Below are 72,089 nucleotides of genomic sequence, written 5' to 3' on the forward strand. Positions count from 1 at the left end.
AAACACCATATACATATAACTAGGGATGTACATAGTCCGGAATGAAAGATTTTTGTGGACCAATCCAAAAATTTGAGTTGGCTAATAACTAACCCTATTAGTTCTTTTTTGGAGGGTCAACTCAACCCAAAATTTTTCGGTTGGGTCACCGATTTTGTTTTTTGTTTTTTTTTTTAATTTGACTGTTTTTTCCGTTACTTATATATATATATATATATATTCGGGTTGGGTCGACCCGACCCTGAAATGGGGTAACCCGAGACCCAACCTAAATTTAATATTTTTTTTAACATTTTTAATCCAATCTAACCCAAAATAAAATCTAACCCAACCCAACCCTTGCGGTTTGGGTTGGGTAGGATTGGGTAGTCCGGGTTGGTAATTTTTTTAACATCCCTACATTTAACTTTTGAGTTATTCGCCGCTTCACTCATTTTGTGCCAAGCTAACCCATCAAGCTCCTGATCCACAAATAAAAGGTTCGGTTTTAATGTGTTGAAGGGTATGTGTGGATTCTTTGAATTCACTTTTTTTTTTCTCTTTTATTTTTTAATAACAATATATAGAACTTTAATAAAGTCCCTATATTTTAATTATGTCAACCTTTTTTATTATTTCCACAAAGGTCTAAGTGGGTTGATTAATTACACAAAAATTATGATCAAATTACCTTTTAGTCTACTTACATTTATACTTCTTGTGGTGGACCGTTGGAAACAGAAAATGTAATTATTAATATATTCTTCCATATTTACAAAACATCTTCAATATTGAAGCAAGAAAATGTATTTATTATATTCTATTAATTATTTGAAATTTCTTCTAATTTCCAATTAGAGAGAGAAAATACATATAATATGATTCTATTTTTCATTTAACACATTTAGACGTATCAAGCAATTGGTTTTTTTTTTTTTTTATGAATTCATAGTTATTTTAAATATACCTTAGAACATTGTTTTAGATGTCTGCAAATGTTCCAACCAATATATGAAATATACCACAGTATATAAATAAGAAATTGACTCGATATTCAACATGAATCCCAGTATATATCGTAAATCTTTGTTGTATTATACTATGTTTAATCTCAATAAATCAAAATTTAACAACAACTCTCTAACAGCAGTGTAATTCAAAATTAATTTTACAATTTTAATATATCACGATATATAAATCACTCAACATTCAACATAAATCATAGTGTATATCATAAATTTCATTTATATCATAGTATATATCATATTGGAGTGTATGTCCTAAAGCCTCGTAGTTTTATGTTAGTTGAATCAATGGTTGATTGCTTTTATATTACTTGTACAATAATCCATTAACCTAAGATTCAAGGTTATCTGGTGTAACTTAAACATGTATGTGAAGACATACAAGTGGATAATGTTTAAGTGATAACCTAAATGTTCTGTAGTATATGGATAAGGTTGGGTGTCTTATCCTAGTAACACTACTGATACGGTCCATTTTGTAGTTGTTACAATTATTGCAAAGTAATACAATGAAGACATATTAGTGGAGTCATCTTATAGAAAATAGTTTATATAAAGACCGAACCACGAATGGTAATTTTTTTTATAACATCGTTGCTATAAGAGACTTACATTTCACCAGGATGACCATAAGTGACTTGACTTTAATCCTAAGTGAGTTGTGAACTCCTGTCTATGGGGGCGATCCTTTTATTTATATGGGTGAGAGTGGCCAAATTCGCTGACTCAATAAGCCTACCATTTTGGGGATTTATCTGATTGGAGAGCTGAGAACACAGTGTTGGGTTTGATGTACTAAATCTCGTGGGTTTTGTAGTTTGTAGTTGTAATGTACAAACAATTTATTTATTTAATAAAATATGCGATATTTTATTCGACATTTAGTAGCATTAACCCACAAAACCAATAAACTAATATTCAAGGTTATTTTCTGTAGTTTAAACATGTATGTAGAGACATACACGTGGATCATGTTTAAGTGGTAACCTAAATGGTATGTAGTAAATGGATAAAACTAGATACCTTATCATGGTGACACTACAAATACGACCCATTATGTAGATGTTACAATTATTGTAAAGTGCTACAAATGATCTGATCCTAATCATTCATGTAGAGACATGTGAGTGGGGGTGTTATATACGAAAAGGTCTGTATAAGACCAGACCACTAAATGAACAGTCTCTTTATATATTGTCGTTAATAGTAGAGACTTACATTTCATCAGGATGACCATAGGTGACATGATCTAAATCATGAGTGAGTTATGAACTTTTGCCTATGAAGGCGGTCATTTAATTTGTATGGGTGAGAGTGACAAGATCACGGACTTAATAAGCCAACCATTTTGGAGATTCGTCTGATTGGGGAGCTGGGAACACAGCTACACAAGATGAAATTCATTACTTCCCTAATGTCGGGGTAAGTAGATAAATTGCTCCCTTATGGGCTGATTCTGGAACTTGAACAATGTGGTACCATACCCTTTCTTAGCCCCATAGAGGTTTGGTCATAGTTGGACTATGACTTATTGTTCATTAGAAGGATCAGTGGTACTTAAAGAGTTAGATATAACTACAACAGTAAAATGATAATTTTGGCCCAGCTGTACTTACGAATAATCTGTGAAGGGTCATCACACTGTTGACTTGTTATATCTAATGGACACATAAATATATATGTAGTGTGAATAGTGCAGTTGTCGGTCTTTAGTGGAGTGACCAACAGTTAATGGATGTTGGATAATTTAATTAATTATTGAAGTACTATTGAAGCTCTTAATCTATAAGTCCATCAGGTCCCCCTATAGCTCAATAGGAATTATTGAAAATTAATTTTAGATTAATTTTGGATTAATTTGAATTGTTCAAATTAATTTAGGAAATTAATTATGTATGATATAATTAAATTAAAACTAATTATATGTGTGATATACTTAATATAATGTTTTTGATACATTATAATATAAAGTTTATTTTGAGAGGAATTAAGTATTTATATATAATTCAAATACTAATTATATGGATGATATTCATACAATTAAACTTAGTATAAATGTGATTTATATTAAATTTCATACATCATCTAAAGAAATAAAAATTATAGGTTATATTGTATTTGATACAATATAAAAACTATAAGTTATGTAATATATACGATATAACATATAATTTAATATATATTGTATGATAAGTTAGTTATCATATAAATATATATTAATTTATTTATTATTTGTTAAATTAAAATTTGAATTTAATTTGAGAGGGAGTTGTTTTTTTCTCTCATTTGAGAGATGTGTGTTGGTGGAATTGGAGAATATTTGATCTACTTCTTCTGGTTTCACACAGATCTTTCTCTGACATTCTCCAAGAACACACATAAGGTTTCTTTTTCTCTCTAAAATCTCTTCTTCTTTCCAAAAGATTTCATGAAATTTTTGTCCCTTTAAAGAAGAATACAAAATGATAATTTTGGCCCAATTGTACTTACGAGCAATTTGTGAATGGACACAAAAATACATCTGTGGTGCGAATAATGCAGTTGTCGGTCTTTAGTAGAGTGACCGACAGTTAATGGATGTTGGATAATTTAATTAAAGGAGTTTAATTAATTATCCGAGTACCATTGAAGTCTCAATCTAAAAGTACATGAGTTCCTCTCTGTAGCTCAACATGGATTATTGAGAATTAATTTTAGATTAATTTGAATTATTCAAATTAATTGATAGAATTAATTATATATGATATAATTAAATTAAAATTAATTATATGTGTGATATAATTAATATAATTTTTTTTATACATTATAATATAAATTTTATTTTGAGAGGAATTAAGTATTTATATATGATTCAAATACTAATTATATGAATGTGATTCATATAATTAAACTTAGTATAAATGTGATTTATATTAAATTCCATACATCATTGAGAGAAATAAAAACTATAGGTTATATTGTATTTTATACAATATAAAAATTATAGGTTATGTGTTATATACGATATAACATATGGTTTAATATATATTATATGATAAGTTAGTTATCATACAAATATATATCAAACTATTATTATTATTATTTGTTAAATTAAATTTTGAATTTAATTTGGGAAATCCCTCCCCTATTTTTTCTCTCATTTGACAAACGTTTGTTGGTGGGGTTGGAGAAGATTTGATATTCTTCTTCTGGCCTCACATAGATCTCTCTCTGGTATTCTCCATGAACACATAGAAAGTTTTTTTTTCTTTCTAAAATCTCTCCCTCGTCCCAAAAGATTTAAGAGCCCGTACCTCTTGAAATTTCAAACCCCCTAAAGGAAAATGCAGAAGGTTCAATTTGTGGTGGTGTCCACATTGAGATCTATTACTGTACGTATTGTTCGTGATTGTTCATGATCGGAGAGGAGGATTTTCGTGAAAATTATTAGCTTCAAGGGTAAGTAAATTCTTATTCCCTTATCCCTCCTTTCTATCAAGCATGTTGTAAATTTTGTGTTGATGCATAATTCTTGTTCTATACATTTTGATTATGTGAAATACCTAAAATTGGAAATTATCCCGCTTCCACTGCGGGCCTCACGATTCCTTCAAGCTACACAAAAAGGAATTCACTTATCCTCTATAGGGTTAGAAGATAAATTGCTCCCCTAAGGATTGATTATAGGGATTGAACAATGATATGTCCCACCCTCTCCTGGCTTGAGAGGGGTTCGGTCATAGTTGAACTATGATTAGTTATTCATTAGAGAGATCGATGGTACTTAAGAAGTTAGATGTAACTACATGGGTAAAATAGTAATTTGACCCAACTGTACTTATATGTGAAGAATCAACACAATGCTGATTGGTTATATCCAATGGACACATGAATATATTTATAGTGCGAAGAGTTCAACTGTCCATCTACAGTGGAGTGATCAATCGTTAATGAATGTTAATTAATTTGATTAAAAGAATTTAATAAATTAATCTTGTATCATTAGAGTTTCAATCTATAGATCCATAAGGTCCTATCGTTAGCTCAACAGTTAATGAATGTTGATTAGTTTGATTAAGAGAATTTAATAAATTAATCTCGTATCATTAAGACCCCTTGGTGGTGTCCATTTTTATTCGTTGAATTAGTGGATGCCAAGTTCGTGAGATCGGGAGAAGACGACTTGAGTTGGAGAGGAATGTGAAGATTTGGTCTTCAAAGGTGAGTGATTTCTGAATTTCTTCCTTTCTATTTTAACAGTGTAGAAAACATGCTTAGGTTTATATTTTCCATGCTTTCCACCACTCTGAATTATGTTGTACTTTTTGTAGAATGAAATTTAGAGATTAATGCGTCCAATTACTTATGTTATAGGGAATTCCAATCCTTTCATATCATAAATTCCATTTAATTAGTCAGAAATTCCAATAAATCCCATCTAAGTTTTAAATGAATTTATTATATATTATTAATTAGTTGAGATTTTTTTTTTCATTTCAAATTAATATAATTTTTTGTCCCCAAGTTTGACTTCAAACATAAATATATATGTATTTTGATTTATGCATTTGTTTATTTGAAAATATGAAATATATTATATTGTTGTGATATAAATGGAACTCATGATATATTGTAATATAGTGTGGTATATTGAAGTTGTTAAATTAATTTTGAATCACACTTCTATTAGAGAGGTGTTGTTAAATTTTGATTTATTGAGATTATATATACTATGATATAAAAGAAATTTACGATTATATATTGGGATTTATGTTGAACATTGAGTCAATTTATGATTTATATATTGTGTTATATTTCATGTATTGGTTAAAACATTTGCAAACATCTAAAACAATGTTCTAAGATATATTTAAAATAACCATGAATTTACTAGAAAAATCAGTTGCTTGATACGTCAAATGCGTTAAATGAAAAATAAAATCATATTAAATGCATCTTCTTTCTCAAATTGAAAATGATAAGAAATCTCAAATAATAATAGAAAATAATAAATGCATTTTCTCTCTTCAATATTAAAGATACTTCCTGAATATCTAAAAATATATAATAAATGCATTTTATCTCTCTACTGTAAAAATATATAAAAATAGAAGGAATATTTTTGTCTGAAAATAATATTAAATCCCATATATGAAAATATCCGAATATTTAGATATTTATGAAAATAGTTCTCAAAAGGATTAAATCTATAATAATCCATTTTTTAAAGTCATTTTAGTAAAATTTATAATATTGAGCAACAAGTCAAAAATACATTTTTAAAAAATAAACTAAATGATGAAAGTCATTTCGAATGAAATAATTGAAATCAAATTTTTAAAAAGGATATCTAAAACGTTTAATGGTGTGAACATTTCTCATGGCATATGTAAATGATCAAAATGCTTTCCCAATCCTCCTAAATATCTCTACCTTCATTCCACCATTGTCTATGCTCGCCAACCATCGTCCAATAATCACATATCTTAAAGATAAAACAGTCTAAAAAAGGTCTCGATCGAAAATGCACTGTTGTCAATCAGAAACTCACACCTTTAAATTGGTCTACCTCCTCACTGCCTCTAAAATATGGGTATCCCTGGGACCCAAACCCAAGGTCCAACATGGAAGTATGAGAAGAAGAGTTCATTCCTCAACTTAACCAATGTAGGATTTTCAAAAGTCATTTTTCTTTTAAAAACTCAATTTTCACCGACAAATCATCACTGATAGTAATTTAAGTACAAACCAAACCACACCAAAATTGCAAATAGAAATATGATTGTCTCAAAATATATATATAAGAAAAGTCACACCATTCACAACTTGCACATATGGTTGTGGGTGAGACATATCCAACCCTATTTTTTTTGGTCCCATATTCAACATGGAATAATTTGGAGGCTTATGGAGTCTAAAATCAACACATGAATCGCATCCTCAAACTTTTTTACTTTGATATTATATTCAACGTGTAACATATAAAGTAGAGTTTATACGGTCTAATCATCCACCTTTATGTTGCCCAATCAACATTGACTATGTCAACTAATCAAATTAAAACGTACTTCCTTAACTTAGTTTGTAGAAAATTTGTCTCCACTCCTCTTTTTAATTAGTAACATGTACCTTACATTAAAAGCCACTTTGAGAAAATTATTACATATAATCTCCCTAATATGACGTTCACTTTTATAATAATTATTGGATATATGGCGAAAAAGAGTGATTGTATTAAACTGTTATTTTACTTTATAAACAAATATTTATAAAATATTTTATTGTTTGATTCCATATTTCAAAACGTAGTTTTGCTTTGTTGAAAAAAGAAAAGAAACTTTTGGAATATAACTATTTGTATGGTCGATAAAGTATTTAAAAGATAAATCATTCAAGTTGTATTAAAAAGGTGAAATTACAAAGTTAGTCCTCGAATTAGAAGTTTGTGTTTATTTGATCTATGAACTTTCAAAATTACAAAGTTGATCATCGAACTTCAATTTTTAAAATTTACATATCTAATCGAATACAAAATTTGAAAGTTTAAAGTTCGAACATATGCAAAATTCAAATTTCTATCTAATAAATCAAATATTTTTCTTAGAAAGTGAACAAGTTTGTCAAAGATTTATTGTGCACGAACATCAAAGTTAAGAACCAAACTTTAAAATTTATATATAAAAAAAAAAAAAGAAAAAAAGAAAAAAGAAAACTCTCCATACTTGCCTTGTACCGACTAAGAGTAAATAAAATAAAATAAGAGAAAAACTTAAGACCCGTTTGATAACGTTTCCGTTTCCTATTTCTGTTTCTCATTTTTTAAGACTGACTTGTTTAATAATCATTCATGTGTCTTGTTCCCAAAATTTGAGAAATGTTTCTAAAAATGAGGTTAAATCTCACATGGGACTTTTTTTTTTCTTTTTATATTTCCGTTTTCTCCTAATTTTTTAATATTTCTTTTATTTATATTTTCTTTCTTCTTTCTTTCTTTTATATTTATTCTTCTCTATATTTTTTTTAAAAAATTTCATAATTATTTTTTTCTTCTTTATTTCTTTTATATTTCCTTTTTCTCAATATTTTTTTATATTTCTTTCATTTATATTTTATTTTTCTCTATTTTTATTTTTCTTTTATAATTATTTATTTTCTTTATTATTTTTTAATATCTATATTTTAATCTAATTTTGAATTTTGAATTTTCAAATATTTAGGTTTATATATTATTTTTATTTTCAAATTTCAAAATTTCACTACGGTTATTTTTAAATATTTAGATTTATATATTATTTTTATTTTCAAATTTCAAATCTTCAATAGGATTGTTTACAAATATAGGAAAATAAACCAAAATATTTATAAATATAGCAAAATTCGCTGCCTATCACGGTCTATCGCAAATAAGCTGTGATATTTTACTATTATTTGTAAATATTTTCAACATTTTTGTTATTTAAAATAATTTTTCTTTTCAATATGTATATATATAATTTTTTTTGAATTTTGAATTTTAAATTTTGCAAAATGCATTTTTATATATTTTTAAAATTTATATATTTTTAATTTTTCTGACATACAAAACCTATTATAATTTTATAATAATATAAATTTTGTTTACTCAAATATTTATTTAAATTATTTTAATATTTTTACAACCACGATACTTATATAATAATATAATTGAGTTAGATTTGAGACTACGTCATTTAAAATTTAAAAGAAACGACTTGAGTGAGAAATAATATTATAAATCAAATTTTAGCAACATATGAATTATAGAAACGATTGTATTATCGATATTAATTTTACCTTGGGATTTATGTGTATTCGATAGTTTAAATATTTGATAACTATTTTTTATACTTTAATGCATGCTATATATCTTTTTATTTTATATAATTAGATTATAATTAAACTATAAAATATGAAGAAAAAAAATGTAAGGAACAAAATACAAGAAACGAGAAAGGAACAAAATACAAGAAACGAGAAACAAAAAATAGTTATCAAACAAGTTTCTGTTTTTGTTTCTTTTTTTAAGAAACAAGAAACATGAATAGTTATCAAACATATTTTTGTTTTTTTGTTTAAAAAAAAGAAATAGAAAACAAAAAACAAAAAATAGAAAACGAGAAACAGGAAATAGGAAACGGAAACATTATCAAACGGGTCTTTATATGCTCACTTTGATCTTGCAACGTGACTCATTTTATGGTGCCACATGGCAATCGGGTTTTTTCTTTCGTTCCCTCTATTTTTTTTTTCTTCTTTTTCTTCTTTTTATTTTCTTTACAGCCCTTTTCTTCGTTCTCATTGTTTTCATAAAACATATATTTTTTCCCTTTTTTCAATAATAATTTTTCTTCTAAATTTGTAAATTTATAATTTTTTATTCTATTTTCTCATATACATAATACCATATTTCCAATTAATCAATTGAAACTAAGAGTTTAAATAACAAAGTGAGAAATAAGTTTCATAACCTAAACCTATTTTCAGTTACGTAACCAATTTTATATTTTCTAATTTATAGTTTTTCCTTATTTCCTTATTTTCTTTTCTCACCTTTACAATATCATTTATTTTCAAATAATGAATTGAATGTTGAGAGTTAAAGATATGTTTTGTAACCTAAAATAACATCTCTTTATTTTTTCTATAAAAATTTTGGCAATATCAATTTCATTTTTATTTTAAACTCTTTCTTTTCAATTGATTAATTGAAAATACTATACAATACCATTTATGAAATACGCACTTGAGATATCTCTAAAATTGGAAGAATGTATGATATTTATGTTGAATTGTAAATCCAAGTTATCCAATCATATAGAAAATTTTTCAAATTTATTCGATGAATTTTCTCAAAGTGTTTCTGGAATGAATTGATGGATGTTGAAGGATAATTTTGTCATCCCTTCATTCTTTCTTTTTCAAAATTTTTGTAATAATAGATCCCCATTAGAAGTTCGTGCTTAGTATCAATTGAGCATGTGTCATATCCCCATTTATCAAGTATTATCCATATGTCACAAGATTACACACTATTAACTAGGGAGAAAGAGAAAGAAAACTGTATCCGACCAGAGATGAACGTAAACTCGTAAGCTACAGAGGTGTTCATGTAATTTACCCCCTACTTGCCAAACTGCTGTGACATTTGATGGATTTTGAAAGACACACATTAGGTAAAGTTCATGAAAATTGGAGAAAATGGAGAACTTAGAGAAATTTCTTATTTTATATTTGTTAATTTTTTTTTTTTTGTTCGTTTATATATTATGTTTAATTTATTTTAAAATTATATTTTATTGGTATCTGCATTTTCGTTGTGCTCCTCAAGTTCACAACACGTTATCAGCATGAACTCTTATCATTTTCCTCGCTAAAGGTAGGTCCTAAAGGTATGTCGGTTTTTCCCTCTTCGTTATAATTAATAAATTTAACGTTATTTTACATATTTAATATATATTAAATTTCTAACATAAATACAATATTTTATGATAGTGCTGCCATAACAAATTTCACAAAATTAGAATTTGCCGCACTTGAAATTAACGACAATAATTATTTGTCATGGGTACTCGATGCTGAAATCTACCTAGATGCTATAAATCTTTGAGAGACTATTGTTAGAACAAAACAAAAGCTATGGTTTTCCTTCAGGGATTGAAAATGGGGTATCTTATAATAAAGATTCTTATATCTTGTGGAAAAAATTTGAAAGAGATGTATGATAATTAAAAACAGTTATTCTTTCTAAAACTCGTTACGAGTGGATGCACTTGAGGCTATAAGATTTCAAATCAGTAAGTGATTATAAGTTCATATTATTTAAAATCAATTCAAAACTGTTGTTATGCGGAGAAAAAATTACTGATGTTGATATGTTAGAGAAGACATTTTCTACATTTCATGTCTCAAATATGCTCCTGCAGCAACAATATCGAGAGAAAAATTTAAAAAATATTCTAAACTAATTTCATGTCTTCTCGTGGTCGAACAAAATAACAAGTTATTAATAAAAAATCACGAATCTTGATCAACTAGGACAATACCATTCCTCCGAAGTGAATGTTGTGAATTTTAATAATCATGATCGAGGACGTGGTCGTGGTCATGGTCAAGGTTGTGACTGTGGCAGAGGAATAAATAATTATTATTTTCGTGGTGGTCGTTATAATCATTCAAATTTCAAAAGAACCACATAAAATGATGATCACAAAGGAAAAGCTCCACAAGATAAGAGTTCAAAAAGTGTTGAAAATAAATGCTTCTGATGTGGAATGATTGGACATTGGCCACGTACCTAGTTGATCTGTATCAAGCTTCCCTGAAGAAAAAAGAGAAAAATGTGGAAGCAAATTTTGTCGACCAGGATAACAATATATTTGACTCATCCCATATGAAAAATTTGGATGTGGCCGACTTCTTTAAATCTCCTTAAGAGAAAATCGGAATAATTGATGGACATCAAGTGTTTCCTTCGACTTTGAAAATATTTATGACTTGATTTTTTTTAAAAAAATCATCTCCATGTTTTTTTCTCCTCTCAATAGATGTTAACTTTTGTGTATTCCAAGTATTATTTTTCTTATTGTAATTAATTTCTTTTAATGAATAAACCTGAACCATTTTCATATGTTGGATGACTAAAAAATGGGTAAAGAATATCTATATATGGCAGATAGTGCAACTATACATACAAGACTTACAAGTAGAAAATACTTTTCCAAATTGACAATATTGGAAGCAAAAGTCAATACAATATAAGGTTCTGCAAACCTAATTGAAGGTTTGAAAAAACAAATATTATTTTACCTAGAGGAGGAAAATATACAATTGACAATGCATTGTTCTCTAGTCAATCAAAGATAAATCTACTTAATTTTAAAGATATACGTTGCAGTGGTTATCATATTGAAACTGTATAAAGAATAATATGAAGTATCTTTATATCATATATAATGTCTCACACGAAAAACGTATATGGAAGAGTTGTTTGCTTTATCTTCTAGACTGTATTATACTCATATATGAGTAATTGAAACATATGCAACAATGAATCCGAAGTTCATAAATCCATACATATTTATCATTTGGCATGATAGATTAGGTCATTTAGGGTTTATAATGATGAGAAGAATTATTGAGAATTCAAATGGACATTCATTGAAGAGTCAAAACATTCTTCAATCTGATGAATTATCATGTGATGCTTGCTCTCCAGGTAAGGTAATCATTAGACCATCTCTAGTCAAAGTGAGGACTGAATCAATTGCATTTTTAGAAAAATTCATGGTAATATATGTGGACCTATTACCCACCAAGTGGAGCATTTAGATATTTTATGGTATTAATAGATGCATCCAGCAGATGATTACACGCGTGCTTATTATCAAGTCGAAAACTTGCATTTACAAAATTACTTGCTCAAATAATTAAGTTAAGAGTATAATTTACTAGTTATACAATTAAAACCATTCGTCTTGATAGTGCTGATGAATTTACATCCAAGCTTTTGATAATTATCGTATGTTGATTGGGATAAGTGTTGAACCTCTTGTAGCTCATGTTCATACACAAAATGGTTTAGCAGATTCATTCATAAAACGTTTGCAGTTAATTGCTAGACTATTGCTTATGAGAGTTAAGATTCCTACATCTGTATGGGGACATGCTATTTTGCATGCAGTGTCACTTGTATTCATTAGGCCAGTATCTTATCATAAGTACTTGATATTACAATTAGTTTATAGCCATGAGTCATATATTTTTCACTTGAGAATTTTTAGATGTGCAATATATGTTCCAATTGCTCCATAAAACGTACTAAGATAGGTCTTAAAGGAGGATAAGAATATATATTGGATATGATTCCCCATCAATTGTCAAATATGTTGGACCCTTGACGTGAGATGTATTTACTGCACTGTTTGCTGATTGTCATTTTAATGAGACAATTTTTTTGACACTAGGGGGAGAAGTTAAGAAGTTGGAAAAAGAAATTACATGAAATGCATCGTTGTTGTCTCATTTAGATCCTCTTACAGATCCATGTGACCTTGAAGTTCATAAAATAATTCATTTACAAAATATAGTAAATTAGTTACTAGATGTATTTATAAATGCAAAGAAAGTAACTAAGTCACATATACTAGTTACAAATGTTCCATAAAAAATTGATATCCCAACACAATAAGTTGCCACCAATGAGTCTAAAACATGCTAGAAGCATGATAGATTAGTGGGTTCCAAAGATAAAAATTCTTGAAAAAGAAAAATAATTAATAGTAAAAAAGACTTGGTTGAGGAAATAAATGCCCATGAAAAAATTCATGACATGACTAACAAGAAAAGTGGAATACATAAAGATAATAATGAGATTTCAACAAACTATGTCATGATAAGAAAAAGATGGAACCAAACTCATGTAATTATTGACAAATTTTTTGCGTATAATGTTGCTCTTGATATTATATTGAAAAATGAGGATTATGAACCAAAATATGTTGAAGAATTTTGACATAGAAAAGATTGGCTTCAGTGGAAAGAAGCAATCGAGGCAAGAATAAACTCACTTTCAAAAGATCAGATTTTTAGACCAGTAATCCGAACACCAGAAGGTGTCAAACTTGTGGGATACAAATGGATATTTGTGAGGAAAAGAAATGAAAATAATGAGGTCATAAGATATATAGCAAGACTAGTTGCATAAGGTTTTTTTTGCAAAGACTTGGTATTGATTAGGGTTGGCAAAATTCGAGCCCTGTTCGAGGACGGGGATGGTATCCCTGCCCTGACCCCTACCCCAATTTTATATAGTTATATTTTTAATATTTTATAAATATATATTTATAATATATAAAATAACTTATTTATATGTATGTTTATAATGTATACTATACACTTATAGTGTTGTAAGCCCAATATTGAATATATAAATTCTAAATTTAAGCCCAAAAGTCAAGCCTAAACTTTAAAAATTAAAAGAAAAAAATGAAAAATCCCTGCGGGATCTAATAGGGGATTCCCTACGGGGAATTAGTAGGGGAATCCCGCGGAAAAATGGGGAATGGGGCCCGCGGAGACCCGTTTCCCCGACGGGGAATCCCCGCCCCGACCTGACCCCGTGCCAACCCTACGATTATAAGGAGACATATTCTCCGTTGGTGGATGCAATTACAATAAGATATTTAATTGGTCTGACTATATATGAAAATCTGGATATGTATCTTATGGGTGTAGTTACAAGATATTTATATGGATCTCTTGATAATGATATTTATATGATAATCCCAAAAAGATTTAAGGTACCTAAAACATATAAATCAAATTTTTTAGAATTATATTCAATAAAGTTACAAAAATCGCTATATGGATTGAAACAATCAGAATGAATGTGGTACAACCGTCAGAGTAGATATTTGTTGAAAGATGAATATCAAAATAATTCAATATGTCCATGTGTTTTTATAAAAAAAGAAAAAATCATAGTAAAGATTTTGCTATTATAATTGTATATGTTGATGGTTTAAATATAATTGGGACTCCTGTAGAGCTTTGAAAGGCAATAGAATAATTTAGGATGAAAGATCTTAAAAAAACAAAATTTTGCCCAGGTTGCAAAATTCATATTTAGCATATGAAATATTTGTTTATCAGTCAACTTATATAGGAAAAGTTTTGAAAAGATTTTATATGGACAAAGCACATTCATTGAACATTCCAATGGAAGTTTGTTCACTAGATGTGAAGAAAGATATATTCGACCTTAAGATGATAATGAAGAACTTCTTGGTTCTGAAGTATCATATCTTAATGCAATTGGTGATGGAAAACATGCAACGAAAGCAATCAGAATCAATAAGTATTCTAATTACATTTAATTTGAGTACTAAAAGCATGCAAAACAGATTTTACAAAAAGAAGGGTTTCAAGAAGTTATATCTTTGAAGAATCCTCCAAATCCGAGATGTTCTCCACAAATTCTAAACTTCAATTCTACGGTGAACTACCAAGAGATTTTCTCTACTATTCTGAGCCTTAGATTTGAGTGGTGGAACTCAGATTTAAAGTGAATTGAGCAAGAGAAGATGGGGTTTTTTGAGACATACAAAATTTTCTGTAAAAAACTATTTTCCAGCCTTCCTCCTAATCAATCGGTGAAAATTGAGAGTTTTTATGTATCTTTTTCATGCAAGCATTAATTGATAATGCTCACTGACACTTCAATTTCAACCATGAAGTGGGCTAGGTGTAGAGATTGAATGAACCCACTTCAATTTTCAAACAAATTGGAAATTTCCATTAAGATTCAATTTCCAATTATAAATAATTCAATTTTCAATTTTATTTTGATTTAATTCAAAATTAAATCAATTCCAAAAATCAATTTCTAAAATTGATTTGAAATTTGAAAAAAAATTAATATTGATTTTTAATTAATTAAATAATAATTTAACATCAAATATTAAATTAATCAAACACGTAACTTTAAACATAAATCCTATACATGTAATTAATATTTAAATCAATATTTAAATATTTTAACTCTCGAATTTATTCAATTTTAATAAAATAAACGTTTAATTATATCAAATATAATTATTCAAACCCTAATTTGCAATTTGAACACTTCAAATTGAAATCCTAAATTTAATTTGAACATTTGAATTAAAATTCAATTCGAACACTTCAAATTGAAAACCTAATTTTGATTTTGAACATTTCAAAATCACTCAATTCACTAATCCAAGGTATCCCTGTTTTACAAGTTAGTAGAGAGGATCTTATGGACCTACATATCATGAGCTCCAACGATTTGAGATTATTTGGCTAAATTCTTTAAATCGAATTAATCAATATTCGTTAGCTATCGGAGACACACCACTATAGCTCGATAGTTGCATTCTTCTCACTGTAGATATATTTCCATCCACTTGATTTAACCATAATTAGTAAGTCGATCCTTCACATGCTGTTCGTAATGACAGTTGGGTCAAATGTTGTTTTACATCCCAAATTACATTTTACTCCTTAAGTTTCACTGGTTCTCTAATGAACCATTAGTTTGTGATCCAATCACTAAACTGAATCCCTCTCGAACCAGTGAGAGGGTGGGGCCCCTTGTTCAAGACCTATATTCAGTAAACAACCTTTCTCGGTTTCTCCTATCCCTAAATCGGGTAGGTGTGAATTCCGTCTTGCACCCTATGTCCCCAGCAATCTATCCAGTCTTACCCCTGAAATGAGAGGCTTATTGAGCTGGCGTTGTTAAGCCAACCCTCACCTATGAAAAATCTAAAGATAATCCCAAATAAACAAGAGTTCATAGTTAGCTCGGGATTAAGGTAAAGTTACTTAGGTCATCTATTCGAAATAGTCAGTCTTAAACAGTAGACAAAATTGTAAAGTAATAATGACTTATTTCTTGGTCAGATCTTATGAAAACTCATTGCATAGGACGCTTCTATTTCTCATATCACCACATGAACGATTCAAGATCACATTGTTTGTACTATTTACAAAGTGGGCCGCGTCCGATAGTGTTACTAGAATAAGGTATCCAACCTCATTTGTATACTATAGACCGTTTTGACTATTTACTCGAACTTGATCCATCTTTATGTCTTTACATAAAATTCAAGTATTCGTGTAATAGTCATGGATCTTAGTTTATTGGATTTAATCTTTACAAGTGCAGTTTACATATTCAACAACACTTTAATTGAATAAATGACAATAACATCTTTATTGATTAAAGAAAATGTTTAACTTTACAAACTGTGAGTTTTAGGACATACAACCCAATAATTAGTGCACTTATGTACCTCGCTAATAATACAAGACCAATACTGCATTTTCAGTCAATTTATTAGCAAGATATAGTTATTCTCCAACAAAAAGACATTGGAACAAAATTAAACATATGCTCTATTATATCCGAGGAACGATCAACATGGGTTGTTTTATTCAAATAAATCAAAGTTTGATCTAATTGGTTATGTAGATCCTGGATATTTATTTGATCCACATAAAATTATATCTCAAACAGGTTATCTATTCACATGTGAAGGAACTACTATATCATGGTGATCGGTGAAACAAACCATAACTGCCACTTCCTCAAATTATACTGAAATTCTTGCAATTCACAAGGCTAGTCGAGAATGTTTAGGGCTAAGATCAACGACTCAGCACATTCGTGGAACATGTGGTTTGTTTCTAATAAAAATCTTCCAACCATATTATGTGAAAACAACACAACATGCATATCTCAAATCAAATGAGGGTATATTAAAGGAGATAAAATAAAACACATTTCACCGAAGTTTTTCTACATTTATGATCTTGAAGAAAATGATGACATCATTGTACAACAAATTTGTTCGAAGGATAACCTGACAGACTTATTTACAAAATATTTACCAACCACAACATTTGAAAAATGGTGCACAACATTGGAATGCGCGATTGAAAAATATCAAGTGATGTTTCCATGAGGGGAGTAAAAATACTTTTTAAAGGGTAATAGATTATGTGAAATGTGTACTATTTTTCCTTCACTGGGATTTTTCCAAGGTTTTAGTGAGACATATTTCATATATATAGTGAACATCTAAAGGAGAATATTATAAATATTACGATAATAGATGTCCATAAGATGGGCATGCTCAATGTCCATTGACCATATGTCATACCCCATTTCCCAAAGTGTTTTACATATGTCTCAAAATTATACACTATTAGTATTCATGTAATCCACCTCCTACTTGCCAAATTGTCTATAAATAGTGGCATTTGGTGGGTTTCGAAAGACACGTACATTGGGCAAAGTCCATGAAAATTGGAAAAAGTGTAGAATCTAGAGAAATTTCTTATTTTATATTTTGTTAATTTATATATTAGGTTTAATTTAATTTATCATTATATTATATTATATTTATTTTAATGTTATATTGTATTAGCATCCGTGTTCCCGTTGTGCTCCTCATGTTCCATCATAAAAAAAATAAAAAGAAGGAACAAAAGGAAAAAAAAAAAAAAAGCAAGGTTGCCACCTGATACCATAAAAATAAACCACCTTGAAAACTGCAGGAACGACTACTTCTGCCAGATAGAGGAGTAAGTAAGTTTTTTCATAAAATAATTAAAAAAAATGATAAATTAAAAATAGAAAATTCTACATAAAAGGCCTAAATAATAGACATATATTACGTTGATGTCTTGAACATTTCATTTTTTTTTTACAAAAAAGACCTATTGGCCTCCGATTTTCAGTAACATCAGTAACCATTTACAATTTAACCTTCACCTATGTTATATATATATATATATATATATATATATATATATATATATTATTTATTTATTTATTTCTCTCTCTCCCATACATATTCTATCTCCCATGCATACCCTCTCTCCCATTTATATTCCATCTCCCATGTATATATTCTCTCTTCCCAATAATACATTTCATATATTCTTTCCCTTATAATTCACACAAATTTCTTCCTCTTCCCTCTATTTTCTCCTTCCGGCGGTGTGAGTTGCATGCGGTAGACAAAGACGTGAGACGAATTGATGGCTCAACAGGAGATGACACGAACAACTTGGGATGAATCAATGGCACAGACGGTGTGGGGCGAATTGACGGTGACAAATTGTGTAGATTCGATCGATGACATAGCAGGACGAGCAAATCCGATCGATGACAACGGGGAGAGAGATCCTCGGCGGCCATGGCTGCAGAAGAAGAGATGAAAATAGAGGATTATATATTATAAACCCTCATAGGAAGATGAACTTTATTTTTTCCTATATTTTATATATACTGTGATATATATGTATTTTTTTTTTAGCTATTGTAGGAAATTTGATATATACTGTGATATATGTATTCGTTTATTTGATATAAACGAGTATTTTTTTTTAATTTAGACTTATTATTATATTATGATATATATACTATGACATAAATGAAATTTATGAAGATTTATATACTGTGGTACATTTCATATATTGGTTTATACAGTGATTTATGTCCAACATTGAGTTAATCTATAATTTATAAATTGTAGTATATTTCATGTATTGGGTATAATAAATTCAAATACCTAACAAAATGTTCTAAGGTATATTTAAAATAATCATGAATCCGTCAAAATATTCTAAGTTATATTTAAAATAACCATTAATCTGTAAAAAAAAAATTGATACGTGAAAACTATATTAAATACATTTTCTCTCTTTATAATAAATGTATTTTCCTTCTCTATCATTAAAGTAACTTCAAAAATAGGAAAAATATATATAAAAAATGAATATAGATAAATATGAAAAAGTATAAAATTTTCCAAAAATAACACTAAAATACTTTTTTGAAATCAAATTTAAAGATATTTATGAAAATATATGGCCAAAAATAACTTCTGAGGTGAAAATCCCTTAAAAATAATATATAGGATACCCAACATTCCTCAGTGGGCCAAGGCCCCAAGACCCAACATTTCAGTGGGCCGATAGCGTTGACCAGTCAAACAAGAAACGTGAGCGAGAAGAAAGAGGTCCATTGGGTGAAAATGAAACGGACCGTCGGACCTGAAGATCCGTTTGTAACTCACTATTTTGCGATCTTTCTTCCTTTTCGATTTTCCCGGGAAAACTCTAGTAATGATTTTCATATTTGGTTTTCTTCACTCTGATGCCGATATCATCTCCGTGTAGAATTGGAGATCTGCAGTGTGAAGTAAATTGTAAACTATGAATTTGGATTTTCATTGCGCTCTGATTATGCAGTTTGAAGGCAGCAACAGGGGGGGTTCTTGATTTTTGAGGCAGTTGTCTTGGATGGAACTGATTTGGGCGGAGGTTTGAGAGTTATTGCGAAGTTTCGACGGCGTCGAGTGCGGTTCATTGGTGTCACACAGTGTTCGACCCTGATTGATCATCTACGAAAGATTGGAGGAATGCTAATTCTTCACTTCTGTTCCATTGCAGATGTTAAATAATTGATCAGGCTACCTATTTCTTTTTGAAAAATACAATGATCGAAAACTCTTGATTTGTTAAAGATGATTTTGGGCTGATCTTGCATATTCATCACTACGTTGCCTACTCGTGAATGTCTAATATAGCTACGACTATTGAAAAGATTGAAACGTTATCTACAATTAATTTAGTATTTTTGTCTTAGTTTAACTTCCAGGCTATGTTAAGAAGATAGCGAAAAGGGGATTAATGACGTAAAGGCGAGGGACGGGGCATGAAAAAGTTGAATAGTAACTTGTTATACTGTGGGACGTGCTGATGCAGGTCGGAAATTCTGGATGGAATCTGGGACGAAATGTATCCTTCCGTTTGATGAGTATTTTATTGATTCTTTTCCATTGGGTAATTTCTGTCATTTCTTCCCTGGTACGGCCGTCTTGATCCAACCATTCGCTAATCATGTATTTCCTTACACATGAACTGCAGCTAAAAATCTTGAGATGAGAGTATGACAGATTGGACAACAGTTAAGGAGGCAGTATGACTTGGTTACTTGAAAATTGAAATGCAGTTGAGGAAGTTGAAGACTCGAATTCACCAAGATATGATGTGTTCTTAAATTTGCTGAGATTACTTAGATAATAATAACCAAAAAGCATCGATAGTTTGTTAACCTATCATTTTGATATTTGTGAGTGTTCCAGACTAGTTTGTATGCATCTCAAATATTCTCACAAGACAATGGCTTGATCCTACAACATCTGCACTTTCTCGACACCTTGCATTGAAGTCTCGTGCTCTCAATTTACATTTACTTATCTGTGAAATATGTGAATTAATAGTTTTTATACGAAATGTTTAATGGAAGAGTAGGATAGAACAATTGCACTGCTTGCTTTTATAGATGTTTCTATGTGCGCTTTTATAAAGACGTCCTCGGACACATGCTGCACTGCTTAAGGACAGCTGGGTGAAGGCTGCTATCCTTACCAGCCAGAAACCTGCAGAAGGTTGGTAAGTTTTCCTATAAGTTTTGTTTTGTTTTTTTTTTGTTTTTTTTTTGTTTTTTTGTGTGTGTGTGTGTGGATTTGCGTTATAAGACATCTGCTGATTTTTACCACTATCATATTATAATAAAATAAGAAATTACTGTCGTCCATGAGTATTTATATTCTTATTTAGTGGAATGAATGAACAAGGGGCCTAAAAAGAACAAACAGACAAACAAAGATACATGAACTAAAAAGTGGCTACTAGAGCAACAATTACAGAACAGTACTCCAATTGTTGGTAATCACAAAAGATATAAACCCTCCCACCCACCCGCTCATAAACAAATTGTTGCAAGAAACACAAAGAGAGTATTAAAGTGAGTCTCTCATCACACCTTCCCCAAGAACTACTCTTTCCATGAAAAGCTCTTCTGTTCTTCTCCCACCAAATATTCCGTAACACAGTGAAGAAACCAAACTGTCATAGGATGCTCTACCTCTCTTCCGAAAGCAAGGATGCAACAGTACCTCTTTCGAGCACACTCGTCAGTCCGAGCCAAAACAACTTGTAATGACTGAAAAAACCTAAAATGGACCTTCCTGAAAAAAGGGCAAAACAGAGAGATTTTATTTTAGTTTGACTGGATTCTCTTTGTCTCATTATACATTTGCTGTATCTACGAAATGCTTAGGTGTGGCAATGCTTTATTCTTTGGCCGATATAAGTTATTTGTTGCTTTTAGATTTGCGGGAAATAGGGACATATGATGGAAAAGCATTCTCTTAATTTCAAAGTTAAACAAACTTATTAAGAAACAAGGGAATGATTCCCTATTTGTGGGCTTAATATTAAAACTGTGCACCGTTCCATTTTGGGAAAGTTGAATAATTTTATTCTCATCCCTTAATTTTACTATGGTCTACCTTTCTTTTTTGGCTTTTTGTTTCTCCTTTTTCTCTGCAGATTCCATACAAGTTGGAATTTGATTCTCTTCACAGATATTAGCAAATCATATCTATATTAATCTTCTATTGTTCATCCTAGTTTCACTTCCTTGTGCTGAAAACTAGAGCTGGAATTTTTCTCCTTGTATGCCTAACCTGGAAAATCCAGTCAAGATTATCAACTTTTTAGTTCTTCAATTTAACATCGTGTTTTAAGTTGGCATTCAAATAGGACCTTTGAGAAATTTGAAGATCGAATTCAAATTCAATCTCCCAATGGAACTTCAGTTTTGTGATAACATTTTACAAGCATTCTTTTCCTTTCTGAACCTTCCTGATAAAATTGACCGTTTTATATTAAGTTGCAAATGGTGAATTATAGCCCCATAGGAAGATTTGTTAGTGACTTCTCAGTAATTTTGAATATGATTAGATGGAATTTCAAATTCAAAACTGTGCATAGTCTGTTCATTGCTAGGTTTGAAGAGGGGCCACACCCAAAATTGTGACAAAGATTTTAGGATTTTTCAGAGCAGAACAGTACTGTTAACTCAAAAATAATTATGCCAAAATGAGCCTAACTTAACTCGCTAGAAGCCTAAAACTTGTATTATCGATCTCAACAACTCAAAATATAATTCTACATTCATTTTCCTTCCAACACTGTCACTTGTTAGCATCATGGTAAAATAGCATTTCCCCCTTCTTTCCTGCTTGTTATTGCGCGTTACAGTTTTGCAAAAGCTTATCATGAGAGTTGTTCAATTTCAGCTGTTAGAAAACAACTTTTGCCCACCCAAGAACTGGGGTTGTCTGCGAAAGCAAATTAGTAAATACTAGACACTTAGATTGCCGTATGAGAAGATGGAAGAACCTGAAATGAAGGAGTGGATGGATCAAGGATGATAATGAAAACCTTAGGGTTAGTTTTTCTCTCAAAACAAAACCAAAACCAAAACCAAAACCAATTAATAATTGAAGATCATACCACAAGCATAGATATACAGAAATGCAACTAGATGGCTTCTAATCAAGAATGAAGAAAATGAACAGGCAAAGAGTCGATCTGCCTATCATGAAAATTCACTCAGGTTTCACCAAAAGTACAAAAACCCACATGGCAGAGTGATTCAAATTTGAACAAGTTTGAAGTTTTGCAGGTGTTTCAGTTGCGACAGCTTCAAATTTGCAAAATCCATCATCAAAGTTTAGAGCGTAGCTGCAAGGATCATACTGGAACTTGAACTGCTGCTTGCCTCCGTTCTTGATGGCTTTCCTCATCGCAGCTCTCATCCTCCAGAACAGTTTTCGGAATTGCTTCCTACTGTAAGTATTCATCCATTCTATGCCTCCCACAAATCCCATTTATACAGCGTCAACCTCTAAAATTTCTACTGCAAATCCCAAAAATGTCTTGAAATGTAGAGCAGGTTTTGATAGTTTCTGAGTATTTGAGGAAGATTATAAAGGATTCACAGACACAGAGACAAGCAACAACAGTTGCAATCTGAGGTTTGTGCAGGAGTGTCAGAACCAAAACAACAAAAGAAGATTCACCTTTTTGTATACAGGAGGAACGCGAAATGAGAAAGGGCAAAGCGTAATCTTTTTGCCTTCCAATGAAGCTGCGCAATTTCTGTTGAGCCTCTACGATGATCGGCCTTTTCTCCTTGGAGTCATGTTGGAATGCTCAAATTCCATCAACTACAGCGATAAAGACAGAAGGAGAAGGAGAAGGAGAGAGAGAGAGAGAGAGAGAGAGAGAGAGAGAGAGAGGGAGCTAATAGCAATTGCAGTGGGCAGAGAGCCTACAGAGACATATCAGTATGGAATATTGTTGCGGCAAAAGTAACGAAGGAAGGTTACTATGTTCAACGGTATGTCTTCGGTCTTTGCCTCATTCACGGACATAAAAGTATTTATGTTCCACTAAACTCCTTAACCAATCTCTACGGTTCCTAAATAGATTCATTCTTTTAAAAAAGCAAGGAATAAACTTCCTTTTGAACATTCTTAGAAAACAAAGTACAATTTTTTACAGGAAAGGATTATAACGATTCAAACCCTTCCTCCGTTATGAATTTAACAGAAAAATGCTGCTGCAGGAATTCTGTGGGGGTATTAGTCCAAAACCCCACTTAACAGAAACTGAGCCTTGTGATTCAGAATAAAAGAAAATCAATAGGTCAAAACTCTTTTTTAGTTCTTTTATTTTGAATTTTGGCTTGTGTGCACTCTTTCGAGGAAAGAAGGAAATAAACACCTACAATGAAATAGTGAGTACTATTTAATGCTGACAATAAAATTATTTAGGGTAGGAATTATAGATACAAGGATTAAAGCATTAATTAAAAATCTAGGAATTAGAGGTGTGTTTTACTTTGAACCAAATTAGTATAGAGTGCTGTGTATGGAAACAGAAACTATTGTATTGATCAATCAAATCAGAGTTTGGCCATCTTATCCACTGATTTGTCTCCTATACCAGGCAAAGTGGAGAAACTTGATTCATCTTGGTAACTTTATAGGATTTCTAGGTCTTATAGCTCTCACACGCTCTTTTCCATTGCCCTTTTACTTTTCCATTTAACCAATAATCTTTCTCTCTCTCTCTCTCTCTCTTTTTGTCTCACTCCACCCCTCTCTCTCTCTCTCCCCCATAGAATCTTGGGGTCTTTTGCCATCGCCCTCCCCACTGTGCAGAATTACATAATGCTGCAAATGAGGATCATCCCTTGGCTAATGACTTGTCACTCTAGCCAACTACGTGACCCTTGTCTTCTCTTTCAATTGCCTTTCTGTAGGGTCATTATCCTATAGAAAGTTGAGTCTTGAGATAATGGTCTGGTTTTCCATCAGCTATGCTAAAGTCTTCCACATGACATTATTTTCTCATGGTGGGGCCCTTTTCCAGTTTTGTTCTTTTTTTTAATGGGTAACCACAAGCTGGGGATAGGATTTTTTTTGGGTGGACCTCCAAATGCCACGTGTCTAGATCATAGGGTGGGGGTGATACAGAGGACTGATCCTCCCAATAAAGGCTTTTGTTGATGATGTTCAGATTGGGGGGAGGGTATGGAAGGTCCATATTCCAAATTCTCCTTTTTCAAATCTCATTTGGCTACCATTAATGCCGTTGCCATTCTCTTGCAAGATCGTTTTCCCATTTGTACAAACGCCATTTGGTCTTCTTCTACCTTTTCTGGAGATTCTCTCTGCAACAACCGGTGCCTTATCAGAACTTTCTGTCATTTTATTGCTTTCTCTTGCTCATCGAATATCTATCATCTATATTTTTGCTCTTTTGCTCTTTTCGCTGTCTTTTGTCCATTTCACTTTCTATATATTAAAAGATAGGTTAAAATTAAAATACTATTTTTGTCTATTTAGTTCCAAAACTTTAAATAGATTTTAGCATTAATAATTTGAAGTTAATACTTTTAATCAAATTTCATTAAATAGTAATAATAAGAATTGTTTTTAAATATAGAAAATGAACCAAAATATTTATAAATATAGCAAAATTTTACTATCTATCACAGATAGATAGTGAAATTAGATCACAATAGACAGTGAAATTTTGCTATCACTTATAAATATTTTCAACAGTTTTGTTATTTAAAATAAATTCCCTAATATTAACTTCCTAACAAGAAAATTCACAATATAGATAAATATCTTCTAAAATATATTAAGGGCAGACAAAGTTTTATTTTTTAATGATATGTTGAAACTACAAGAACTAAAAAAAAAAAAACAGACAAAACAAACCAAACAAAAACTGCAAAAATCAAAATGATATTGTAACTTAAAATATATTATTATTTTAAGTGTAAGTACTTTGAATTGTTATGAACCAATGATTTCTTTTCGCTTTGCATTTTTGTTTCAGGTAAACAGATGTAGAGGGTGGAGATTTTTAAGATCAGACCTCAGGGGAAGAGTAGATATCAACCTTCCAGCTTCAATAATATTTACTTTTTCAACCAGGATTTGGATAGTATTCCTCTCATCCTTAAATTTTGAAGTTAAAAATGTTAAATTAAAGCCCTAGATCTCATTGATTTTGCCTTCTAAGTTCTACCTCATAATACGATGCAAAAGAATTGGAAAAGTATAAAGAGTAAATGCATTGGCCTTGGGTTGAAGCATGCTAAATTGGTGTATAGCTTTTTTCCCAAGCTTAGGTGATAGGAAAATGACTTTTTATGTTATTGGGTAAAACTTACCTTTACTATTCGAAGCCGAAAGTGTGTTGGCTAAAACATAGAAAAAGTTCCACGTTTTAGATTTCCAATGCCACACACATCAATAGGATCTCTGCCGGATTTTCTTCAATATCTTTTCTTTCTTAGCCTTGCAGTAGCGATTATTTCTTTATTTTTATATGGGATGTGAATTTCTTTAGGGTGTAAATCAAAATGGAAATACAAGCTCGATGATAATAGTGATAAAATTCCATGTGTCTGTTTTTTACTTATATGGAGATGACCCTTTTTTTCTTTTCTTTTCTTTTTTCCCTTCTATGGACCTACGTCTTTAGACTTTTCAGACCACCTAACCTCTTTTTCTGTTTGCCTTTTGGTTTGTTTTACAGGGGATTCTGCCAGTCTCAAAATTTTGAAAAATTATAAAGAATTATTGCCATTTATATTGAGTCGTATGATCAAAAGTAATAAGTATTCCATGATTCAATAATGAAAATAAAGCGCTGATACAATTTTCTTTAAAAAAAAAAAAAATATGCTGCTAAGTTGGCAAGAAGTGGGGGTAAGATAACTTTTTTTTAGTTCAACATAGGTAGGTAAATTCAAACTTTTGAATGTCAATATGTTTCAATCGGTTGAATTATGTTCAAATTGACAAATATTACAAAATAGTGATGTAATCCTCATGGCTTGACCTAATGTAAATAGGGAGCATGATCTTGATAAATGATTAAGAGGTTATGAGTTCAATATATAGTGACAACAAGTTTTCTTGATATTCAAATATTGTGGGTTTAGACGAGTTGTTCCATGAGATTAGACGTGATGTGTATAAGTCGACCTGGATACTCATGGATTAAAAAAAACAATATAGTGATGTTGGTAGTGCTAAAATTTCGTCCTATCCATACCAAAAAAATTTACATATTGATTAATGAAAGATATTTAGTAAAATCATTCTTACTACTATTTTTTTTAACACTAGTTGTAGGATGTGAGATTGAACTTTCAACCTCTAAGGACAGAGTTTATGTTAATACTACTAAGTTAAACTCACTTGATAGATCATTCCATCACACACCATCTTTTTACCTCTTTTTTTCCTCATTTTTGCAAGTTATTATAGACGGGTGGAAGATTAAAAAGGTGGCAATTGATGTCTTCTTATGATGTTATTTTGTAGTTTTATCAATGAAACTTTAAATCACTTTGGTTATTGTTATTGATTATATGGCTGAATATATGTGACAATATTATGTAGTATGGCCTTTTATTAAGTTATAAAAACGAAAAAGAAAAAACTTTATGTGGGACCAATTGCACACTAGATGTCTACTTGAAATAGGAGGCGTCTATGACCATGTTTATGCATAGGTAGGCACTACATTGAGATATTTACTAAAAACAACCAAGATTTTATGAAATATCAACCGTTGCTAATTATGTAACTTTTATGTCCGTGGTTATAAAATAATGAAAAGTGATATTGCTCTTATATAAATACAATTTAAATATAATAACTATTTCCCTACATCTTGCAACTTGATCATTTTAATTAAATTGTAAATCCAAAAGAGTTCATAACTACATAGATTACAAAAAATAAAATAAAATATACTTACATTCATGTTTCTTCTTCGTTCATAAATCTCCTATGTGAAGGGATATAAAGTATTTTAAATTTGGTAACCATGACACTTTCAAAAAAAAATGTTTTGGGTCTTTATTGAAGTTGAAACTCCAAAATTATTATTGATATTTTCATATATTCATGCATTCGATATTAACATGAGGGAATTAAAATTTTCTAGAGAATTTGACAAAATAGAACAAAAATATTAACAAAATATCACTACATGGACATAGTATTAACAATGAAAATTTTAAATTTATTTGGATAATTTATCGAATACTTTCATTAAGAATTGTATAAAATTAAGACATCTACATTTAAATCCTTTGAATGTGTTATGTTGTTATGAAGTTTGGAGTTTGAGTTGAGTGGGTCCCACTTTTCAATGCTAGGTATAATAGGTAACTGTTCTTATAATACTTTTATAATGTTGTAAATATTTACTTGTTTTCCTAATTGAATATAGTTCATCCATTCAACCATGCCAATACAAACTTAGTTTAGTGCTTAAAATATTTCTATATTTGCTAAAAAATATTTTTTAAAAAAACTGTGCAACTTTTACAACATTCACCCACCAATTTCCATACATAAAATGAAATTATTCTAAAACATACTATTTTCAACAAAGTTTAAGCTCACGACTTCGACTATGGAACAAATTTCTCAAAACTAAATAATAATAATAATAATAATAATAAATTTGGCTATAATTTTTTTTATACAAAGCCCACTCAATTTAATTTTATATGTATATTTTGTAATTCATTTTACGCACAATAATATTTTTTTTATTAAAAATTACTTTTAGTCCCTATATTTTTATAAAACTAACGATTTAGTCCCCAAACTTTGGTTTATAACAATTTAGTCCTTATATTTTAAATTTTACAATAATTTAATCCCTGAATTTTGTTATGTAACAATTTAGTTCTTGTACTTTAAAATTTATAACAATTTAGTCCCTATTGTATAAATTAATGATAAGATTAGATGAGATTTCATGTATAAATAAACCGTCAGATTGATTAGAGACTCAATTTTTTTTTTGCAAAATATAAAGTTTACATCATAAAATATTAAAAATTGACATCAATTTTGATGAATTTTTTTTACGTGAGGGACAAAATTGTTATGATTTTGAAAGTATAAAGACTAAATTGTTATATACTAAAGTTCAATGACCAAATCGTTATAAAAATGAAAGTACATGGACTAAATCCTTACAAACCAAAATCTAGAGACTAAACTGTTACTCTAGAAAAAGTTTAGGGATCAAAAGTGAATTTTAACCTATTTTTTTCCTGTTTTTCAAATGAAAATTTATTGTAGAAGGAAAAAGTCATACGGTCAATACAAAATTTAAGCTAGAAACTGCAACACTTGTACAAACATAACACTAACTTGATGAAGTTTAAAATGTGGGCTAAAAATGTGATAATTTTGTGAGGTTCAAATAAATTACTAGTTTTCACCAAATTGAACTTAACTCAGTGATAATTGACATGATATTTTAATCTAGAGATGGGAAGTTTGATCCCATTTCTACCATTATTGTACTAAAAAAATAATTAATTCTCATTTTTTTTTTGTATTTTTAATAGAAAATAAAAGAAACGAAAACTAGTAAGTCATAAACATAAATTCTTTTAGGAAAAAAAATAACAAACTCATTAGAAAAAATGTTAATGGACACCAGCAAAACAAACACAAATAGAAGTTATCACTTTTATCATTGATTGAACATTTACATAAGCTTGGTGGTGGGATCAACTTAGTATTGTACTTAAAATTCATCGGATTGTTCTAAAGAATAGAAACTATCAGTTATTAATGGAATTTCTTGTTGGCTCTTTATAAAATACTCTTTAGACAAGGTCATCCAAAAATATTACAAGCTAAACTTGTGCTGATGGTATGTATAATAATGCTATGAATGACCCAATCTCGAATACTGGTCGTGACAATGTAGTCTCTATCGTGAAAATACTATTAAGACTTAAGAACTTTTTTACATATGCAAACTGATAAAATGATCCAAACTTATTTATAAATTATAAATAATAAGTTGTTATACAATCAAAATTGACTATTAAATTTTACGAAAATTTTCACAACAGAGATTAAATTGTTATAAATTTGAAAGTATGGAGACTAAATAATTACCTATTAAAATTTAAGGACTAAATTATTAAATTTTTAAAAGTATGGATTAAATTGTTACACATTAAAATTCAAGTAACAATTAGTTTAATGAATAAAAATGATTTTTAATCTATTATTAAAAAAAGAAAAAAACTTAGGGCTGTGAACTATGTAAAAGTATGGGCTTCATGGGTAACCGAGCCCAATGCAATTGAAATGGGCTTCTGATTCATTTGGGCCCGACAATCTTTGTCAGAATGCAGCCCTTTGTTCTTTCATAGTTTTCACAATCTTTGTCAATTGAACAACAAAGCTAAAAGATAGAAAGAAAAAAAAAGGTTTTGACTTTTATGAAGTGTCATTATTATATTGAAATATTTTCTTCTAGTATACAGTATGAGTCAACTACGTTAGTATCAATTAAGAACGACATGAAACTTAACACATTAAATAGTTATTTATAAATAAAAAATTATAGTTTGAACTGATTGAATGTTGTAGTACAAAAATACTAAAGATAAATTCAGTACGTCATTTGGACTAGCTAAAATAATGTCATTCCATCTCTACACTTAACTCAAAAAAGTGCTTTCTTGATTTATTTGATTAATTTGAATGGAGATTTAGAACTTTGGTTGAATTATTTGACACGCAGAACAATGAAAACCACTTTGTTATGTGAATATTATAGAGAGAGACGTTGGAAATGCACTGAAAATGGCCCAAAAAGCTTTTGAAAAACAAAGCAATAACATCATCATTATTCAACCTCAAAATTTAAATCATAAACTCCTAACACAAAAGAATAGGACTTTAAAGAGCGGCTAAGTTATACTCATCTTCTCATACCACTTCCAATCACATAGAAATATATTTTAAAGTACAAAAAAAAAAAAAAAATTGTTACATGACAAATTATGATTAAACTAATAAATTAACTATACAAAAAATACAACCATATTTTTCCAAAAGCCTTTTCTCAATTAAGTAGTATATAGTTAAGTAAGCGGACAAGAGGGTTCACTCTCAGATAAGAGGTTAGTATAAGTATTGGGAGTTGAGCAAGAGGGTCACTCTCAACCGAGGAATAGTCCAACTATGTACAAATATGATATGTTATGTTATAATGTTTAATGTGAATGCTGTTTATGTTTCCAATTAAAGCTTTCAGTTTTACTATTAGTTTTATGTATGATACTTATGTTTTAAAAGTTAATCATTTACTGGGCTTCTAGTCATGTTTTCAAAATGCTTTTCTCCCAGGTAACGGTCACTCCTCAGAAGACATCTCTACTACTGCTCTGTCATTTAAAGACAAAGGTTGAAAGAAGCTTGGTTGATGATTCTATAATTGTTAGTACATATGTGGCTGTCATACGGGGACTAGTGTTGTATGTTAAGAGGGTTAATTTCCATAGGATTCCACTAGAAAGGGAAGCTGTTTTCTCACCTTTTTCTGTCTCAAAAACAAGAAGTTGCTTTTTATTTTTTTGAATTTAAATATTTATTAATTGAAGTTACCAGTTACCAAAAGCAGCCACAAAATTGATTTGGTATTTAGTGTTGGAATGGATCCAATTGGCATTGGACCACCGCACAATTAGCTGCCCTTGTTCCCAACGGCCTCAAAACGGAGTTTTTCCATTTCTTCATTTTCCCTCCCAACTCTATCTGAATTTCAACTTCATTTTTCCCATCCTCTCAATTCAAATTTTTCTTACATCATAACCTTTTTTTCCCCTTCTAATCAAGAAAGTGACATACAATACACAATCCTCACATAATTTTGTATTCTTTTCAAGTAAATTGTACATACGTTTCAAATTTTTTAATTTTTATATATATATATACAACTACGAGTATTTATCTTATTGTCTACTCAATTTTTGTGTAACCTAAAGTTGAGACGTTGAATCTATGTTTGATATTTAGGGTCTGTTTGGATTTGCTTGAGAAAATATGTTTTTCAAAAGATCCATTTTTATTTCAATACTTTTATTAAAAACGGATTAAAATACACCTGAAGAACTATTCTGAATAGTTGCCAAACATTTTAATTTCTTCCAAAATGATTTATTTTATAAATTAAATATTGAAAATGTATTCCAAATACACTCTTAATTTGCTTATGAACTATATAAAACCTAAGTTTATGACTCATGCTTTATACTACATCACTTAAAACTAAGCATTCACAATATAAAAAAAATTATAGGAAATCTCTTCGATACGTTAGGATATAACTTAACAATTAAGATATTTTCACTTAGATAATTGTATAGAGTCCCAAAATAAAAGCTCAAAATAGATTTTGCCATACTTTTTAAACTAAGAATTTTATCATTTTACATATGTCATCATCAGTCAATATTATTAAAATATTCTTAATTTTTTTCTTTTGCTCTCGAGTTTGTTTGAGGTTTTCATGATTTTCGCCCGAGAGAGAAGGTCCAGAGCAAGAGACCTAATCTACATGCATGGTATTCCATTTTGGTAATTTTACTTGAATATGACATGCAAAAGGATAAAAATCTTAAAATTTAGAAAAAAAGTCATATCTTATTTCAATCTAATATGGTACGATTATTATTTGTTCTTCTTGCAAGTGAATATGTTTAAATCTTTACTCGTGAATCTGTGATAGGTACAAATCTAGAAACTTTCATTGAAATTGGTAAATGCTCTCATTCTAACTTTGTTATTTATAATGAGCAACAAAATAATTCCAAACTTAGAACTTCAATTATAAGTACCCAAATCTAGAGGAATATAATTTGGAATTGGAAGTTTCTAAGACAATAATCTTGAATTAAAAATTAAAACTAGTGTGATTTAGACTACAAACTTGTGCCTCTAATTTGAGCTACTCTATCATTTTGGGGAATGTACCTAAAACTAAAAACCATCCATCAATGTGATGTGATTAACATTTTACAGCCAATTTCCTCTTAAATCATGTGATGAACAGTGATTTATGCGGCGGATTTTGTCTTCTTTCTCCGTCGGTTTCCTCATTAGCTAATTAAAACCACACCATTAACAATAATCTAATTACGTATTTTTACTTCTAATTTGAAAATTAATTGTGTGCTTCAATTTCCAACAAGCCCACCTCACTCCTGACCTTCAATGAATTCTCCGGCGACCCACCGCCGGAACGGTTAAATTTACATCACTGTTCACTCAGAATTTCAACAAAATCAAACAAGGAAAAAAAAAAATAAATGAAAATCAGTGAAACCGACACAAAATCAGAGGAAGATGAAGCACTCTAATGAAACCAGAGGGTTCTCAAGTGATTCAATCTGAGAGTTGAATTTTCCATCTATGATGTTGTTTTCTTCTACTACTTTTTGACTTGTCGCCGTCGCCGCCCTATTGGGTGATGATTTACCGGACTTTCTCACTGATGGGGTCCGACTCAGGGCAGATCTAGACCCTACGCCGTCGGAACGTGCGGTGGCCGGCGATCGGGATCTCCGGATGGAATTCTCATCTGGGTCTCTCCGGGGAGGCTCTGCTCTCAATACTCGCCGCGCCATTGCCGGATTCATGTCTCTGTTATGAACCATTCTCATCGACCCAATGGCGCCGTTTCGTCGGACTGGCGACTGGTCGGATCTCCGGGTCAGTGTCCTGTTCTGAGAGATTTCTCTTTTTACCTCAAAGTCTCCGGAAATTGATTGATCCTTCGGCAATTTCACTGGCGATGATTTCAAAACCATTTGATGAATCTCTCCGCCGCCGTCCATCTGTTCGGTGGTAATAGCGGTCGAGACTGAGATACACTCGTTCGGATGGGAAATTTCATAGAATTCAGAAGGTAGTTCTGCAATTCCGTTGATGGAAATTTCACAAAGCTTCTTCTCAATCTCATTACCGACTGGTTTTAGGACTTGGTCTTCTTCCGGTGGAGAATTCTTCTTCGGCGGTGACGGCGGCGGTTTCAGAGAAGGCGTTTCAGAGAGCACTTCTTTGACGGTCTCTTCCTCCATGGAAGACGGTGGGTCTCTGCTTCCATTGTCAGAATTCCGATGGAATTTGTTAGGTGAATTGAAGGATTTCCCGGAACTAAGACAGCAGCCCATGTGTGCCGGCGGGCTTCAGAAGATTTGGGCGGCGGGGAACATTGAAATTTTCAGGGGAGGTGGAAGGAAGATTTGGAATTGAGAGTGAGAGGTCAATGAATGAATTGAATTTTAAAGGCATAATCAGTTACGGCGGATTGTACGAATTAATGTGGGAAACAAAAAAACTTTATACCTTTTATTATTATTATTTTAATTTAATGATTTAAGAACTTTATAACTAGAAGCTTTCTTAATAATTCTTTTTAAAACAATCTTTCTTACTCATTAATAAAAGAAAAAATATTTAGAAAATAAATACATAAGCAAATTATAACAAAAAAACAACAAATCGAAAGAGAATGAAATGTGGAAATAATAGAGAAATATTGCACGAAGGATCAAGTGTTTTAATTGAGTTCTATATATTATTGAAGTGGGAACAATACAAGGATTTATAGGAAAATAATAAACTACCCACTAATGCACCAACCTTAAAATTTTACCACTAACCTTGAAAATTTCTCTTAATGAGTCCACTAAACTATTATGCCACTATCCTCCTAAATAGGAGGCATTACTCTAAATATATGAGCAACTTGCTTGTTTATTCAATAAGCCAAAACATAGGGTGCTCTTCACATATCGTAGAATCTTCTTTGCTGCAATTAAATGAGCTTCACATGGTTTATCTATAAACTGAGCAACAATACCAACAAAGTAAGAAATGTCAGACCTTGTGATAGTTAAATAAATTAAACTACCAACAAGTCGTTGAAAAGGTGTTGCATCAACCAATTGTTTTCCTTATTCCTTAATCAACTTTAAGGATGGCTCCATAGGAGTAGTCATTGGTTTTGACTGATTCATGTCAAAACAATCTAATAAACTCACTACATACTATTTCTATGAGACAAAGTATCTATCTGATCTTTCAATCTCCAAGCTAAGAAAACATCTTGCTTCACCCAAGCTTTTCATTTCAAAACGAATGGACAAAGCGTCTCGAAGACTTTTATTTTCAACTTTGTCATCACCTGCTATGATCATGTCATCAATATAAAATAGCAACATTGTACATCCTGGGTTGTCTTTTTAACAAACAAACTTGAATATGCATTTGAAGATTTAAACCCAAACAATTCAAGATACTGAGCAATCTTACCATACCAAGCACGAGGAGCTTGCTTAAGACCATACAAAGCCTTCCTAAGTCGACACATAAAATTTGAAAACTCCTTAGAAACAAAATTATGAGGTTGTTCCATGAAAATGTCTCGACCCAACTCTCCATAAAGGAAAACATTCTTCACATTTAACTGCCCCCATTTCCAATATTTGCAAACAACTAATGAAATAATTGTGTGGATGGTTACCATTTTAGCAATATGAATGAATATATCTTCATAGTCTAGACCATATTGCTGTAAGAAATCACGAGCTACAAGACAAGTTTTATACCTATAAATAATACCATCAAACTTTTTCTTTAACTTGTAAACCCATTTACAAGTAACCAACTCGACATTCTTTGGCTTTGGAACAAGTTCCCACGTATCATTCTTGCTAAGAGCCAAGATTTCCTCCTTCATTACTTCTTCACATTCAAGAATTTCTTTAGCTTCATTATAAGACTAGGGTTCATCTTCACAAATATCACCCATCAAAACCAAGATACAAATGAACAATTATTTAACTGTACCTCATAATCAAATAAATAACTCGGTCATGTTCTCGGTCTAAGAGACCTACGGACAAAAACTTTAGTATCTTCATATGGCTCAACATTTTCTCCAGGATTAATACCCTTCTCATTCGATACATCATTGATAAAGAAAGGAGACATGTCAGTAATATCTTCTTTCTTTGAATTTGCATCCATTTTGTGATGAAAATTTGTCAAATACCACATCTCGAGAAACAAAACTTTTCTCATCTTTAGATCCATACGCCATCCTTTTCTGTGAGTATCGTATCCAATAAAAATACAACGTTTTGCCTTTGGGTCTAATTTAGTACATTTACTCTTTGAAACATGAACATAACAAATTGATCCAAAAATCAAAGATAACTCACATTGGGCTTCTGATGATATCGTACCTCAAAAGAAGATAGATTCGACCCCGCCCACGAAAGTAAGCGATTTATGACATGACAAATTGACTGAATAGTTACTGCTCATAACTCCCTTAGAAGATTCTTTGCATACAGCCAAGACAAACACATGGAGATAAGATGTGCTAATTTACCTTCATCAACTCTATTCTATTGTAGAGTGTCAGGACACGTCATTTGGCGCTAAATCCCATGCTTTTTGCCGTAATTCTGAAACTGGTCAGATATATATTCTTCCCCATTATCATTGCAAAGACACTTTATAGGCAACATAAATTCCTTCTCCACTTACTCCTTGAGCTGGATAAACTTACAGAAAGTCTCAATTTTAGCTTCCAAAAGATACACCCCAAGTGAAACAAGAAAAATCGTCCACAATGACTATAACATAACAACAACCAGAATAACTAGGTTTTTTAGTTGGTCCCATCAAATCAGAATGAACTAACTGCAATGCACCAGTAGATCTGTTATTTGAATTTGGGAAAGGAAGACGATATGACTTACCAAATTGACAACCAGGGAAAACAACACATTATGATGTAGTTCTTTAAAGAGAGGAACACCATCAAGAAGCTTCTTCAACAAAATTCTTTCCAACAACCGGTAACCAACATGACCCGGTCAAGCATGCCAAAGTGCTGCACCATCATTCTGACCCGTCTTTTTAACATACGTATCACTTGTAGACAAAACATAGAGAGAATTTTCCTCTTTCCAGTGAACAAAACATCTCTTTAAAATTTCTTAACATTATAAATAATTTTCACATTATTTGATCTAAAAAAAAAATACTGTTGGGGTGTATGCCCTAAAGCATCGTAGTTTTATGTTAGTTAAAACAATGGTTGATTAATTTTATATTACTTGTGCAATAATCAATTAACCTAAGATCCAAGGTTATATGATGTAACTTATATATGTATGTGAAGACATATAGGTGGATAATGTTTAAGTGATAACCTAAATGTCTGTAGTATATGGATAACTTGGTTGGGTGCCTTATCCTGGTAACACTATTAATATGACCCGCTTTATAGTTGTTACAATTGTTGTAAAGTACTACAAATGATCTGATCCTAGTTATTCTTGTGGAGACATGTAACAGAGGTATCTTATACAAAAGAGTTTGTATAAAGACGGATCCACGAAATATTAAGTTTCTCTTTATAACGTCGTTTCTAGAAGAGACTTACATTTCACCAGGATGACCATATGTGACTTAACCTTATTCATGAGTGAGTTGTGAACTCCTGCCTATGAAGGCGATCCTTTGATTTGTATAGGTGAGAGTGACCAGATTCACCAACTCAATAAGCCTACCATTTTAGGGATTCGTCTGATTGAGGAGCTGAGAACACAACTACACAAGAAGAAATTTACTCCGTTCTTATAGTTAGAGTAAGAAGATGAGTTGCTCCCTTAAGAGCTAATTTTGGAGCTTGAAGAATGAGGCACCTCATGTAACGACTCGAATTTCTAAGACAGTTATGTTAGAGTATATCAACATGCAGCGGAAGTAACAAAGATCAATAAATACTCTAATTCATTAATTTTGGCAGTAATTAAAGCATGCTCATCAATCACAAGAGGGTTTGAAGCTATACCTTTGTAGAACTCCTTGAAATCTTGATTCTCGGCTGTAATCTTCTCCGAAACTTGCTGCGAACCACCTCAAGATCTTCCCCACTATTCATTTGGAGCCTTAGCATAAGTTGTGATACTCAAAATCAGCTTGAATGAAAGGAAATTTGGAGGAGAACTCACTGCTATAACCCACTTGAAGAACAACTTCTTCAACCCAAATTTTTTAGCAAAAACTCTTTGGATGCATGCATCAATTCCACTCCAATCTTCTTTATTTATTGCAGGTCTTTCATGCAAAGAAGATGGCTGCATGAGATGCATCTCATGCTTGGAGTTATTGAAGCCAAAATAAGTGGGTTTGGTGTGAGCTAGTTGAAGGTTTAATGGAAAAAAGCATATTTCCATTTTGTGTTGTTTTTCCAAATTTTCAATTTTTCCAAATGATTTCAAAAATCAATTTGATTTTAAAAATTAAAAATATTATTAATTTTGTAAAATTAATTTTCTAATAAAATTAATAAATAATTATTTAAATAATTCAATTAATTTTAATAATTTAATATCAAATATTAAATTAATTTCATACAAATCCACCTTCATATATTTAAATCATATTTAAATATAAATTCTTCTATTCCGTTTAATTCTAATTTGAACGTTTCAAATTAACTTATCATGCTACTCTAAAGCTAATCTATTTACGAGCTAGTAGGGGGACCTCGCGGACCTACAAATCATGGGCTCCAACGATCCGAGATTAATTGGCTAAACTCATTACAACAAATTAACCCTCTTTGTTAACTAATGGGTCACTCCATTAAAACCATAGTTGAACTCTCCTCACTGTAGATATATTATGTTCACTTGATATAACTATGATCTCAATCCTTCACAGGTTGTTCGTAATCACAGCTGGGTTAAGATCACCGTTTTACCCGTGTGAATACATCTCGTTCCTTAAGTTCCCACTGACCCTCTAATGAACAATTTAATTCAGAATACTTATGAATAAAGTCCTTTCTTTACCATGAGAAGGTGGGGCCCCGATTGTTCAAGACCTGGAATCAATACTTAAGAGAACAACCTGTCTTCTAACCCTAAATTGGGTAGGAGTGAATTTTATCTTGTAGGGCTATGTCCCCAACTATTCATCTGGTCTTATCCCAAGATGGAAAACTTATTGAGTAGTGTTGTTGGACTACTCTCACCCATGTAGATCAAAGGATAACTCCAAACAAACAGGAGTTCATAGCTAGCTCAGGATTAAGATCGAAATCCTAGGTTACTTAAAATGAAATCGTCAGTTTTAATAGTAAACGGTCGTTATAAAGAAAAGTGACTATTTCGTGGTCCAGTCTATATGCAAACTCATTATATAGGATGCCTCCACTCACATGTCTTTACATGAATGATCAGTGGATCACATCATTTGTTTATATTACCTACAAAATGGGCCGCATCCAATAGTGTTACTAGGATGAGATACCCAATTTCATCCATATACTTATTAGACTATTTAGGCTATATACTATTAACTTGGTCCTGTTTATATTACCACATAAAGTTAAAGTATTCATAACATAAATTCCTTCTCCACTTACTCCTTGAACTGGATAAACTTGGAGAAAGTCTCAATTTTAGCTTCCAAAAAATTATACTCAAAGTGAAACAAGAAAAATCGTCCACAATGACTATAACATAACGACAACTAGAATAGCTAGTTTTTTTGGTTGGTCCCATCAAATCAGAATGAACTAACTGCAATGCACCAATAGATTTGTTATTTGAATTTGGGAAAGGAAGATGATGTGACTTACCAAATTGACAACTAGGGAAAACCACACATTATGATGTAGTTCTTTAAAGAGAGGAACACCATCAAGAAGCTTCTTCAACGAAATTCTTTCCAACAACTGGTAATCAACATGACCCAATTGAGCATGCCAAAGTGTTGCACCATCATTCTGACCCGTCTTTTCAACATAGGCATCACTTGTAGACAAAACATAGAGAGAATTTTCCTCTTTCCAATTAACAAAACATCACCTTAAAATTTCTTAACATTATAAATAATTTTCACATCATTTGATAAAAAAAGAATATACTGTTGAGGTGTATGCCCTAAAGCATCATAGTTTTATGTTAGTTAAAACAATGGTTGATTGATTTTATATTACTTGTGCAATAATCAATTAACCTAAGATCCAAGGTTATATGATGTAACTTATATATGTATGTGAAGACATATAGGTGGATAATGTTTAAGTGATAACCTAAATGTCTGTAGTATATGGATAACTTGGTTGGGTGCCTTATCCTGGTAACACTACTAATATGACCCGCTTTGTAGTTGTTACAATTGTTGTAAAGTACTACAAATGATCTGATCCTAGTTATTCTTGTGGAGACATGTAACAGAGGTATCTTATACAAAAGAGTTTGTATAAAGACGGGACCACGAAATATTAAGTTTCTCTTTATAACGTCGTTTCTAGAAGAGACTTACATTTCACAAGATGACCATAAGTGACTTAATCTTAATCTTGAGTGAGTTGTGAACTCCTGTCTATAATCCTTTGATTTGTATAGGTAAGAATGACCAGATTCACCGACTCAATAAGCCTACCATTTTAGGGGTTCGTCTGATTGAGGAGTTGAGAACACAACTACATAAGAAGGAATTCACTCCGTCCCTATAGTTAAGGTAAGAAGATAAGTTGCTCCCTTAAGGGCTCATTCCGAGGCTTGAAGAATGAGGCACCTCATGTAATGACTCATCTTTCTAAGATAGTTAATAGGGCCTTTACTGCATGCATGCATAAATGTTTACATTGAAAATAAGAAAATTAAACCGCTTTAATAAATAAAGAATTAAATCAAATCTCAACTCAAGATTTCAAGCCATTTGAATCGAAGTGCCCCTTAAAACAAAAGTTTAAAAAAATAAAAGAAAATATTATTTGAAAGAAAATCTCTAACACCTAGACTTGGTCAAGACAAAGTTCATGAAAGAAAACTGTAAAACGTGAGAGGACATATGAACTCAAATGCAGAAGCGTTTCCTATTCCCATTGGCATTGTCATAGATTCCTCTTGTCATCGCTCGAGTATCCTTACCCTAACTTGAAAAACATGTAAATATAAAGGATGAGTATAAAATACTCAGTAAATGATCCCATTATCAGGATAAGGCTATGCATTCACATGTAGTGAATGCTTGGGCTGATGGGTCAAGCAAATTATAACAGATTCTGAATGGAAAACCAAGAAGATAACCTATCTTGCCTTGACTTGCATGTCTATTGGCCTAATGCTCACCATTAAGACATAGACAAACATGAAAGTGAACCTGTTGATTCACGAAATCGTAATATGTAAATGAACCTATCGGCTCATGCACGTCTAGTGGCCTGAAGGCACATCGTCAAAACATGCAACTGGACCCGTCGGTCTCCAGAGATAAAACATGTGTCGAGGCGAGACAGTAGGCCACCCTTGCTGGTCTAATCATGCATTACATACATAAATTTCATTACTGATCCCACAACACAGATCATAACATAACATGGAAGTTCAATCATGCTCATACTACCATAACTTTCGTGCAACAAGTGTATCACATAGTAAAAATCATGCTTCTAAAGTCCAATAAATAACTTGATAAATGTAAACTAGGGCGCCTGGTGTCACAATCGCTCTTTCGAAAGCTTCCTTTAGCGATTGTGCGGCACTTGTTCCCGCTCACAAACAAGTCAGCCAACTCGAATACGGACTGCCGGTGGCACACCGAATGCCTCTCGCAACCTCCACCCCCGTTTTAGGGAAAACGGTTTTAGAAAACGGGTTTGGAGAAAAGGTTTTCGTAAGAAGTTTTTGTGAGTGTGAGTAAAGAAAGAAAGATTGTAGTAGACTAGAAAGTAATAAGCAACAACAACAGCTTTATAGAGTACTACTTCGGGTATGAGGAAGTGATGGTTAGTCTTATCCCCATATAGTGCATTTTGAACAAAAAGCCAACTGGCGCCCTTACATATGCAAAAGGGCGAGTGGTCACTTACAATGAAAATGTAAAGAAAGCAAGCTAACTAAGCTAATACAATACAAGATATGAAAGTATGCTAGAAGGGGGTTGGATTGAGCATGCGGCCATGGGCAACAAGCCCTGGACAAGCATGACCGTGACACCTGGCATGAAAGCGCCGGTAATAATACCACTTACCTCATATTGGTTACAAAAATGGTTCATGTAAATAATCTCCTTAAAGCTTTTGGGTAAACTTGAATCAACCCAAGGTTGTGGCTTTGTCCAAAAATTAGTTCCAAAACCCAGTATAATTGGCCAACTTGAACATCAATTAAAACTAAAACTTAATAGCTTAATTCTCCAGAACTACTCTTAATCCAAAAAATTATCAACAAACAACTTACCCAAAATTTACCACACTTTAACAATTTTCTGTCGACAAGAGTGATCTCTACTTTGATGAACGACGTCCCTAAAACTCCTAAAACTTGAAGCTAAACTCCCACCAAAAAGAGGTAAACAAATTTAACCCAAAACCAAATGGGTAAATTAAACTCCTCAATATCAAAGAAAACAAATCTTACATAAAATTTTTCAAGATTCCGGCAAAAACCAAGGTAGAGGCGGCACTAATCTTGGATGGCGGCAACCGTCAGGTTTGGAAGAGGGCAGCGATAAACGGCGTCTGAAAGGCTAACAGATCATCAACATCGGCTCTGGATGATGTGGAAATTGATGGTTGGAGACTCGTGTGCGAAGGTGATAACCGGTCTGGGCGGCGCTGAGTCTCTTGAACGCCGAACAGAGAAGTCGGTCTGGGTCATCGGGCCTTCATGACGGTGTTGATGGAGGTCAGAGGTCGGCGGCGACTGCGTGAGTAGGCTGACGGCTAGGGCTTCTGATGTTGAAAGAAGAGAAAAACGAGGAGGAGGGGTTGGGAGGTCAGGTGCGCGAGTGTTAATGGGAGAGGAGAGGGGGAAAAAAAAGAGAAAACTTTAATTTCTTTTATTTTTCTTTCTTTCTTTCCTAATTTCTCTTTTCCTTTTCCTTAAAACTCACAAATAAACCTTAATCCAAATCACCTATTTATAGCAGCTTAAACCATTACCTTTCCTTATAAAAAATCCAAAAATCCAAATTCTTTTTGGTTTAAAAAAAAATACTAATCAATTATCAATTAATCGATTTAATTCAATAATTTTAAGTCAATTTTTCAAATTAAATTAAAATTGAAACAATTTGACATAAATCCTAAATTTTTCTTTAATAAAATTTAAATTTCAAAATGCTTCGCTGAGCAAATAATAAAATTGAATCATCATTTTACAGTAATTTAATTTAACCTCCAAAATTCAAAATATTCTAAAATATTACAAAATGAATTTAAATTACAAACAAATTTGGGATATCACAATCTTCCCTCCTCAAAGAACTTTCATCCTAAAAAAATTCATAACTAAAAAAGCTCGGGGTACTGGGCTCTCATCTCAACCTCTCTCTCCCATGTATCATCCTCGAACTGGTGATTTTGCCATAAAACCTTCACAAGTGCTATAACCCTGTTGTGTAAAGTCTTCACCTATCTAGCGAGAATTCGAACAGGTCTCTCCTTATAACTTAAGTTCTCATTCAACTGCAATGGCTCATAATCTACTACATGAGATTGATATGTTACATACTTTCTTAACATTTAGACATCAAAAACATTATGAATTGTAGAGAGATACGGTGGCATTACTAACCGATAAGCCACAGGGCCAATTCGCTCTAAGATCTTGAAAGGCCCAATAAACCGTAGACTTAGCTTCCATTTTCTTCCAAACCTCAGAACACCTTTCATGGGTGCCACCTTCAAGAACACTTTGTCACCAGTTTCGAACTCTAAGTCTTTACACCAAACATCAGTGTAACTTTTCTGTCTGCTCTGAGCTGTTTGCATATGTGCTCTGATCTTCTATATTGCCTCATTTGTGGTCTGTACTAGCTCAAGTCCTGGAAACTTTCATTTACCAACCTCATCTCAGCATACGGTCGACCTGCAACCCTTCCCATAAAGAGCCTCAAATGGTGACATACCGTTGGTAGCCTCATAACTATTATTATAGGCGAACTCCATCAAATGCAGGTGAGAGTCCCAACTCCCTTAAAACTCTAACGCACAAGCGCCAACAGATCCTTCAGTGTCTAGTTTAAACGTTTTGTCTGACCATCAGCTTGTGGGTGAAAGGCTATACTAAAATCCAATCGAGTACCCAATACTGACTGGAACTTCCAAAAACTAGATGTAAAGCGAGGGTCGCTGTCTGACATAATGGACACAGGTACTTCATGCAACCTCACCACCTCTTTCATGTATATCTATGCCCACTTACTCACCGAAAAAGTAAAATTCCCTAAAATGAAATGTACTAGCTTAGTGAGTTTGTCTACTACAACCAAAATCATATTAAAGCCCTTTGTTGTTTAGGGCAACCCCACTATGAAGTCCATAGACACATTTTCCCACTTCCATTTTGGTATGCTTAAGGGTTGCAACAAGCATGCTGGCTTTTGCCTCGGGGCTTTCACTTATTGACACACTAAGCACCTACTGATGAACTCGACTATCTCTCTTTCATGCCATTCCACCAGTAAAAATGCTTCAAGTCCTGGTACATCTTGGTACTGTCGGGATGTATCGAAAATGAGGAACTATGAGTTTCCAACGATAGATCGTTTTTGAGGTCAGTGCCTGCAGGTACGCATAAGCGTCCCTGATAAAGAAAACCATTATCTGTGGACACGGAGAACTTACCACCCTTTCCTGACTCCACCTTTCGAACTTTTTCAACTAGGTAAGGATCACTCTATTAAGCATCAATAATTCTCTATCTCAAACTCGGTTGCACCGATAACTGTGCCAACTGTGCAATGACTTCCCCCCACTACTACTGCAATCTCAACCTGTTTAAGGTCCTTGCATAATTGAGTTTGTCTAGTAATAAGGGCTGCTGAATGGGCTACCTTCCTACTTAAAGCATCAACCACTACATTTGCCTTTCCTGGGTAGTACAAAATCTCACAATCATAATCTTTCACCAACTCTAACCACCTAGGCTACCCCTATTTAACTCTTTCTGAGTGAAGAAGTATTTTAAACTCTTATGATCGGTGAAAATCTGTATCTTCTCTCCATATAAATAATGCCTTCAAAACTTTAAGGCAAAAACCACTGCTGCCAATTCAAAATTATGTGTGGGATAGTTCCGTTCATGGTTCTTAAACTAATGAGAGGCATAAGCAACTACTTTATCCTTCTGCATCAACACGCACCCTAATCTTTTCTTGGAGGCGTCACTGTAAATAACAAAATCACTTGATCTGTCTGGCACTATAAGAACTGAAGCTGAAACCAACTTCTGTTTGAGATCTTGAAATCTGCCTTCATAAGCCTTACTCCAAATAAAGGAAGCTCCTTTTCTAGTCAACCAAGTCAACGAAGTGGCTACGCAAGAAAAATCATTCACAAATCGATGATAGTAGCCCGCCAACCCCAAGAAACTGCACACTTCACTAACTATGGTGGGGTGTGGCCAACTCACAATTGCCTCAATCTTTGCAGGGTTAACAGATACTCCTTCCTTTAACACACATGCCCTATAAAGGACACCTACCTTAACCAAAACTCACATTTGAAAACTTAGCATATAACTTATTCGCCCTCAAAGTCTCCAAAACTTTTTGTAAATGCTCCTTGTGTTTTGTCTCTATCTTGGAGTAAACCAAAATGTCATCTATGAAAACTATCACACAAGTGTCAAGAAATTCCTTGAACACCCTATTCATTAGGTCCATAAATACTGCAGAAGCATTTGTCAAACCAAACGATATCACGATGAACTCATAATATCCATACCTTGAACGAAAAGTTGTCTTGGGTATGTCACTGTTCTTTATCCTCAACTGATGATACCCTGACAGAAGATCAATCTCGGAAAACACTGTAGCTTCCTGCAACTGGTCGAACAAGTCATCAATCCTAGGGAGTTGATACTTATTTTTTATTCACTTTATTCAAATCCCTATAGTCGATGCAAAGACGCAACGATCCATCTTTCTTTTTCACAAAAAGTACTGGTGCATTCCACAGTGACACACTATGGTGGATGAAACCCTTATCCAACAACACTTGAATCTCAATCTTAATCTCCTTTAACTCTGCTGGAGCCATTCTGTACGGAGCTTTCAAGATAGGAGTTGTTCTTGGCTCCAACTCGATAGAAAAATTTATCTCTTAATATGGTGGCAAACCTGGGAGATCTTCTGGAAAAACATCTGGGTAGTCTCTTACTATTGGCTTTGAAGTCAAGAAGACCTCAGCCTCTCTAGTGTCAACAACACTGGCCAAGATACTCCAGGTACCTTGCTTGAGTAACCTAATGGCTTTCATAGCTGAAATTACTTTGGGCAAGACCAGGGTCCTAGCCTCTTTAAACTTAAAGCCAGCTTTCGTAGGAGGGTAAAAAATCACCTCCTTCCGGGAGCAATCTATACTGGCATGATTAGCAGCTAGCCAATCCATGCCCAATATCACATCAAAATCACGTCTGTCCAAGACAATTAAAGTCACCTCTAGTGTACGATTCACTACTTCAATCTAACATGCTTTTATCTTTTCTTTCGCTAACATAATTTCTCCAGACGGAGTAAATATTGATAATACATAGCGCAAAGGCTCTAACTCTAACATGGTATGCTTAACAAATATTGACGATATAAATGAATGTGATGATCCAGAACCAAACATTACCAATGCATAGTGTCCTAAGATTGGGAGCGTACCTGTCACAACTATGCTTGACTTCTTGGCCTCTTGTTGGGTGGTTGTGTATACGTATAACGACCCGACTTCTTAGGACTCAAGCTAGGCCGTTACTAAATGCATTCATGTATGGAAGTTAAAACGACATCCTTTTTATAGTGAAATAAATACTAAATAAATAAGGTAACTTAAAATATTTTCATTAAATTCAAATATTAAAATCAAATGATAGGGTACCCATAAGTCATAAATGAAAATAAATAAGTCTGAAAAAAAATCTCAAAGATAAATTTCAAATGTCAAGTCTAGAAGTTAAAACATAAAAGAAATCTAAATATCATGAGTGGAAGCATAAAACTGGTCCTAGTGGCTCGATCACGGATTTCTCTTGTCAATCGCTGGTGCATCTCTACCCTTACCTGAAACAACAACATGAGAAAGGATGAGTATAAAATATTCAGTAAGTAACCCCACTACTAGGGTCAGGCTAGGCATCTATGTCTTCTAGATTCCTACCTCTAGTGGAACATATAAATTGCTTTAGTCCTCATGGGACACATACATACTTGAAAAATCGATTTCTATCCTACTGTAGTTAAGTATGCCCACTATCTCTAGTAAGTCCCGTAGGACCCACAACCTCTGGTGAATCCCGAAGGAAACACAACATCTAGTGGGCATCTAACTAATCAGTAAGGACACTATCACAATCTCAACATCACAAGTATCACAACATTGTTTTATAACATACATATACACCTCAACATCATGGCTCTACAACATGCATATATACCTCAATGTCCTCATATCAAATACAACCTCATGGAATCAAGTATCATCTCATGCTAGCATGCAAGTATCTACGTGCACAAATAAATCTTTTAGATCATCATACAAGAACATACATCGGTCATACTATACTATCCATCTATCATGTTATCGTTCTGTCATAATATTCATCTATCATGCTAGCATATATCTAGTGCCTAGCCTGTGGGCAGTTCCAGTAGTAAGATTACTTACCTCGATACTAGATTCAGATATTGATCCAAGTGACAATCTTCAATAATCAATGTTTGAATTCAATTCCCCAACGAAGCCTGAGCAGCAACCACTCTCAAGATTCCAATTTCCAAAATCTTTCTTCAATCAGACCCTGCTTCCAACTTTTAATCCTTTTCACCTTTAAAATTTTCAATTCACAAAGAATTTGACTAACATTTAGTTTCAAATTAAATTTGTGTAACATAACCCCATTCCAAAATGAAATTAATTCTTGACATTAATTTCAAACTAAATTTGTGCGACATAACCCCATTTCAAAACGAAATTAATTCTTGACATTAATTTCAAATTAAATTTGTGTGACATAATCCCCTTCTAAAATGAAATTAATTTTTGACATTAATTTCAAATTTAATTTGTGTGACATTAAAAGTCCAATTTCCATAACTTCCCTCCGATTAAACCATTAAATTGAAACACCCCTTTCTTAGCAATTAAATCATAATAATTATATTTTAAAAAATTTAAATTCCAAAAATGCCCTTTAATACCAGAAAATATTTAAATTACATTAAGAACAAAATTCGGGGTGTTACATTACGCGACCTTACTAATGCTCAGGTCTGCTCGAATTCCTTTGTTCATGGCCTACAAACTGGTTTTCGCAACCTGGTGTGTTTCTATTAAGGCATTTATCAATTGTGTGCCTCTCTTGCTTGCAATGAAAATAGACCCCAGAGCCCGCCAAACATCGTCCCCAGTGACGTCTTCCACAAGAGTTACATATTGGTTGACTTCTCTCTACCATTCTCGACTCGGGCCTATTGTTTAAAGTGTCGAAATGGCCTGACTGAGTTCTGGCTCTTCTAATGGGAATGAGGCTCGAAAGCCTTCTAATCTGCCTTCCTCTTCTGACCTGAGGAAGATCCTACACCAGATGCCCTTGAGTGCTCGTCCCTTGACTGAGAGTCCATCTTAGTCGCCAAGCGAAGTGCTTTAACGTGAGTGGTCGGTTTAAAGGCTTGCACAATACCTCATATACTGTTTTTTAAACCTTACATGAACCTCTCTGCTCTCATAGCCTCTGTAGCAACTAATTCTGGAGCAAAATGGGATAGGGTGTCAAACTCATGGTCATACTCCTCCAAGACATATGCCCCTGTCTTAGATCTAAGAACTTCTTATGCTTATTATACCTCAAGTTGGCAGAGAAGTACTTTGCATAGAAGCGCTCCTTGAACTGCTCCCATGTCACGGGTTCCCTTCTTGCACCTAACATCCTTTCCACTAACTGCCACCAAATTTGTGCTTTCTTAGTGAGCATGAAGACGACACACTACACTTTCTGATCTTCTGGGCATTCCTTATAATGGAAAATTGTTTCAATAGTCAACAACCATAACTCTGTAATCTTAGGGTCCTTTAATGACTCGTTGAAGGTGCTGGGGTTGTACTTCCTAAAATCCTACAAGTGTTTGGCCTCCACTGAAAAGTCTAACACGCTCTGGTTCTGAGTTGAGTTCTGGATCTGAACTTGCGGCATTTGAACCTGCATCGATGGTAACTATGGGGACTGGGCAAACTGGGTCATTCACTCGTCTTGCATGTCTTTCATTTTACTCACTACTGTTGATGTCACTGCTTCCCCTATAGCTACTGCCCAATCAGTGAACTCTTTTGGGATGATTGGGGGTGTTTGTGTCTGTGGGGGCGTAGCCATGTGTTAGGCTCGACTTTGTGACTAGGTTCTCTACCACCTTGACCCCGAGAGGCCTCTAGGCAACAAGGGATCATCTGGTATTGAAGGATCCTAAACTTGTGAATCTTGAATTTTTGGATCCTCATCATGTGGATCTTGATCTTGAACTGGATCTTGAACCTGAACTGTCAGATTTTGCCCTTCGGGATCACGCCCCCTTCTGATAATTCTGTCACTGCCTCTTCCATTAACACGTACCATTTACTAGCAATTGTTCGTAACTAACCTTTAACAACTTTATTTACCAGTAAAACATGCCAAATACGATCATAAATACTGCATAATCTTGTGCATATTATCCTAAATAATATTCTTAAGGGACGTACCTGGAGACAACGAAGAATCCGTTAATGGCCAAAGGAAAAACCTGGACTTACATAGTAAGTCAGTCTACAAAACCTAAAACATGGGCTCTGATACCAACTGTAACGACCCAACTTTCTAAGATAGCTAATAAGGTCGTTACTGCATGCATGCATAAATGTTTATGAAATTGTAACATGCAAATAAACCCATTGGCTCACGCACGTCTAGTGGCCTGAAGGCACACCGTCAAAACATGCAACTAGACCCGTCGGTCCCCTGAGATAAAACGTGATCTAATCATGCATTACATATATAAATTTCATTATTGATCCCACAACACAGATCATAACATAACATGGAAATTCAATCATGCTCATACTACCTATAACTGTCATGCAACAAGTGTATCACATAATCAAAATCATGCTTCTAAAGTCCAATAAATAACTTGATAAATCTAATCTAGGGCGCCTAGCATGAAGGCATCGGTAATAATACCACTTATCTCAAATTGGTTAAAAAAATGGTCCACGTAAATAATCTCCCTAAAGCTTTTGAGTAAACTTGAATCAGCCCAAGGTTACGACTTGGTCCAAAATCAGTTCCAAAACCCAATTTAATTGGCCAACCTGAACATCAATTAAAACCAAAACTTAATAGCTTAATTCTCCAGAACTACTCATAATTAAAAAAAAATCAACCAACAACTTACCCAAAACTTACCACATTTCAACAAATTTTCGTCGAAAAGATTGGTCTCTACTTTGATGAACGACGTCCCTAAACTCCCAAATCTTGAAGCTAAACTCCCAACCAAAGAGAGGTTAACAAATTTAACCCAAAACGAAATGGGTAAATTAAACTCCTCAATACCAAAGAAAACAAATCTTACACAAAAATTTTCAATGAAGACTGATGGGAATCAAATTAATTTTGGTGTGATTTGAATTGTTCAAATTAATTAAAAGTAATTAATTTTAAAAGATATAGTTAAATAATGTATATTGATACATTATATAATATAATGTATGTTGATACATTTTTTATGAGAGAAATAAATATTTAAATATGACTCAAATATTAATTATATGAATATGATTCATATAAAAACTAAATGTTAAAATTTAATGTGAATATGATTCATATTAAATTTATATATTTTTATGAAAGAAATAAATACATGAATATGATTCAAATATTAATTATATGAATATGATTCATGTAAAAAAATATATGTTATAATTTGATGTGAATATGATTCATATTAAATTTATATATGAGAAATAAATATTTGAATATGATTCAAATATTAATTATATGAATATGATTCATATTAAATTTATATATATTTTTTGAGAGGTGTTATAATTTGAATATGATTCAATTATTATTTATATGAATGTGATTCATATAAAAACTATAGGTTAAAATTAATATCAATTTGTTTCATATTAATACCTTAGGTTATTTGAGAGAATAATAAACTACAGTTTATGTTATGTGATAAATATTAACTATAGGTTATACGTTATATGTGATATAACATATAGTATAAATATATATTAAGTGATTAATATATATATATATATATATATATATATATATATATATATAAAAATTTAGTTTTTTTAATTTCAATTTATTAAAAATAAAGGGGAGGGAGTTATAACTCTCTCACCCATTAATCTCTCGTCTCTTACCTAACAAATGAAGAAAGAGAAAGTTCTCTCTTTCTTTGCGTCTCTCTTTGGTTTTCTTTCTCTCTATGAATTTTTTCAAAGAAGAAAAAAAAACTCCCAATTTTATTCTCCTTCCCTCACACCAAGATTGAGTGTAAGCCCGCACCTCTACACGGTTCTTATCCCTAAGAATAACAGGGAAGACCCCTTTGGTGTCTGTTCCCGTTCGTTGAGTTCTGGATGCTGAGTTCGTGAAATCGGGAGAAGATGACTTGATTTGGAGAGGAAAGGGAAGAATTGATCTTCAAAGGCGAATGATTTCTTAATCTTTTCCTCTCTAGTTTAACAATGTAGAAAGCATGATTAGGTTTATGTTTTTCCATGCTTCTGTCACTCTGAATTATGTTGTGTTCTTTAGAACTAAATTTAGAGATTAATACGTCTAATTGGTTTCGCTGTGGGGAATTCCAATCGCTTCATATACCTCTTAGAGTTGGCAATCTGTGAGACCGAAACCAAATTCTTCTTTAATTCTGGAACATGATAAACATCTGCAAGAGAAACACCACCGTTCTTAATATTAACATGCCATTCTTCAGTAACAAGATGTAAGGAATTGTCAGCTATCACAATTACTCTTCCTCCTTGATGAGCACATAGATTAGAGAGAAGAGAAACATTTCGAGTTGCATGATGAGAACAACTGGAATCGACAATCCAATCTGTATTGTAATCAATAGAAACATTAACATACAAATTAATGGGTTGATCAATAGCTTTAATTGATAAGCATTGTTCCCATTTAATTTGCTCAGATTTGTTACTTTCATATACATCATTTGCTTCTACTTCTTTGAGATGGGCACGACAATTTGGTCCAATATGACCTGCTTTTTCACAACGATGATACACCACCTTCACCCAACAATTGCGTTTGATATATCTTGGCTTGCTGCACCTAAAACATCCATTTAATTTGCCCTTGGACTACCCTTCAAACTTCAAATCATTGCTGTCATTTGAAAAACGTTTGGGAGAATAGTTGACTCTTACATTGTCTTTTGTATCAAGAGTAGCTTCCACCTCGGGATGAAATTGCTTGTTGTTACCAAGCATTTGTTTCATCAATGCTTATTGATTTGAGAGCAAATTTTCCAACTTAATGATAGAAGGTTAATTTAAACAACCTTGTATCGAAGAAACAAATGATATAAACTCTTTTTGCAATCCATAAATAAGATAACCATGCAAACAAGGCTCCTCTTTATCCAATTCTAAAATTTCAGAATACGGTCTTAATTTTCAGAAAATATTCTGAAACTAAAAAATTACCTTGAGTGCAATCTCGTTATATCTAACTACAATCTCGTTGTATTCTTTTGAGTGAACAACCTTTCAAGTGTGTCCCATACTTTCTTTCGAACATGCTCTATATGCTCCTTGCTGATAGAAGTTTGCAAAGCAAATAAGGCTTTGCCACATTTGACCTTCCACTTCCTTCGTGCCTCAACATTCTCCGTACTATCTTCTCGAATTAAACCATCACCAAAAACAAGATCCCATAAATCTTATCTTTGAAGAAAAGCTTCTATACATAGCCTTCAATAGCTATAATTATCACCGATAAGCTTGTCTACACAAATGTTGTTTCCACCGTTCATCTTCACTGAGTATTTAAAGTTAAACACAAAACATATAACTAGAAGGCTCTGATACCATGTAACGAAAACAACAAATCAAAGAGAACAAAATGTGAAAACCAGAGAGAAATATTGCGCGAAGGATCACATATTTTAGTTGAGTTCTATATATTCATTGAAGTGGAAATAAAACAAGCGTTCATAGAAAAATAATAAACTACCCAATAATACACTAACATTAAAATTCTACCACTAACCTGGAAAATCTCCCTTAATGAATCCACTAAACCATTATGCCATGACTTTGCCTGCGACACTTCTTAATCATGCGTTAGACTATGAGATCCTGCAATATCATGCGCTTGTGCCGCAGTATTTTAGCAATAAACATTCTTTTGTATGAGTTTGATAGTGTTCGAGTAATTCCATGCGTTTTTGCTAAAAATGATGAGATTTTATCATTAAAGAGCCTAATTGTTCCAACTTTTGAGCCACAATAACTTGTATTTCTACAAATTATCAATGTGACAAGCAAATATTGTCAGAATAATGTCAAGTTCATGTGATTAACTAAATTACGTGATCTAAATTTGTAAATTAATAGAGACAACCATTAGATAAATTTTGAGAGTACTTAAGAGAAACAACAATCTTAACGTAAAAGATATATGGAGAAGGTAGAGTTTAGGGAAGATCAACATCGCATCACTAAGCTTATAGTGAGAGTTTGTCCTAGCTTGCAATTTAGGTTATTGCACACCTCTTGATGATCAGCCATACTTATCATATTTCTATGATGCATGAATAAAATTGCTATGAGCACAAGGTTGTTTCTATCTCTAGAAATACTTCTTGCTTTTCTTAATGAGATCCACAACTACTTTCCTTCTCAGGTAGTTAGTCATAGCTGTTTGACTCGATAAGTTCTCATAGGTAGGCATTTTAATATTCATATATTAAGCAAACAAGATAACTCCCACTACTTAGATCATGGTATTAATCTTTTCCCTTACCCCGTTAGACTTAGCTACTCATGACAATAGATAAAGTGGAAGTGAAGATAAAGAAGATGATGAAAGTGGAAATGATGATATTGAAATAGAAATACTATTGTTGGATACACAGATGAGAAATTTTTTAAACAAAATGCAATACAACAACTAAAGAATTGAAAAGATAAGGTAAAGGTTGTTGTTAGCAATCTCTTGCTTCCCATAGATGATTGTCAAGGCTACTAGTGATATAATGGTTGGGTGAATAGAGAAGGCCCTCTTAGACTCTTGCTTCGACGAGGCTCCGATAAAGAATCAGGGTGAAGTATGGAAGTAGAATTTTCTCTCATAAAAATCTCTCTCTCTCCGTCTAAAAAATTCCTCATTTCTTCATGGCGTTAAAACTCTATTTATAGAGTCGTGTGTTGACAATTGGTGGGATTCCCACTTTGATAAATCGCTGTTGTCTGAAGCGGTAAGGGAGAATGTTAGCACCGCTATCATGGTCAATCTTCTGAATACTTACCAGGTGACCTGATGGTGTCGACTCAAAGATCCCGAGGCATGTAATCAATTATTTGTTCATTGGGTAGGGGTTCCACGTACGTGACGAAGTCCTGTGATTAGTCTACAAAATAGACACTTTGGTGCAACATAACTCATCATATGCAGTCAACGGTTGTTTATGAGATACTTCAGTGCAAGTATAATATGTAGCATGAATTCTTAATAAAATTGACGCATATTCTTTTTATTTATCTTCATTATTCTAAGTAAAAAGACTATAATAACTTGTAATTCTACAAGTTATCAACACATATACAAAGCTTATTTTTTTAGAAAAAAAGTTATAAAAATCGTATTTTGTTTGGTGTAGAAAGTCTACTTATGTGATCGAGAGAGCTCTTAATGCCAATAGGAGGATCACATAGTTGAACAAATTGGTGGATTCATGTGATAGGAAATGACATGACGTGTGGGCGGTGGAAGTCAAAGCAAAGACCAAGTTGGTAGCTGACAAGAAAGTTTCATAGCAGAGGCAATGAACTTCTGACACGAAGCAAGCGACACATCAGAGTATGGAATTTAATGCACCTTATCAACATAATTATTAGTGAGAGAAGACTGTGCTCAAATCCTTACTCCTCTTTCGAACCCTCGTGAAACCTTAACTGAAAGCTTGGGATTTCCCTCTGGAAGTAGAAGAGGAACTTCATTTTCAACACACTCTTTGTGAAGAAGTCATTGACAGAGCCGGAGGGAGTAAGGAATTGTGCACCACGACTCGATTCTTTATCTCTATCTCTTATCTTTCCTAGTTGTATTTTTATTGTGTACACATTGAAAGACATCTTTTCCCAATATGAATGCATCTTCAGTTTATATTTTATCCATCCCTCCCACTTTCACCATGAGAAACTAATTTTTCTATGGGTTGAGATGCATTACGGCTAACATGAACTAAGTAAAGCTTAACCATGCATTCATCTTGTTTTATGGATACTTATTGAATTCCTTGAATAAGTCGAAAGATTATTCTAGGTAGATTAAATATAGGTTTGAAAGGACTAAAGATTTTGATTTCATAGAACAAGAAGAGAGCTTCTTTAGAAATAAAAAATATCTTTTGTAACAAACATTCATCGCATGCATCCTAGAGATAGGATATTGTGGCCTTGTACGCTGAAAAGTGTAAGTTATAATTTTGAGTGGTCTGCTTAAATTCATGATTTATGTAATTACTTAGGAATGTTAGTGAACATTATTCTCAACCCCACTCTCATTCATTCGAATTTCATACTTATCAACAGACTATTTTACTTAAAGTTGTGATTTCCATCGCATTCATCATTAGGGTCATCTTTAGCATTAAAATAGCATTAAAACACATCACCTGCTTAGTAAACAAGTCACATCAAGATCGAAACAATAGTTGTCAACACATACATACATCGTAATTCTTGAGTTTGAATCTGGACTCACCAGGACTCTAGTTGAGCTTATACTTGGGTTTAGCTAGATAACACTGTGCGTTATAAACCATTGATGAAGAAAATTATGGAACGCATATGTGATACATGTCTTAGGTTTTGCGTTTGTTCTCATGCATCGGCGGTCATGCGTTGGAATGGAAAGTATGCGTTATTCTCTTATGCAATGACCATGTATTCCTATCACAAGTTTTCTTGTGCTTTCACCAAGCATAACGAGATCGCAAGTTTCTCGGATGATCCGAGGTCGAACTCAGGGACTTTTAGCTAAATGTTATGCGCTAATGTGTTTATGGCGAAGAATAAAAGAATGTTGAGGGTTATAAGCTATGCACTACTTCTACTCCTAACTATCAGATTAAGCGGTGGAAGTATGACCGAGAGGTAGAGACATGGCAATTTATAACGCGTAGTAAAATGCATGGAAAAATAGATAAAATGGTGAGGATGTCTTCACTGCAACACTAAGCTTGACTGCAAGCGCAACCCCAGCTAACCCAAGCTATGCGATCATGCTATACACACTTGACGAAGACGCATGCGATGTATATGCGATAGTGTTGCGAGGCCTTATTTCTAAGTCTCTATTCTCACTCACGTGCTCTCACACATAAACAAGATGACCGCATACCACCATGTCCTACTTAAAGGGTGCATACGCTGTGTAGTAGCAAACAGAGCTTATTTCTAAGTTCCCCATTCTTGCTTATGTGATCCAATCCGCTCTCTTGAGTCTAGATTTGGTCTTTAGACTGCTCTCTCAAGTATGCCTAAATTATGAATGATGCACTCATAAGACAAGGTAATCACATAAACATGGTTGACGTAAGATTATTCCTATCTCTAGTGAACACTTGCTTACATTGCTTAATGCGATCAACTACTTACCCTCCCGGACAGTTGGTTGCTGCTGATTCTACTCATAGACAAGCGTTGCATTCATTTATAGACAAGCGTTGCTACAGCTTCACACTAAACAAATAAGGTTTTCTCACAACACTCGCGTAACGCACACCTCTAGGTGGTTTGCTACATGCTTCATATTCCTATGCTGCATGATTAAATGTGCGATACTCTAGCAGTCTTACTTAGTGATGCAATGAAAATAAATGATGCTAAGTAAATGAAGATGGAGATGGAATCGAAGGAAAATATAGAAATGCATTGATGACAAAATGTATTAATCTCTTAAGCTACAATGTAATACAATACAAAGATAGAAGAGAAATGGAGGGCCAGATGGAAGCAATGTCTTGCTTCCATCAGATTTGTGTCAAGGCTACTGGTAGTGCCATGGATGGGTGGTGGAGTAGACTCTCTCGAGCTCTAACTCGTGCGAAGGCTCTGGTCGTCACTCGAAATGATTGAAGGGATGAAGAACTCTCAAGATTATCTTCTCACGCTTTGGTCTGGATCACAAGGATTCGCCCTAAGTGTCACACCCCGTCCCAGACTACTTTCTGAGTCTAGAAAAGGACATGACTGCAACAGTTATCAACCATTTTGTTGAGATACTGCCTAATCTCTCTTGCGGAAATAACACTGATACCAATGTGTAACTCATACGTAGTGGATGCCTCTTAGGAAAAATTTATTAAGTTTAAAAACATATTTAGAGTGATTACATTACTAGTTTCATAAGTCCCAATGCCCAAAACCTTAGTCCCTATCTGAACAACTGTAACATGTGTACACTATTTACAGTAACCACCTAACAGACGGGTTACAATATCTTTGTCCTTTAGTGGTAGAGCATATGTAGAGCTATCTCCTGAGGATTTGACCACTACCTAGGGGAAAGGAAAACATTTAAAAATGGTGTGTGCTTGCTAGCCTAGTGAGTGACTTAAGAAAGAAAACTGATTCTCATGCAAAAGTCTCAATAAAGAGATTAAACTGAAATATAAACTTCTACAGTAACCTTGTATCGCAGTATAAACATTTTCCAAGAATAAAGCATAAATTTGTTTTATCGAAAAACATTAAAATTGTTCCTTTGTTGAGAATAACCCTGCTGTGGTTAAATCCTAACGTCAACTGCTAGTCCAGAGAGAACCTTTTTGCTCAATCTCTGATTTCTAGTCAAGAGAAAGCCCTTTTGCTTAATCTCTGACTTGAACTACTACGTGCACGGGGCCATAATAAGTGCCATCATATCTTAGGTACTTCTGTTCAGATACCTTCTCTAAACTTGTCCTTCAATATCAAGTTGCTTGGGTACCTTCTCAACTGTCCTTCGGTATCGCGTTTTAAGTAGAACTACATAAAATGACTTTCTCTTTAAAGCATGTAAAGCATAACACATAGAAAACATGTCTTTAAAGATACTAACGCATGCTGGGTGTATTTAAACACACATAAATAGTTTTTCAATAAACTTTCATACGTGGCATGCGTTTAAAACATAACTCATGGTTAGCTTGGAAATCACTTTGTAAAACTAGCTGGCATGAGAATAATCTTTCTTTAAAACATGGTTTCTCTAAAACATTATAAATATTTAGTCAAATATTTTAGTCACTCACCTTGATCGTTTAGGAACTCTCTCTAGAAGTTCCTTGGTTACCTCGGGCTCCCTTTTGAACCCTAAGATCCAGATTCAATTTAAAACTCAGATTACTCATAGTTCTAAGCCATATCTTGAGATACTTTCTTCTATAAACATGCTCTAAATATCTTAGAAAGCTTACCCTAAAATTTGAGCTTAAAACTTCTCGTAGTTTGGCTGGAATCACAAAATCTTCAAGACTGGCCCAAGCTTACCCGACAGCTTGACCCTTCTATCTTTTCCTCACCTTCCAGCCCGATTTCATGGAGCTTCTTCTTTAGAAGCCCTCCCTGAAAACTAGACTCGCGGAGCTTTCAGGTGGCTTTGGAATCACTCCAAATGCACGAGTATATTGGGAGAACTCCTCGTCCTAATTTGATGCTATTTCCAGACTTCACTGTCCAGCTGCGTCTCCTCTTGAAGCTTTATGACTGACGCATACTTTTGCTACCAACACATGCATTCTCTTATCAACGCATAATTTCCTCACAATCAGCTTTCACAGTCTTCTTAATGTCCTTTGAATTATGATCTGAAGAGAAGTCCTTGGCCTTATTTATAGGCATCCAAAATCTCTCCAAGGCCGACACCTCCTACTTGGCTGCATGTCCAAGTGTTTTTCCTCCACACTATCAACGCAACCTTCAAGTCACCGCAATCTAAGGTGTCCTCTTCTTCCTTAGCCAACATATAATGCTTAAATTTTCATGTCTTCTTGTGCATCCACCTCATTTGCTTAAGGCTTAAGATTTCACCTTAATAAGCCACATGTCCGGATGACGACCTTGAATGCGTCCATCCAATCTCATATACGTTCATCTAACCATGAATGCGTCCATCCAATTGCCGCAACATACCTATGTTTGGACACCACCAATTGGCGCATGCATCCATTCAATCTTACCTTGTGCATCTAATTGACGCAACTTGGTGACATATGCTAGATGCTCGCAAGGCTCATCTTTGGCTGCATATCCTTCTCTTTCGCATGACTTACCTTTACCCTATGCGCTCAACTAGGATAATAACTAATACTCTTTCAACGCATACTATTAGCCTTGTCCTATGCGCCCACATGCCCTCGGACGTCCAATGCTTAGCACATCACCACCACATAGTATTAGCTTTATGTATCGTAAGCCTTAGCAACGCAAGACGTTTCACCATGCGTCCACTATGGCTTGTCTCATCACTGCGTAGCTCATTGTCTAGTACTGCTGCCGCATAGCACCATCGCATAGTGCTGTCGCATAGTGTTGCCACATAGCTTTTTTTCATCGTGTAGCGCTGATGCCCATCGTCTAGCGAAGCACGACTATTGTCTAGCGCACATGCCCATCGTGTAGCGCCATCGCCCAACGTCATCGTCTAGCGCTGATGTCGATTGTGCAGTGCCAATGCCTCATCGTCTAACGCTATCGTCTAGTGCTATCGTTTAGCGCTATCGCCTAGCTTCCATGCTTATCGTCTAGTGTTTACACTGATCGTGAAGTACTTTGTCTATCGTATAGCCCGATCGTCTAGCGCCCCCTACACAATCACCTACCTCATCGTGTAGTGCTGCTTACTTACTATACGATCGACCAACGCCCTTGTCCACGCTTTGCCAACCTATCACGACATTGGCTGCCGCATGCGTTTCTCTTGGCCACACTTTGGCTTCCTTCAACGCCCAAATAACCTCTAAATAAACAAGGCCGATACATGGAACAACACTTAGTCAATTTTTTAGCTTCCAACGCATGGGTTTCACTTAGCTAATTTCCCAAGCTTTACCCAAGAGTCAAGCTTTCACATTCACACTTTTCTTCTAATTTTCCACCCATTTCTCTACAATTACACATTAGTTTTCACATCAACCTACTCACCATATGGTCTCAGTAGGGAACATACTCAAGTAGAGAAATTAGAGCTCAGGGTTCACACTAAGGCAGGGAACCTCAGGCAAAAAACCTTGGATAATTTGAAGTTCTGCTCAGCAGCTTCTATTTATAGAGCTTGATTGGCGACAACATTAATGGTCCTTCTTCCAAATTCTGCAGCTAACGGCATGATGGACGTGATGGACCTGCTCTGAATCTCTAGGTGAAATGTCAACATCACCTTTTGATACTCCTGAGGTATGTGTTCATGCTTGATTTCTAGAGTATCAACACATTCCATCACCTTTGCGGTCATCTCTCTATTATGGTTATTCTATAGCCGCAATCTCTCTGTGATGACCGCATTCACTTGACAGCCGCAACTTCTATACGATGGACACATGTGGTTAATGGCCGCAACATCCATGCATCGAACGTATGCATTCGCCTCTACGATGGAGAGATTCCTCGCATGCAGTCATCTTTGCGATAGCCTGGCTTCCGCGTATATGACCGCTTCTTGCATTAGTTACAAAGATAGACAATTGAACGCATAATAACGCGTAAAAGTGGTTTAGCTGAGATTCTTAATATCGATCGACGCAAGCTTGTTTTCTCATGAATTCTTTCTATAATCGCCACATCTTCTACTTAACAACCCTCATAATTCTAAATAAAAGGTCTATAATGACGTGCATTTTTCCCGTCATCAACCATCACTGTGCATTTATCTCATTGCATATTAAAAACGCAACAAGTTTTTGGTACCGTTGCCAGGGATTACAGTAACTAAGTGCGCTAAGATTATTGTTTCTAATTTTCGCAGGTCTCAATTTTTTGATATTGTACCCTTATCTGTGAAAAAGGTACAAATTTTTTATGAGCGAGGGATCTACGACTAGACTTGTATACAACTTAGAGATCAAGAGGACCTTTCACAGAAAACAAAGAGCAAATAAAAAAAAAAGAGACAAAGGAATAGAGCTCAGAGGATGGCAGATCAACAAGATAATCCAGAAGAACCACATGTAGTAATAAATGATAATGCAGATGCTTTCGCCAAACCTATTCTTCTGGCTAATGATCGCAATAGGCCCATCAGGGACTATGCTTCACCAATTCTATATGATTTCTCACCTGAGATCATGCGACCAACACTAGATGGATCAAGGTTTGAAATGAAGCCTGTGATGCTCTAAATGATTCAGACATGTGGTCAATTTGGAGGAAGACGAGACAAAGATCCTCACGCATATTTGAGGAGTTTCATTGAAATTTGCAATACATTTATATTCCCCAAAATTACTCTTAAAGAACTTCGGCTCACATTGTTTCCATTTTCATTGTGTGATGATGCCAGAAAGTGGGCATATTCACTTGAACCTGGTGAAATCACATCGTGGGAACAAGTCATCGAGAAGTTTATGAAGAACTACTTCCCACCTACAGAAAATGCAAAAAGGAGAAGGGCAGTCACAAATTTTCAATAAGAAGAAAATGAAACACTCAACAATGCATAGGAAGGGTTCAAAAGGCTAGTGAGAGACTGCCTGCATAATGGACTCCCTGATTGCATACAATTAGAGATTTTCTATTATTGCCGGAATTCGACATCTGAAAGAGCTGTAAACATTGTCGCAACAAGCGGTTTGTTAGGCAAGACTTATGTTAAAGCTAAAAACATCCTCGATCGCATCTCGAAGAACCATGAAGATTGGAAAGAAAGTGAATATGGCTCAAGATCAAACAAGAGAGAACGATGATGCCATCGCTTCGCTTCAAACGCAGGTGAATGCGATGACTAACCTATTGCATACGATGACTATGACTAAAACCGACCCAAGAAATGGGTAAGTGAATGCAGTTACCCAAATGGCTAACGAGAATTATGTTCTCTGTGAAGAACCTCACTCATTCGAGGTATGCCCGCATAACCCACAATTTGTGTACTTTATAAAAAAATAGCCCTTTTTCAAATACCTATAACCCTGGCTGGTGAAACTACCTAAAATTTTTGTGGGGAGGAAATCGACAAGCACAAGTCAACCATCACAATACCCCTAGAGATGGACCACCTGGGTTCCATAAAAAACAAAATAGGCCTCAAAAGCAGCAAGCTCATCACAACCATCAACACTTCACCTCTAATTTTTTTTTGAAAGAATATATATAGAAAAATGAAGCGGTTCTACAAAATCAAGTGACATCCATTCGAAATCTTGAGATTCAAATGGGGCAGATCATTGGAGAATTGAAAAACAGACCGCAAGGTTCACTTCCAAGCACCACTGAAATTCCTCGCAATGCAGGGAGTTCGGGCAAAGAACAATGTCACGCAGTGGCATTAAGAAGTGTTCACATCATGAAAGAAGATCTGATGAAAAAATAAAGCAAGACTACTGATGAGACACAAAAACATTCTTTTAATGAACACAACGACACTCAACCCATGCAGGAATCATGAATACCATCGCACGAAGTCTAGGAGGAAATAGAGACTTATCTGCAATAGCTTCAACATCGAAAGCGTCAAATGAGGTGCAATTGTCTCCATACCCACAAAGATTGAGAAAGGAAAATGATTAAAGCTAATTCCAATGCTTCCTAGGAGTGTTAAAGCAACTGCACATTAACATCCCACTCATCGAGGCATTGGATCAAATGCCAACTTATGCCAAATTCTTAAAAGATATTATATTAAAGAAAAAGAAAATGGGAAATTACCAGATTGTCGCATTGACACAAGATTGTAGCACCATTATCTCACAAAAATGTTAGATCCAGGGAGTTTCACCATTTCCTATTCCATTGGAGGAGTTTATATAGGGCATGCTCTATGAGACCTTGGAGCCAACATCAATCTTATGCCTCTTTTAATCTTCAAACAACTGGGAATAGGAGAACTTGCACATACCACGGTTACCTTGCAATTGGCTGACCATTCCTTGGTACATTCAGAAGGAAAACTAAAAGATGTGCTCGTGAAAGTAGATAAGTTCATCCTGTCAGCTGACTTCATTATTTTACACTATGAAGCGGACAAAGATGTGACCATCATTTTAGGAAGACTCTTTCTATCTACAGAAAGAGCCCAAATTGATGTGTAAAAGGGTGAAATCACTATGCAAGTCAATGGACAGAAGATGAAGTTCAACATCCTTAAGTCGATGAAATGCCCTGATGATATCAATGCATGTGAAGGAGTTGACTTGGAAGAGGTTTAGCCTTGTAAGTTGGAATTTAAAATGAATGAAGAAATGAAATTAAAGAAGGAGGCAAAAGCAACATTTGAATGTCACTATGCGGTGAAGGAGATACAAAAGATTTTTGAATCCTTGGGTTTGGAAGATCGAGAAGGCAAAATCAAGATTTTGCTTGAACAGTCACCAGTTTTGGAATTGAAAGCACTCCCTACCCACCTGAAATATGCGTTCCTTAGTTAGAATGATACCTTACAGGTCATTATCTCAACTACACTCTCAGAAGAGAAAGAAGATGCTCTCTTAAAGGTTCTGAAGAAATACATCAAGGCGATAGGTTGAACCCTTGCTGGTATTAAGGAAATCAGTCCATCCTATTACATGCATAAAATTAGATTCGAAGAAGGAAAAGGATGATCTGTTGAACATTAACGCAAGCTCAACCCTACGATGAAGGAAGTTGTAAAAAAGAAATCATTAAATGGTTGAACGCAGGGATTAGTTTTCCCATCTCAGACAACACATGGATTAGTTCCGTGCAATGCATCCCAAAAAGGGCGGAATGACTGTAGTTTCCAACCAGAACAACGAGCTAATTCCGATGTGTACAGTTATAGGTTGGAGAATATGTATGGATTATAGGAAGCTTAACTCAGCTACTAAGAAAGATCACTTTCCCATGCCATTCTATTGAGGTTGATGCCCTAAAGCCTTGTGTCCTGCAGTTTGTAAACACATTTTGTACGAATACTTGTGATGTGTAATATATGATATTTACTTTACTTCTTGACTTTGCATATTGAATGTTTTATTTGCTTTACCACAAACCAATAAAGTAAAATCCCTGGTTGTCTTTATGTAACTTAAGCATGTATGTGGTGACATACAAGTGGATCATGTCTAAGTGATAATCAAAATGGTCTGTAGTATATGGATATAGAATGGAAACCTTATCCTGGTAATGCTACGGATGCGGGCCGCTTTGTGGCATAGTTACAAATGTTATGACTTGTCACAAATAGTCTGATACTGATCATTTGTGTAGGGGACATGCGAGCTGGGGCGTCCTATACAAAGAGTTTGTATAAGACCTGACCACGAAGTGTTAACATATCGTCATATAACCCCGTTCATGAATGAGACTTCACTTCATTAGGATGACCATAGGTAACATGACCTCAATCCTGAGTGAGTTGGGAATTCCTGCCATTGAGGGCATTCCTTTGATTTGTATGGGTGCGAGTGGCCAGAGCGCTGACTTAAACCTACCACTTTGGAGATTCGTTTGATTTGAGAGCTAGGAACTCAGCTTCACAAGATGGAGTTTACTCCTTCCCCGAAGTAGGGGTAAGTAGATAGATTGCTCCCTTAAGGACTAATCCCGAGACTTGAACGATGTGACGCCACACACTTTCTCATGGCCCGAGAGGTTTCACACATAGTAGGACTATGTTGTATTGTTCATTAGAGGGATCAGTGGTACTTAAGAGTAAAATGTAACTACAGGGGCAAAATGATAAATTGGCCCAGCTGTAATTACGAGCATCTGTGAAGGATCATCGTACTGATGATTGGTTATATTCGATGGACATTGAAATATATCTATGGTAAGAAGAGTTCAGCTGTCGGTCTTTAGTGGAATGCCTGACAGTTAACGGATAGTGGATATCGTGGCTAAAGAGTTTAATAAATTATTCACGTACCGTTGGAGCTTTGAGAAATAGGTCCATAAGGTCCCCTTGGTAGCTTAGATACAAGTTGAGAATCATTGACAAGAGGGAGTTCGATTATATATGATATAATTTAACTAGTTAATTATATATGATATAATTGACTTTATGTATGAGATGCGTTAATTTCAAGGAAATTGGATATAAATATGATTTATATCTAGTGGAGGAAAAATACTATGATTAATATATTAATCCATTTTTTATGAATATAATGTGATTATATTTATTATTTATTAATTGGACAGTTATGGGATAATTGGTCGATGAATCTTCTATTTTCATAACTGATGAGTAAGATGAAGAATCGTTTTGAGACGCTTAAATAGCTCACTATGTGTTAAGCACTTGATGATATAGTATTTGAGAAGGTCATCGCTTAGTAAATCAGATCCTATACGATAGTGCTACTTACTAAATGATCGCTTACACCCATGTGTGCCATTTACTAATTGATCGCTTATATTTTACTAAACGATCGTTTAGCACCCGAGTTTTACAAAACTATCATATAGACGATCGCTTAGCTTTCTTACACGATCGTATAAATGATCGCTTACCTTTTCCTACACGATCGTATACTTCACCTAAACGATCAAGCATTTTTTCTATACGATAAACGAGTCTTTCTCCCACTTGCTTGATCGTTGTATACAATCTCTTTTCCTCCTTCATTCTACCAAATCTGAACAAAGCCCACCCTTTGGATTTTCACTCCGAGAATATTGAGGGCTCCGAGGTTATGTCGTCCCTGTTTCCTTGTGTTCATGTGAAGCAATTCGTGTAGACGACTGAGGTGTTGCTGGACGATTACTTGCTGGTCTAGCAAGAGCAAGAGGTCGTTCGTGGAGAGAGCAAGATTTCAAGTGAAGAAAAGTCTTCAACTGGTATGTTCTCTTAGTCACTTATTTATTGATCCTTTAAGCATGCCAGTAATTTAGCGTTGTTAATGCATATCTGTATGTTTGAATGTATATGTGGAATTTCTGTCACAATGAATTAGAAAGATCCGCTTCTGCTCAGAGGTACTCTTGTATAAGAGTTCCTTCATATTCATCGATCAAATGTTGGACATATTAGCAGGAGATGACTTTTTTTACTTCCTAGATGGCTATGGGGGATATAACCAAATCATGATCGCACTAGAGGATCACGAGAAGACGACTTTCACTTACCCCTAAGGGATATCCACCTTCCTGCGCACGCCTTTCGAATTGTGTAACGCCGAAGTACCTTTTAGAGATGTATGATGGCCATCTTTTCTGATTATCTTGAAAAGTTAGTGAAAATTTTCATGGATGACTTCTCAGTATATGGCAAAACATGAAATATATCTAGCAAATCTTGAGAAGATTTTGAAGAGATATGATGACATCACCTAGTTTTGAATTAGGAGAAATGTCATTTCATAGTAAATGAAGGGATTGTGCTCACACATAAGGTGTCCAAATCAAGATTAAAATTTGACAAGGCAAAAATTGATGCCATAGAAAATTTGCCACCGCCTACCAAAGTGAAAACATTGCGAAGCTTCCTTGGGCATGCTAGATTCTAACGTAGATTTGTTAAGGTTTTTTCAAAAAATGCAAGACCGTTGAATTTATTGTTGGGAGTTGATAGACCATTTTAATTTGATTCAAACTTCTTGAGAGCATTTGAAACGTCAAAAGAAGCGCTAGTCACAACACCAATTTTGATCGCACCGATTGGTTAAAACCATACAAATTAATGTGTGATGCGAGCGATTATGCGATAGGTGCGGCCTTAACCCAACATATGGACCAAATTCTTCATCCAATCACTTACGCAAGAAAAACCCTCGATAGAGCACATGTGAATTATACAACCATCGAGAAGAAATTGCTTGCAGTAGTATTTGCTGTGGAAAAATTCAGACCATATTTTTTAGGATCGAAGGTAATTATTCATATAGATCACTCAACAATAAATTATCTTATGACAAAGAAGGATGCCAAGCCACAATTAATCAGATGGGTATTGTTCTAGCAAGAATTTGATACTGAAATCAATTATTGAAAAAGATCCGAAAATAAAGTTACAAATCATCTGTCATAGTTTGAGAATGTTGATTGCGATCGTGCCAACTAGAAGTGAACATTTCCTTTCCCGATGAAATAATATTAAAAGTTGATGAATTCTTGCCTTGGTATGCAGACAGTTAATATTTTGGTATGCAAGCAGTTAACAAAGGACTATATATTGCAACAAAAAAAAGAACTTATGCACGAATGTAAGTTCTACTACTGGGATGAGTCACATCTATACAAAAGAGGCCTAGATCACATCTGAAGGTAATGCTTTCTAGAAACTTCCTTTCATATCATGTTGTATCAATGTCATGAGTCCCCCTTCGGTAGCCACTCTGAAAGTTAGCGCACAACAACAACAGTACTTCAGTGTGGGTACTACTGGCCCACATTGTTTAAGGACGTCAGAGACTAGGTTATGAAGATGACAGCCACCAACGCATAGAGAACATTTCTGGAAGAAATGAGATGCTGTTGAATGTTATTCTAGAGGTTTAATTGTTTGGTGCATGGGGAATTGTCTTCATGTGCCCATTCCCACCCTCCAATGGCCATAGCTACATTCTAAAAGCTGTTGATTATGTATCAAAATGGGTCAAAGAAATCTCATGCACTTCTAATGATGCGGCAATAGTCTTGAAGTTCTTATAGAGAAATATTTTTACTCGCTTTGGCACCCTACGTGGCATCATAAGCGATGAAGGAACTCATTTCATCAATCGCATCATTGGAAAACTTCTGGTTAAATATAACGTTCGTCACAAAATCGCGACAACTTACCATCCTTAAACGAATGGTCAAGCGGAGGTTTCCAACCGAGAAATCAAATCAATAATCGAAAAGTTTGTCAACTCAACGCGAAAGGATTGGGTGCAAAAGCTGGACGAGGCATTGTGGGCCTATCCCACAACATATAAAATGCCCATCTGAATGTCCCTATATGCGATTGTCTTTGGAAAAGCGTGTCATTTGCCTCTGGAGCTTGAACATAAAGCATTCTGGGCAACCAAGAAGCTCAACTTCAACATGGAAGCCTCAGGTGAAGCAAGAAAATCGCAGTTACTGGAGCTAAATGAATGGAGATTACAAGCATACGAAAGCGCCAAAATCTACAAAGAATGCATGAAGTGTTGGCATGATCAACACATTAGTAAATTGAATAATGGTTGGGACCCTTCATTATAAAAGAAATCTACCCTCATGGAGCGGTAAAACTGATGCATGAAGATGGGTCCAAAGCATTCAAAGTCAATGGTTAGAGGACTAAACCATATCTTGAAGGTGATTTTAATCGTGAAAAAGCCTCCATCAATTATGGTCAAACAAGTTTCATACATAACATATGCACAGAATTTACAACACAAGATCTTATAGGTCCCAACTCTTCACCTAGTCCCTATATGCAACAAAACATGTGTACCACCTTATCTTTGCCTGGTAGAGCAACATAATTATTTTTGTGGGAGTTGACCGCTACCTCGGGAAAGAAAACATTTGAAACAAGGTGAGCTACTAGCCTAGTGAGTGACGTTATAAAACATAATTCCCATGCTTGAAACTGTACTAGAAAACTATATACTAAAACATAAAATCTTTCCAAGCAACTATACATGTAAAACTTTAGTTGCTCAAACCCTCAATGTCAAGCCTTAATCGAGAGAGAACCCTTTTGCTCGATCCTTCGACGTCAAACTACCTACGTGCACGTGGTTATAATCAAGTACCATCATACCTTAAGTACTTTCATTAGGATACCTTCTCTAAGTTCTTCAATATCCTTCTTATAGCATTTCAAGCACAATCCTTTTTACTGAAGCATGTACGTTTAAATCATAAAGCATTTAATTTCAATACTAATGCTTTAAACATAACATCATCACATGCTTTATTCATTTGAAAATAAGCTAATTAAGACATGTTGTAAACTAGCTTTAAAGGGACATCATGTGTTATTCATTAGTACTTTGTATAGAAAAAACATGCTTCACTTCACCATGCGTTAGTCATACTTTTCATAAAAACTAGGTTGCTTAGAAACTACTTAAAAGTGCTTAGCATAAGAGTAAACTTTAATAAAACATGGTTTCTAAAACATTGTAAATCCACATTGTCACTCTTGGTTTTTAGGCAACTCTTTTATGGTTGATAGGTTTCCCCTATTGGTGTCAATCCTGAAAACAGAACATCATGCGTTAGCTTCTTGTAATGGTCTTCTTGTGAGACTAACTCTCCTAATTAAGCTCGCATTTAACCTTTTCCTAAATGGTTTCAGATCAACATATACCTTATTATGCGTTCAAACCTTAGTAAATTCTTTGGAGTTGTAGGTCCTTGTTATGCGACCAACATGCTTGATCAACGCATCCCCATTGCATCATCACATGCTCCAATTGTTTCTTCCAGTCGCACCTAATCGCCCATACAACCACATATGCATCCAAGTTCTCAATGCATGCCTTCTTATTCAACGCATAGAGTTTAACACAGTGGCACTCAGCCTTGCCTCTACCCTTGTGCCAATTTGAGCTGCTTGCTTATTCAACCCAAGCAGTTGCCTGCTTATTCAAAAAAATCTAGATTCGATTTCCTTCCTAAATAACTCAATTTCTAGAGCTTAAATAAAAAAACTTCCTTCTACAAACTTGTTTAAAAATGTCTTAGGAAGCTTAACTTAAAATTTCAGCCTAGAAATATTTGTGGTTTAGTTGAAAACCTCAAATCTTTAACAAGGGCTCTGGATTTACTCGAGAGCTAGTCGTTTCCACCTTTAAGTATGCTTATCCTTCATGATTAGGATAACTGGCATCCATTAACGAAAATTAATGCTAATTAGCTTCCCTCGCTATCAATGCAAGCCTTGTCTTTTGTTAGCTTCAACGCATAACAACCCTTACACATGCCAACTTCAATGCATGTCCTAGGGACAACACGTGCCTTTGCCTCTTGGCTTTGATCACCATCGCATCTCCCAACCTTTAACTTTCTAGGCCTGACCAACGCAAGCCTTTCTTACCGCATGCCCAGCCTGATCATCACATAGTACTAGGCCATCACCCAAGCTAATGCTCACTTCACGCCCATGGTTTGCCTTGTCGCATACCCCTCGACACAAGCTAACCTCCAAGCCCTTGTCCTCGTGCACTGCTCTCAATGTCACAATCATTTCTTCCTTTGCACGCATGCATTGGGTTCAACGTCTAGCCTTGCACCAATGCCAAGGCCACCCCCTTATCGTGCGTCCTCTTGTCACGCCTAGCACACCTTGCCCATATGCTCATTAACCTCGCAAGTCTCATGATTGTTGCATGTCTTGTCAACGCATAGGGTTACAAGCGCTCAACATGTCCTTGGTGTACACAACTCTAACGCCTAGCTCTCCCTCTATCGGCCACACTTGGCTCCTCAAGAGCTCGTCTAACTTCTCAAAATAAAATCAACGCATAAGAGTACTCCTCCAACGTCCAACACAAGGCTAACTTATAGGCTTCCATCCTAACAATACTTAGCCAAAATTTTCCCTTGCTATGTTCATACCACTTAACCCGAGAGCCAAACTTTGCATACTCCCACATTTTCCCCTTTTGAGCCCTTATTCTTCACCCATTTCCCTACAATTAAAAAATAATTCTCATATTGATCTACTCATCATACTAATCTCAATAATAAACATACACAAGTAGGAAAATTAGGGTTCGAGATTTACAAAGACCGAGTAAATAAGACTGAGAAGTCTTTGCATTGAGAAACGATGAAATCTTTTCAGGGACACATCATATCCTTTTTGTATTTAGTCAAGATTGTCTTGCTTTAGTGAAGGAGTATTTGACTACCCCTCAGTAGCACTTATTCTGACTCACTATAGTATCATTACAAAAAATAACGAATCTTGGGTACATTATTACTTTGCTAAAACATGATTGGGTTTAAAAGAAATTCACTAATAAAATTTGTTTATAATTGTAGAATGACGAGTTCTTTCATACAACTTATGGCTTCTGATAAACTTAGTGGGGATTATTATACTACGTGGAAATCAAACTTAAATACAATACTAGTGATAGATGACCTGAGGTTCATTTTAACAGAGGAGTGTCCTCCCGTTCCTAGCTCAAATGCAAACCGAAATGTTCGGGATGCATACAAAAGATGGAAATGGGCTAACGAGAAAGCCTATATTATTGCCATCATATCTGATGTATTGGCTAAGAAACATGAAGCATGAGTACTGCCAGGGAGATTATGGAATCTCTGCGTGGGATGTTTAGAAAACTGTCCTTCTCCCTGAGACATGATGCAACCAAATATGTTTACAACTGCCGTATGAAAGAAGGGACTTTTGTTAGATAACATGTCATGGACATGATGGTTCATTTCAACATTGGCAGAAGTGAACGGTGTTGTCGTTGATGAGAATAGTCAAGTTGGTTTTATTCTTGAATCTCTTTCGAAGAGTTTCTTGCAGTTTTGTACGAACGCACTGATGAATAAAATAGAGTATAGCTTGACTACACTTCTCAATAAGCTTCAGGCTTATTAGACCATGATGAGAGCAAAAGGACTATAAGTAGAGGTAAATGTTACTACTACAAAAAAAAGAGAATCGTCCTCTAAAAGGCCTGATATTGCTACTTCTTCAAAGAATAAGAGTATTCTAGTAAAGAAGAACAAAGGGAAAGGGAAAAAGAAACCTAGTGGCAGAAAGGACAAGGCAAATGCTGCAGATAAAGAAAAATGTTTCCACTGTAGTGAAGAAGGGCACTGGAAAAGGAATTGCCCACAATACCTTTCGGAGTAAAGAGCAGAGAAAGCAAAACAAGGAAACTAGTTCCTTGT

At 33.9% G+C, this 72,089-nt stretch overlaps 1 protein-coding gene and 2 long non-coding RNA genes across 3 annotated transcripts; 1 reads left to right on the forward strand and 2 right to left on the reverse strand.

The window, feature by feature from the left end:
• Positions 1-22,884: 22,884 nt before the first annotated feature.
• Positions 22,885-23,997, reverse strand: LOC150037013 (uncharacterized). The gene is made up of 2 exons (XR_016528095.1): positions 23,474-23,997; positions 22,885-23,310 (listed from the first exon to the last, which is right to left on the reverse strand). It is a non-coding gene; the product is annotated as an uncharacterized LOC150037013 (long non-coding RNA).
• Positions 23,998-24,015: 18 nt separating this feature from the next.
• On the forward strand, positions 24,016-26,372 carry LOC120072566 (uncharacterized). Its single transcript, XR_005480533.2, has 2 exons — positions 24,016-25,143; positions 25,809-26,372. It is a non-coding gene; the product is annotated as an uncharacterized LOC120072566 (long non-coding RNA).
• Positions 26,373-32,938: 6,566 nt separating this feature from the next.
• On the reverse strand, positions 32,939-34,118 carry LOC120073430 (uncharacterized). The gene has a single exon (XM_039026280.2). It carries the CDS (start codon positions 33,988-33,990, stop codon positions 33,154-33,156), a length of 837 nt encoding a protein of 278 aa, XP_038882208.1. The 5' UTR covers positions 33,991-34,118; the 3' UTR covers positions 32,939-33,153.
• Between the last annotated feature and the right edge of the window lie 37,971 nt (positions 34,119-72,089).

This window comes from Benincasa hispida, chromosome 3 (assembly GCF_027475165.1).
Source record: "Benincasa hispida cultivar pf3 chromosome 3, pf3_genome.v1.1, whole genome shotgun sequence".
In the NCBI taxonomy this organism is placed as follows: domain Eukaryota; kingdom Viridiplantae; phylum Streptophyta; class Magnoliopsida; order Cucurbitales; family Cucurbitaceae; genus Benincasa; species Benincasa hispida.

Excerpts from the sequence above, each read along its gene's own strand:
- LOC120073430 (XM_039026280.2), bottom strand. The coding sequence starts at position 33,990 with ATGGGCTGCTGTCTTAGTTCCGGGAAATCCTTCAATTCACCTAACAAA.